Source organism: Haemaphysalis longicornis, unplaced genomic scaffold (genome assembly GCF_048455015.1).
Source record: "Haemaphysalis longicornis isolate Haplotype H1 unplaced genomic scaffold, Haemaphysalis longicornis Haplotype H1 scaffold_2, whole genome shotgun sequence".
NCBI lineage: Eukaryota > Metazoa > Arthropoda > Arachnida > Ixodida > Ixodidae > Haemaphysalis > Haemaphysalis longicornis.
In genome coordinates, this window is record NW_027526295.1 from 35,592,574 (window position 1) to 35,664,662 (window position 72,089).

At 45.5% G+C, this 72,089-nt stretch overlaps 1 protein-coding gene across 1 annotated transcript; it reads left to right on the top strand.

Moving 5' to 3' along the window:
- Nucleotides 1–6,283: 6,283 nt before the first annotated feature.
- Nucleotides 6,284–38,520, top strand: LOC144167907 (uncharacterized). The gene is made up of 12 exons (XM_077697040.1): nucleotides 6,284–7,276; nucleotides 17,961–18,147; nucleotides 18,318–18,400; nucleotides 18,617–18,767; nucleotides 18,829–18,861; nucleotides 18,925–18,966; nucleotides 20,597–20,653; nucleotides 22,598–22,660; nucleotides 25,097–25,302; nucleotides 29,175–29,334; nucleotides 30,542–30,645; nucleotides 36,929–38,520. Exons 1-12 carry the CDS (start codon nucleotides 7,229–7,231, stop codon nucleotides 36,944–36,946), a joined length of 1,152 nt encoding a protein of 383 aa, XP_077553166.1. The 5' UTR covers nucleotides 6,284–7,228; the 3' UTR covers nucleotides 36,947–38,520.
- The last annotated feature ends 33,569 nt before the right edge of the window (nucleotides 38,521–72,089 follow it).

Consider the following 72,089-nt stretch of genomic DNA (forward strand, 5'->3'; position numbering starts at 1 on the left):
CCGACCATAGTTGCCACCGGACAGACACTCGCGAGAAGATACCCCCAGCACAAGGTATAGTGGGGTGGTGATTGCGTTTTCCGACGGTCATCTTTGTGGCTGCTGTGGGTTTTGTAATAAAGAGTAACGCTGCCCGCCGTAGCTTTCATGAACATAACGAGTGTCCCTGCGTGAACGCTTACTGGAAGTATGCGGAGACCGTGAGATGCAGGCAGAGTTGAAACAGATTGGTAACGGCGACGCCTATGTACAAAGATCAAGCCACATCCTTTTCTTTAGGGTCCACATCAGCACCCCCAGGAAAATGGTAATGAAGAAGAGAAGAATAAAGCAGACGTGGCAGGACTAGTGCTGGAAAATTACTGTCACATGAATCCTAATAAGCGCTATTTCCTTGTTGCAATCAATCAGTTGACTGTATTGGTCAGATATCACATGTTTTGGAATCTTGTCTTCGCTCTCTTCCTTTCTGCACAGAGAGAGAGAGAGAGAGAGAAATAACATTTATTTGTCCAACATGGTTTTGAAGCAAAGGAGGCGGAGCCTCTTCACCCCCATCAGACGGCGGCCAGAAGTCCTTGGGCTCCGGCGGCGTCTTCGGCCATTTAGACAGCCCGGATCTATACGTCCGGGTCGGAGCTGCGCAGAACGGTCTCCCACTGCTCCGCGGTCTTAATTAATAACGAAGCACCTAATGAATCTTCTGCGGACATTCCCAAATAATACGGCCTACCCAGCAAACCACTGACATCTCCTAGACGTCCCACAAAAGTCTAAATGTCTATGTGCCAGCAAAATATCTAGTGGACATCCCAGGTACGTACAAGTTTTGATCAAAAATTTGGGATGTTAGGAATACGTTGCTGGTGCTTCCATTTTGGATGATATTTAGATATATTTTACCAACGTACCTAAGATGTTTCTCGTACAGCACGGACGTACCGATCAATAACCTATTTTAGACGTCTAATTAATTGTGACAACGCATACATTTCTATTACTAACTGCATGTCGCTGACCTGTCCTAACATTAAATAAGCGAGTTCACTTAGCCATGAGCACAACCTCTGCATGGAAGCATATAAGTGTGCAGGCAGTTTCGAATCAAACTCAAATCCGCTTCAATTTCTGGAAAAGTTTTGAGGACTACAAAAGCATGTAAGCGTAATGTAATACCTGGCTGCTGCCCCAGCATAATTAAGCCCAAGATACTTGCCTTATTCCAAAAGTGTGGATGGCACAAACCTATATCTTCGCAAATATAAAAATGAGTAAAAATGAACCAAAGTTGCATGGAAAATATCAGAAGGCATTACTTAGTCCACAAATATGGTTTTTATTTCATAAACCCTATGCCACATCTCAACAAGTTAACGGAGCGCATGGTCTCGATTGATGATTGATTGATTGTAGGGTTTAACGCGCCGACGCAACGCAGGCGATGAGGTGCGCCGTAGTGGAGGGCTCCGGATTAATTTTGACCACCTGGGGATCTTTAACGTGCGCCGAAATCTCGTACACACGGGCGTTTTTGCTTTTCGCCTCCATCAGAAAAGCGGCCGCCGCGGCCGGGAATCAAACCCGCGACCTCGTGCTCAGCAGCGCAACGCCTTAGCCACTGAGCCACCGCGGCGGGTAGCGCATGGTCTCAATGAAAAAACCCTCCAATGCAAACTCACGTTGTCGCCTATTAAAGCAGTGATGAAAAATTACTTAGATCAAGTACATTACAATTATTTCATGCATTAACTGTGTGCACTATAGGCTACAACACCACTTTGTATTGCATCTACACCGCAGCTGTAGACAAAAAAAAACAATTTTGGTTAATTGTGAGAGGGAACAAAGCGAAACTGCTTAGAATTTTATGTGCCATTAAAATGCTTATTACAAGAGTCCGAAATCAACAATATTCAACAGTGGGAGCTGTGCTGTGCTTCTACATATTGGTGCATTGGCATGTCACAGTGCCAGGAAATCACCGCAGACTCAAGTTGTTGGCTTACATTAACTGCACTTTGTGAATTAGGCATTTACTATATGGTGATCAGGTTAGAGTTGTTAATAGGACTCAAATCAAGCTAATTTCTATGAGAATTAAAGCACTTTCATGCTGAGATAATGCATTTTACATTCTGTGCTTAAAGTGTCAAACAAAGTTGGTAACTGCTCCTTCGACCTGCGGTAACGTCACCCACAACAGCAGGAGTGCTACCAAAAAAAATCACATGAGCACTGATATATTTGTTAAATCTCTCGTTTATTTCACTCTCAATTTCTTGGAGTGCCTAAGTGTAATATTGATGGGGCATTCAGTTGGTCACTTCTAGAGCTCCGGAAAGTTGAAGCCCATTCCCATTATGAAAGTTTGGTGCATATCCCTCAGATTATGAGCACTTTACGCAGAGTACACATGACCAATGAGTTTGAAGTGAGAGCACACCAAGATATATTGCTGCAGTGTGCTGAAATAAGCTGAGCTATTACAGTGGCCGTGCTGACTGTGCCACACCACCATAGTTACCTACTGCTCTAAGATTGGCCCGGCATATATGGTTGGGTGCAATGACCCCCCACTTGGATTGCGGGAACTTGCACGTTGACTGCTTCTGAACCTAAGAACTGGAGCAACTAACCAAATGCCCGTAAGTGGTTTTAGGTTTGTGATGAGTCTTCTGCAGACTTCAGGGTGTTTTTCTTTCTTGGTACTCGCCGAGTCCTACCTTTTTTCCTGAAAATGACGAGAAAAACAAGCATAATTTTTATGGAAGCACACTCTCAGGTTCCTTTTCATGCATGTTTTTTTTCACCGTGTTCATATGACTTGGCTTCTCGAAGACTCTTAATTAAGGTTTGGCTTCTCCAAGGATCTTAATTAAGGTCTGATATGTCTTGGCAACATCACATTGAATCATTGACTAAATCTCTGTCATCAACTGTGGGTGCTTTACCACGGTGTTGTCATTTTATGCCTGAGAAAGCAAAGCTAGAGATTTATCGCACATTATTTGTGTTACACTTGAATTATTGCAGTCTGGTCTGGGTACAGGTACACTAGAAAATATGCATACAATTTATCGCCCACAGAAAAGAGCAGATCGTTGCATCGCAAACCTACCGAACTTGCACACAACACAAGGATTCTTTCTTAAATATAGAATTATAGTAATTAATAGTGCAACAAACTTGTGCGATTTTTGACTGTGTCACATTCTTGGTTATTTAATCACAAACTACAGCATTTTATCAGAACATTTTCGCAACTAACAGTACAACACACTGACTCTCACACCCGCAGCTCTGACAAGTGGCTTATTCCTCACCACCGGGCTAACTACAATTTTTAATTACTAGCATACCGTTTGCCTTCTCCACTCAACATATTGGAAGACGGGAAAAGAAACATCAATGCACTCTCTCCGCGTCAAGTGCACGAATACTTTTTAAACCATTGACAGAAATGTTCCGGAATGCTCAGTGTGGTTTATGTTTGTTTTGATGCGTGAGTTTGCCAAAATGTCGTTTTCTTGTTTGTCAAAAAGAGTTGCTATATAAACTTCGAATATCACTATTACAAGGTCATATACTGTTGTATGAAGAAGTCTTTTAAAGAAACAATGGTGTGCCTATTTCTGTTACATACGCTTTAGAATCTCCAGTCTGTATTTTAGGAATTTACCCCTTTGCTGTGTATTTGTGAAGCCCTGCTGCTTTGTACGGGCCCCCAGGTCCGCTCAAGTGGTTACTGAGCCGCTTTTTGTCTGGGTGGCCCCCAACACACCCGCTGGAAATTTAATTCTGATTCTGAAAGATGTAAAAAAATATATGCGACATTTAAAACTTTTGTGGAAAAAATTAGGTGCATGGGACTCAAATGAGCCTTCTTTGATATGCAATTCTTTTGAAGCAAGAACCATTTTGAGACACAAGTGGAGCCTTATTTCCCACGAAATAAATGATGAGAACGCAATTTTTTTATGCCTTTTTGGCCTTTCTGTTTCTTGTGTGCCTGTTTTATGCAATTTGACACATCATTTATGTATCTTTCTCTTTTAACAAAGTTAAGTAAATAACGTTTCCTCCAGTGGACAGAAGCCAAAATCTATCTTTTTGTGCTACCATTCAGTAACGTGCAGCCTTTGGCGATTGCAGGGGCAATGAAAACTTTTCAGTGTAGTCAATGCAGGCAATACCAGTCACTAAATTTGTCCAAATACTCACAGCGCAGCACCCAAACTCATCAACTTTCCCACTTGAAAAAATATACAATAGCAAGGTTCCATGCAGGAAAAACTGTTCATCTGAAGAGAGTTACACAGGTACCACTCAACTACCACAGTCTGCTTATAATGCCCTAAGTGCTCTGACTGGCAGTGAGGAGCCTGTTTTGTGACTGCCAGGAACTGACTGAAGTTTGAGAGCAGTCTGCCGTTTTTAAAGATTCTCCCACTAGGTAATGATGACCAGCCTGCTCCCAAAGATTGCATCGCTGCCTCTATGACAGACATTATAGAAAATGTATTGTCGCGACTGCAAAGGAATGAGGAGGGACACATTCAAACGCTACAGCACCATAAACCCAAACTGGGGTCCCCGTTTATTCTTCACTTGTGGCCTGACACTGCAGTAGAAGCGGGTGGCCAGCACTCATCAGTGGCGGCTCAGTCCGCCAGCATCACCACAATATTGTCTGTGGATTACGTCAATGTGGATGCGAGTGCAGTGGAGAGTGGTGCACTAACGATTAAGGCCATCATTCCTCAAGTCAGAAGTGCGAAGCAAGTCACTCTCAGTGATGACAAGGAAGTGGAGAATGAAGTGCCAGTGCGGCTGCCCGCTCGGAAGTAAGGACCGAACTGAATATTGCTTGTTTCTTTATAACCTTTTAACGAGGTGAACAGAATTATTCTAATGCTCCTGCTTTTTAAAACAAAAGGACCTACAGGAGCAACAATCAGAGAATAGTGCATCAGCTGTCACTGCACAGCCAACCATTTACTGCTAGCTTGTCCCAGAACAACAGCTGTCATAAGATGGCATTTTGACATCCAGATATATGAAGTTCTACATTTTACTTCACGAGCAGGAAAGAAAACATATAGCTTGTATGGAGACCAGACAAAAGATGAACGCAAATACAACAAGGGAAAGGCACTTTCGAGTTCATTCTGCAACTGCCATGCTCACCTGAAATCAATGTACCAAATGTGTGTACTACAGCCTGTGCATTCGGTGTAACGACAGCTGTTAATGCACCCAGTTGACACTATTAACCAAAATACATGGCAGCATCACAGCTCCTCAAAAGGTAATTTTTCAGGTAGCAAAGTAAAATAGAGGCACAGCAATCTGCGAGGGCCACAATTTTATATTGGCAGAGAAGGGTTCACTGTTTATATATCACTGCACTGTTAACAGTTTCCTGACATGATTATTTTGCCCATTCATTTGAAATACAAAAATCGACAAATCACCGAACACCAGCTGCATCCACAGGAGGCATATAACTAGAGTGAACCTTGCAACACTTTTTTAAAACCGCACAACAGTCAGCACTCATTTTCTTACTGGCCGTTGTCACTGTAAGTGCACCGATTCAAAATGAGGACCACACAGCACAACGCTGAGTGTGCCGCAACAGTGCACGCCGCAGTAAAAATTATGCACATTGACTGCTGTAACTGCTAACATGCAATTGGAACACCAAAGTGACGGAGCATGATTACGAGGCTCTAGGCACAGCCCTACTATTATAATCACGCCGTGCTAGTTGTGATAAACATGTGGCTGCATTCTACATGAATTAAAACGATACTGGTATTACTGCAGACGGAAACCTTCCTTGTCACTCGATCTTCGTGGCAGAAAATGCTGCTTGCTAAGTCAGTTTGTTTTCAACAGGTGTAACTGAAGCTAAGCAGTTAAATGTAGTACCTGGTAAGGGCCAGAGTAGAGGACGCAAGACGAAAAAAAAAGGGAAACCCGCAGTGGTCGCCAACTCAATCAGCAACACAAACGTTTTTATTTTTGGTAGTACCTATCGCATTCCTCCCAGACAGAACGCTAAACACTACCACCAGAAAATGCAGAGTCCCAGAACTGCAGATGACGTCTAATCAGCTGGTCTCCCTCTTGCCTGGACGGCCCTTTACACATTTCACGTCGATTTCGTCTTTAATTTTTGATGTATATTTCCTCACAGTTGTGCGAGTGAAGCAATACACGCCGCAAAATGTTGCCTGTAAACGACACCCAAATAAACTTACCCACCTGGAAAATGATGACCGCCCATACCAGCGACTCGGTGTCAGATTGCTCGACTACTTCAGAGGACTTTTTCAAGCGCACACTTCTGCTACAACTTGGCCGGACCACTGGTAAAGCATCACACCGCCAACACGCACCACAAAATCCGCGTTTTGAACACCACATAGCAGCGTCTTCGGGCGTCATTTTTGTGCATTTTGACGTCAACTTCGGCAAACACGAACTCTTGGGCGGCCCCAGTAACGAGGCGCACGCACGCAAATATAATAAGGATTAGCTGCAGTAGTTAGCAGCAAATATTCACTCTTAATGAACTGTCCCACTAGAGGCACTACCACAAAGAAAGAAATCCTACTGCTATCGACGACCATCCTTCCGCGTCCACCATGGAGGAAGGAAAAGTTTTTTCTTCCTCCATGGCGTCCACGGCCAGCATGGCCGGCTACGCGGCTACGGCTCTTCAAAAAGAAGCCACCAGCTGCCATTGTAACAAAACTAATAAAATAAATGTATGGTTTTGATTTTGTCAAAATTTATTATTGCGGTTTATTTCAAGCAATTATACAGTTGAAATAACTATAGTTATGTATTAAGAACTTAATTTTTAGTTCCAGCTGGTACTAGCCGTTGTTGCTATGCAACTCTGGTTGCTATGCAGCTTAGTGTTATGACACATTCAAAACAATATGGCAAATTGTGTCCAGAAAGGCAAAAATTTATCATTTAACAATTTGTCGAAACAAAAACGCGTAATATAAAGCTAACAGTTCTACACTTTGCTGTAACCAGTTGGCAACATTGGCTTGCTTTTTTTTTGTTTGTTGTTGTACAGTTATCCCAAGATTTCGAAACTATAGTCATATCAGATATCAGTCATATTATCTTTATAACCCAGTCCCGTGGGCCGTGAGGGCTGGGAAAGTTCGGAGAAGGCTTTCATTCTGTTCCCGTGCTCTGTGGGATGGACGCCGCCGCCCGTGAGCCCTGGAAAGGACTGCCGTTCAAGAAAGTACGTGCGTAGTAGTGGTAGTAGTATATGTTGTGTCGTTGTGTGGTATTAGTTCTTTGTTGATCTGTGTCTGGCTTAGGCGAGGTGATAAGAAACGAGTGTGCACATTTCTTGGTGTTTTGAAGTCCACAGCAGTGCCTTTTTGTCAGTGTCAGTTGTGCCGTTATTTTTGAAATACGTTTTTGAATTTTCTCAGAGTGCATTTTTCTGTGTAATTGGTTTTCGTTCTCTGAAGGCGGCATCCCGTCATATGACAGCAATTATGCGCTCACGTTCGACTTAGCATCGTAGACGTCACAAGTTTTCAGCTCGAAAGACCAGTACGCGAAAAATTTCGCGCTCTTACATAAACGCACTTCTTAATTAATTCGTTGTCAGGCGTAGAGCGATCGGAGGAGCACGCATGCTGCCCTACTGGTGTCCTTAACCACCTTGTATTTTTATCTAAATGTAGCCTTTCTACATCTGCGTGTTTTACGTCATTGCATGGCGTTTTGAAGACTAGTGTGTGCGTGGCATGGATTACAAGTTGGCAGTTGCCTGTGCTCGTTTCTGAAATGCCCATCAGTGTTCTCATTCTGTAATTTCTACAATTTTTTTTAGCCATTTAGCTGGCATGTCAGCGGTGCCGCGCACGTTTGCGGTAGATTTCAAAACATGCCGAAGGTTACTTCAAAGCAGCATGTTCGCAAAAAGGCACTCCGCGAAGTTCACGACCTTCTTGCCACTTTAGGGTCCAGTCAACAAGATTCTGGATTAATTAGCCACCCCGGAAGGTCTGACAGCTCACAGCCCACCTTGAGCCAGAGCAGCTCTACGTTTTTATCAAATGAACAGCCAGTGACTGTTGAAAGTTGTGCTCATGGAAGCCGTGATGGCGAATCGGATCCTAGTGCTAATCTCGGTGGTTGGGGGAGTCCAGATGACTCCCAAAGTTTTGCCGAGCAAGCGCTTCAAGGAATCGGCCCAATCACTGATGAGTGGACAGATGAGTGGATTTCGGTGGATTCCGATGATGAGTCAGGTGATTTAAGGTGTTCTGGGGATGTTGGTGATTCAGACAGCCAACCCACTAGCTTTGCCAGCAGTCTAGCAGAATGGGCTGTAACTCATAACATCACCCACAAGTCTCTCTCGTCACTTTTAGTACTCTTAAAAGCGCACGAGTGTTTTGTTGAACTACCAAAGGATGCTCGTAGCCTTTTAAAGACTCCACGCATGGCAGCAAAGAGAGCAGGCATTGTGTTATTGAAGCCTGGATCTTATTGCCACTACGGCCTCAAAGAAGGACTGGAGCGGGTCATTTTGAACTCGCAGCAGTGCCCCGAACCGATCGCAGTTAGCTTTAACATTGATGGTCTTCCGCTGTCCAAGAGCACTAATACAGTCCTTTGGCCGATTCAGTGCCTTGTTCATGGCTGTGTTGGCAGTTGTTTACCAAATCCGTTTGTTGTAGGGGCATTTGTTGGGGCTTCGAAGCCAGACTCAGCGAATGACTATTTGAGGCCTTTTGTCGAGGAGTTGAAAGATGTCATCAACAACGGTTTGCCCATCTCTGGTAAGGCAGTGCGCATTGAACTGCGGCACATCATATGCGATGCTCCAGCCCGTGCTTTTGCGTTTAGCGTCAAAGGGCATACAAGCTACAATGGTTGCCCCAAGTGCACAGCAGAGGCTGATCGTGGTGACAAGGTGCACTTCACCACGACAGCAGGCCATCCCCGGACTGACCAGTCTTTGCGTGCTCAGACAGACATGGAACACCACAAAGGGACGTCTGTTCTGACTGAATTGCCGATCGACCTTGTGCGCTGCGCACCTCTTGATCCGATGCACCTGGTGTACCTTGGCGTGACCAGGAAGCTTGTAAACCTCTGGCTAGCTGCAGGCGGGATCGGGGGGGCTGTACGTGACTCCATCTCAGAGCACCACTGCTCATTGCAGAAGCACGTGCCAGATGAGTTTGTGCGGAAGCCAAGGTCGCTGAAAGAGAAGGACAGGTGGAAAGCCACAGAGTTTCGGCTTCTTCTTCATTACACTGGACCAGTAGTTCTTCAGTGCATACCAGGAAGGATGTACTTGAACTTTCTAACTCTGCATGCAGCAGTGTCTATTCTAAGCAACAGGTCCTTATGTGAGATGTATTCAGACTATGCAAATCGCCTTCTAGCACACTTTGTGAAGGAATTTGCTGATCTGTATGGAGGAACAACTGTGTCCTACAATGTGCACTGTCTTCTGCATCTTGCAGCAGACGCGGAACAACATGGCACCCTGGACAGTTTTTCTGCATTTCCTTTTGAGAACAATATGCAGGCCATAAAAAAGCTAATCCGCAAACCAGGGTGCCCCCTTAGCCAGATCTACAACAGGATGGCAGAGAAAAATCTTCACGTGAAGGCCTCTGGTGGGAGCTGCAGGGAAAGCTACACTCTGTTGGGCAGCCATGAGGCAGGAGGCCTTCCATTGCAGTGTGTACCACCCGAGTACAGTGAACTTAGGTTTCAAAGTTTTGCGTTGAGCATAAAGCAAGGCAACAACTGCTGCAAAGTCAACGAAGACATTGTTATGATTAACAGCTTTGCTCACAGAAAGGAAGATGGCCTCCCATGCATTGTAGGCCGGCAGTTCAAGGAATTGGAACCGCTCTATGAACATCCTTTTGACTCAACGAGACTTGGTATTGCTGTTGTGGGAAAGCTGTCCTCCACAAAGTGTTGGTTGATAGAAGCTGTTACGAAGTTGGTTATTTTTCCGTACAAGCAAAAATTTGTGGTGATTCCCATGTTACATACAAGCTGAAGCTGTCTGTGAATGTGCTAGCTTGTCTAAGAGGACAAAACTGCAATTTGTAGTCATGTAGCTGCATTACCGTATTTGCTCAATTATAAATCAATATTTTTGGATAAAACCAGCGCAGACGAAGACGAAGGAAGTGCAACACAAGTGCAACTTCGGAAGTGCAACTTCATCTTCGTCTGAGTTCGCGCTGGTTTTATCCAAGAATGCCTTTCCAACTAGCCCAGCTTGCAACCCTCCTGCAGTATAAATCAGTAGTTTCAAGCAGAAAGTGGTATGCACAAGTCGGTCAACTTTGATTTACAGTCAAACGTGCCGAGTACACATTAAAACCAGAATAGCATGCAGTTGCCACCTCCTAGATGCTTCACGAAAAGTAGTGTGTAGCCAATAGTATCTACAGTTTTAGCCAAACAAAGTGCATGTCACCAGCTGCCATTTTGATTATGCTCATGCAGTGTTTTATTTTGGGTTAATTTTCAATAGAAGTTTGCCTGCTTGGCACCACTATGTACCAATATCATGATGGGGCTGCGTTTAAAGCAAAGTTTTGCTGGCAGGCACAAGCTCACTGAGGCTCTCAACAAGGGAACGACTCAGCATTGATGAAACATCTGCATTGGGGTTGGGGGAGGCGTGGGGGTCTTGATACAATTAGTTGTGGGGTTTAACGTGTCGAAGGTACACTTGGGCAGTGGGGCACACAATAGCAGATGGCTCCGGACTAATTTTGACCACCTGGGGATCTTTAACGTGCACCGAAATATCATACACACGGAAGTTTTTGCTTTTCACCTCCATCAGAAAAGTGGCGGCCGAGAATCGAACCCACGTCCTCGTGCTCAGCAGCACAAGCACAGAAATCTTAATGCATGGGCGTTGGTCACTCTTCACCTCCATCCAGAAAGCGGCCACCGTGGCTGGGATCGAACGCAAGTCTTTGGGCTCTGCAGCATAATGACTTAGCCACTGGGCCACTATGGCAAGTGGTTCTTGAGACAAGCTTAAAATGGAATCCAGCAAAGCTCTGTTGCAGCCTCAGTCAACAAGCACCACATTGGAAATGCACTTGAGGGCACCGAATATTGCATGACTTTTATGAGGGGGGCAGCTATGTGCAGTCATAATGAATCCGGCAAATGAAGATGATGTGGACTTATCCTGAGCAGATTCATAGCTAATAATGGTTGTTTCAGTTTCGGGGCTACTATCATCCTTGCCTTGTTTGGCCGGCCTACATTCAAAAAATGTTCGTCCCTGTGAGTTAAAATAGTTGGCCTAGAGTCTGTGCCAGCCGAGATTTGAGTAAATACGGTAAGTGTGCGTGCTTGTTTATGGTGTTCTACACAGAAACTTCAAAATAGGTAATTTATTTCACAAGCTGCATGCTGGCATGGTCGATGTTCCTTTGCAGGCAGTTTTTTACACATTTTAACAGTAATCAATAGTGACAAAAAAAGTTTGTGAAAGTATTATGGTGCCCATGCTGTTAGGTAATACAATGCTGTTAGGTGCCTACACAAATGTCCATCAGCCTGCTTGTTTGTTTATGTTGTGGTTTTATCACTACAACGTGCTAAACGGGCCTGTATCCAACTCTTCCATTTATGTGTCTGGTGTAAGCAAATTCAGTTCCTTGAATCGGTTGGCTAGTTTGTATTTGGTGCATTGGAGTGGTGTGTGGAAGTGCAGCAAGAGGAGTAAATGTCTGCCATGAACATCTGTGACTCTGAAGTGGGGAACTTTTGAGGACACTTTAGTACCAGTGTATGGGCCCATTATTTTATGCTTGTGGGAACTTTGTGCTCCACGTCACATTTTAATTGACATGTGAAGAACTCCTGTGGATAAGAAGCCCATTTTGTGCCTGAGCTGACACTGCACAGTGGCTGGACAAGCATTACCCATACGGGAGCACTTAATTATCAGCCTTTTGCCTGCACTGTTGCTTAATTTTTGTAATGTGCACAGGTCACTGTGTCTTCCCGCAGTACTTTTATGCCAAGTCTGGAAGCATGTGCACTTTTGAATTTGGCATGAAAGGGCTACGCAGACAAAACACAAGTTTAGTTTATTTGAAAGATTGCATCGTTACAATCATAATATCAGCAGCACCTTTAACGCACACTTCACTAAATAAGCTATATAATTAGAAAAAGTGGAAATGGTCATTTCCTGCAACAGAACCTATGGTGTCATATGCCAAGCTGTGCGATTGGCTGAGGCCAGCAAAAGCAGACGCAAACGCAAAGTAGGCAGGGCATATAGGCTTGCCGAATGAGCTGTTTGCGCTGAAATCTGAGAATGGTGAGGTAGCCCACCACTTTGGAGCTGTCTTTCGCAACACTGGTTGATTGGCGTTAGCGACATTGTCTTACGTGACGCTGTTTGTCGAGCATACCTTATGTTTCACGAAGCAATTACTTTCTACCATAACAAAAACATTGTCAGGTGCAAACGTGGTTAAAAATGAAGCAATGGCGGACAATGGTCCGTGGCTCGACGGTAAGCAAGGCTCCAGAACCTAACGACGCACTGCAAGGTCACTAGAATACCCGCCGCTCGACCTCATAGTGACATCACGAAAACACACGATTTGGTGGGAGAATCAAAATATTAACCTAATTGATTCATTTCTCAGTGAATACGGCATCATTTGCTGCTGGACAAGCACTATAAAGCACGAAATCTTTCCAATAAAACAAACTTGCATTTTGTCGGCATGGCCCCTTTAAAGAGTGCTAGTTGTTCTGGCAGCCACTCTGTTAAACGGGTGGCTCACCTGTTTTCTCTCATGTGCATGACATGACCAGTCCATGCCCATTTACTTCATTTAATTAGAGTTTGAATTTTTTCCACTTGTGTTTGTTGCCCAATCCACGCAGCTCTTTCTTGATTCCTAAGCATTACCCCTAGCATTATTTTTTCCATAGCCCGTGGGGCTCATTTATGTTTCCTTTCGAGTCACTTAGACTCCAATTTTCTGCTCCATACGTGATTTTTGGAAGAACGTGTTGATAATATTTTAGCTTTTTGAGTGACAGCTAGGAATCTTACGACACAGGATATCAGAACTTCTACCAAAAGCAGCCCCCTTCATGTTTATTCTGGCGGTAATTGTTTTTCACGATTGGGGTCAGCACTTATGACTTGCCCAAAAAAGACGTAAACATTTACTGTTTTGAAGATTTCATGCCTGAATTAAGGGGAGACGAAAGTCTTGAAATTAACTTTTTTAATAATAGGTCTGTGATAATGAAACTCACTGTGTATATGTGTTTTGTTTTCCTCATTTAAAATATGTAATTAGTTTTCATGTAGCATAATTATTTTTTCAGTTAAAAAAACACTGGAGCCTAATTAAGTAATTTCTTACGGGTCGTTCAGGGGCTTTTTATTCAATTTTTTTTATATAAATGGTATGGATGTGTAGCTTAAGACCTGCCATGCATGCTGATGCTATTTGTATTCCTGTAAAGTTAGTTGACTGGATAGAATTAGTCTAAGTATGCCAAGTACAGTTTTCAAAAAACTTAATGAGCTCACGTACATTTATTTGAGGCACATTGAGCCAATTAAAATAGCATCAGCATGCAGTTCCTTTCATCCCGAATTCAACGGTATACCCTTCGAAAAAAACAACATGAAAACCTTTTTAAGGCGAGGCACATATGCAGAAAAAAAAAGGAAGCTGAGAAAATCGTACTTGAAGTTTTACTGCAAGTAACGTTTTATTTATTGAGCATGTGAAAAATAGAAATGCTTTAGAATGTAGCTTTCTTTTCGCTCAACACGAGCATACCAAGTTTGCTGAAATTATATGAAATCCTCTGTACACAGATGGCACTTGGTAGAAAAACTGAGCAAAAGCAAAGCCCGAACGTTGCTTCAATTTTTACGCTGTTGGCAGCGCGCCGTCTCTTTAGCGACTAAGGCTGAGGTGCCTATCGTGCACCACAGCTGTAAACGCTTATTTTGTTATGTCACCGATCCAATCATTGCAATGAATTTGGCTCCAGGGCGATTTGCATCGCGCGAAACGAGTTGCAACGAAGGGGCTAGTAACGGCATGCATGCCGTTACCAGTGGCGTGCATGCGCTTGGCGAGGTGGGATAACCGCGTTTTCGATTTAATCTACTCGCACATCACGTCACCCTCGCACGTTGTGCACAGTACGAGCATTTATCATTCTCAAATCGCTCATATCTGTATGGTAACTTGCCGGCGAAGAAGCGCGCGCCGGATGCGGGCCGTCCCGCCGCGGCATCGTTGATCACAGAATGAACACACTTCCTTTGCGCCGGCGGCTAGCGGCATCCTCCAATTTAACATTCATTTTCTTTCCATGTGCTGCTGATCTAAAGATAGACGCACCTTAGCGCACCCTCAGCCCGCAGATACCTACCTCCATCTCGGCGCCGTTCTCGCGATAAGCCGTCGTCAGGCACGCAGAAAAGCGCATTCCAGGCGCTTTTAATACTGCTCGTTCTTCCTTTCGGTTATCGATAGACATATTTATTTGTTTTTACGTCGTGCCGCGGTGCGGGGCTTTTGCCGGTCCTTGCATAGACGAGTTCATGAGCCGTTGCACCTGTTGCACTGTGATGAGTGTGCCGAGCAGATTGCGCCCTGCGGCCACGTGCAGTCAGTAGCCGATTGGGTGGCGCGACCGTCTCTTTTCTACCCCGGTTGTACTCGCAACCAACGAACGAAACGAAGCGGTCCTGGCGGGGAATTGAAAACGAAAAGACTCGCTCCGAATGAGGCCACGATGGACGGCGAATCGGAGAAAAATGCTATTTTCGCGTCGAATCCTGGCCGATTTTAGCGGTCGTCGGCGCTATAAATTGATATTATGGCTCAAATACGTACTCCAGGGTATTGGCTGACCGGAAGAAAAATAGCTCTACATTCCGAAAATGGCGATTTTGAAAAATCCATTTTTGGGCCAAATTTTGCTTTGATACATATAACCTTTGACTTTTTTTATCCAGCAACCATGGCTTGACAATGTACACACTCCAAAATGATAAAAATGAATGGCATAGCAAACTTCAATTACTTTGGCATGAAGTGTATTCTGCAAATCAAGGAGCCTTAATTAGTGACACTTCACCCGCGGCATCTGCATTAATGGTGGCACTTCTGGTTATCTGTATCGATAAAACCTGGCTTGAATCCAGCCACAGGCAAGCATCAGAACCTTTTTTTAGACAAGTCATGGTGATCATGCATGCTCACCTTGCAAAACTGTAGGTGAAGCCAGTCTAATCTGTCGTGGCTGTTAGCGGGCACAGAGCCTTGAAACTACGCAATAAGATTTTTCAGGCTTTCTTAGGGTGCCTCCATATCCTGCTGATTGCTGTGCTGCCATGCGGGCAAATATTTCCTGGGTGATGCTGAAACAGCTACTTATAGAAATGGTGGCAACAGCTTTCAATTTGGGCACCCCATCTGCTAATTGAGAACGTGTATGTGTGTTCAGTCTGTCCGCACCATATTCGGTGCCAAGTGAGCAAAACCTTCATTGTTTTTTGGGTTTGTCATTGAGGGATAACATTCAGATGCATTGCTGTCTCCACCATTATGTTCTCTTGGTGTGCACACTGTGTGTTTGGATGCTGATACAATTCTTTATTTGTGAATATTAAAAAGGTAATTGGTTACAGGTAGTCGACACCCTCCGTTGGTTGGGAAATGCAGACACCACAAACATGTAGAGTTGCAAACAAGGCACTACAGTAAAATGAAATTAGAAAAAGCTAAAATATTGGGCATAAAAAGAATGTTCCAAGAGCTCATTCAAGTGCACCACAGTAGCAAAGAAAACGATTTTTAATGGTGGAAACAAGGAGTACAGCTCTGATTTACTTGATGAGCGTCCAGCGCCTAGATCTGGGCAAGGCCTGATACATTGTTTTGTCCCCAGCAAAGCTGCTGTTATGTCGCAATTAAAAGAATTTACTTCGTTTCACTGTTCTGTTGCCCAACAAAACCTAGTAGGGACTATAACGTGCAGGTACAAAACCTTTTGCTACTTATAATTCCTATTTTTGATGCTATAAGATCAATGCATGCCATTGCAGTTATGCATGCTTGCAATGAATGAAGAGTGCAGTTGTAGATTGGGGAAAGCATCATTAACTGCACTAGTGGGCAAGACAAAAGTTGTACTACATAAGCTTCATAACCCGACAGAGTTGCAGTTTCTTTCTTTTTCGTTTGCCCAAAATAGTGATGCAGCAGCTAAGGCATGATGCTTCTGAGCATCAGTTGTTGGTCACTACTGCTATTTTTTTGGTGAAGCAACAACAAAGAAATAATGTTTGTACAAAATTTTTGACCCGTAGTTGGTCAAAATTAATCATAATCACTCTTCAGAACACATCCAACAGGCCAGCTAGACATACTTTAGGCAACCGTAAACAAAACTGATTAATTCACCTCACTGTCTTTGCTTGTACAATGAAGACACAAAAAAAAAGCAACACCGCATGCTGGTCTTTATGCATTGTCACACAACTTGCCTGCTCTGCCGTTCTGTTGCATCAGGGCAACTTTCCAACTAATCTAAAATGCTGGGACCTTTTTTTGGCTAGTACGGTAGGCATCATCTATCAGTCATGTGAGTGTGGTGCTGTGTTGATAGAGGAAGGAAGAAGTATGCAGTACATGGTGCTGCATGGATGGTGTATATAAAGCTTGTGGATAATAATGGGATACAATGAAGCTCTTGCTCACTGTATGCATTCCCTCTTTGCACTTACCGTGGACTGATTTGCAAACTAATGCCACTATATGAGCCAAAGCAAGAGCTGCTTCGGTGGTTTCCACAATCCCTCAGGATAGGCTCCCATGGCGGTGGGGTAATTGGCTGAAAATGGCAGCACACTGAGAGAGCTAGTGAAATCCGGTATATGTAGTGCAGTAAAAAATGTCTCTAATGAAACATTGGTGATAATGAAAGAAGAATTCGATAACATTCGATTCGGTTGTTAATTTTGCAGCATTCTTCTTTTAGTGTCATATGAATAATTCTGCAATTTTTTTACTGTGGTGGTATACCAGCTCACCCAATATAGTGTACAAAAAAATTGAGAGCCAATGCTTCATGACCACCCTTCTGGGATAAGGAAGTAGGAGGAGTAGAAATACATATAAATGTGGCAGAGGAGAAGAGATACCTAGACAAACAAATTGTACCATAGCTTCTGAACAGCTGCCCATGAAGGAGTAGCGGATGCAAAGGTACAATGATGAAAAGGTACATGGAAGGATGTTTTGTGGTATCACAGCCTTTTAACAGCTAGGGGTAGTAAATGGATAGGCGTTCTCCTCAGCACAAAAGTAGAATAACCTGGTCGGCCTATGCTTAGGGAAGAAGTGGTTACTAAACTGCAACAAGTAGCAATTGGGCATCCTCTGACAGCAGGTTTCACCTCTAGATACAGAAGTAGGACAGTGATACCATAGACACGCACGTATTAGTTTTAAGGTGAGATTGAGTAGAGAGCCCTTCAGTATTATGCGTCAATATCCTGCACCAACCTGCCGTGGTGGCTCAGTGGCTAAGGTGTTGCACTGCTGAGCACGAGAGCGCGGGTTCTATTACCGGCTGCGGTGTCCGCTTTTCTGATGGAGGCGAAAAGCAAAAACGCTCATGTGTACAAGATTTTGGAGCACGTTAAAGATCCCCAGGTGGTCAAAATTAATCCGGAGCCCTCCACTACGGTGCGCCTCATCGCCTGCGCTGCGTGGGCGCGTTAAACTCTACAATCAATCAACATTATGCACTGCTTCATAAGCATTGTTGATGTAACTATATTGAAGTGGGAGCATGCGGTTGTATCAAATTAAACACTAAAATTTGTTCATGTTTTACAGATGAAGTACCACATCGTCGAGTTTGTGGATGAGCAGACAGTCGAGGTGGTGCCCGACAAATGGCTTACCTCAAACAAGAAGTGCTTTTGGCCACCGGGCCCTGGCAACAAATCGGCGTTTGCCAGGAAGGGCCGCTCGCCAGCAAAGGGCTGGAAGAGGTTTAATGCTGCTATTAAGGGCACATACAGTAAGTCTTAAACTGCAATAAACATTGTTATAATGAAGTCATATTGCTTAAATGACCACTCTGTTGAAATATATCTTCAGTCTCAGTACAGTAAATATATTTATTCAGGTTGTCACCGTTGTCTCACCGAGCTTGCTTACCAACGTGTGTCGGGCTGTTCTTTGCTCCAGCTAACTACGATGATGCCCGGAGGAAGCTGGAGGTGGCCCAGTTTACGTCCGATCTAGAGAGCGAGGACACCGAGATACGAAAGGTAATAAACAGTGAATGGCCTATTATAGCCTATTATTGCAGCCACTTGAAGGAACATTAGACATAGATGGAAGAACTAGAGAGTGCTAACCAAGCTGAATTATGTAAACTGGCAGTTGATATGGTACTAGAATGAAGAATATCTTGCATGTATGGAGTAGCTTGTGTGGTTTTGTGACTCTAAATACAACCCCACCTTGTGCGTTGCCTGTTCTAGACATCAAGGCCTGCTCGGTATGAAAGTGGAGCCCCTCAAACTGTGCCACCTCCGCCACCTCCACCTCCTCCGAGCTTCCCAGCAGCAGGCACCTCTTCTGCCACAGCAGGCACCTCTTCTGCCACAGCAGGCACCTCTTTTGCCACAGCCAGTAAATATGGAGCTAAGTGCACAACACTCCACACACATTACCCTCATTCATTTTCTTTCAGGCATTCAACGCTTAACACAAGAAAGCAGTGAAGGTAGTAAAAATTTGATTTTTTTCATGTGGTGTATGCAACTAAAACCCTTTCTGTCCCTCGCAGATGGGTCATCCACTGCAGTTTCCGAGCAAAGCTCAGAGATAGGTGAGCTTGCATTGATACAATATGAGCCAACCTTACTTTATTCCAGCAGTCTCATTAGAATAGACACTTAAAACAATTAAACCAATTTTGAAGTGCTTTGAGGAGAACCTTGAAACAGTGCTAGTGATTGTTGAAGCGATAACCTTAAGTTTCCTATTCTGCAGCTACACAGCCAGTTTTTAAACTGAAGGTGATGGGACGTGCGTTGATGCATATGGAAACCGCGCAGCTGGGCGGCACTTCAGTGTAGACCCAGTGCTTGTACGCTACGTGCGAAAACAGGAGGTTTTTGGGCAGTGAACAGGGATCGCCGTGTTTCATGGGCCCAAAAAAGGGAACATTCCCAGAGTGGGAAGAGAAGTTTTTAAGTGTCGTGATCTTACCGAAAACAGTCCGGTGTGGGCTGACAACGGATGTGAAGCCACAAGCGACTTCAGTGAGGAGGACAGCATGGCGTGTAGGGGCCCACTAGCATGATGGGAATAAAAAAGAAATTTTATTGCATAATCAAGGGATCGCCGTGTTTCATGGGCCCAAAGAAGGGAACATTCCCAGAGTGGGAAGAGAAGTTTTTAAGTGTCGTGATCTTACCGAAAACAGTCCGGTGTGGGCTGACAACGGATGTGAAGCCACAAGCGACTTCAGTGAGGAGGACAGCTGCATGGCGAGTAGGGGCCCACAGCATGATGGGAATAAAAAAGAAATTTTATTGCATAATCACCTATGGGTTTTTACCAAAATGGTAAGGCTCTGAACAGGGCTTCTCTTAGAAACTTTATTGTATGAAATTTAAACCTTTCGAAATCTGTTGCAATTTTTTCGCAATAGACTCACCACCCCAAATTCATGCCGAATTTATGGGAATAAAGTGGGTTCATTGCGCTAGTAAATATGGCAGCTGTAGTTCTGGTTCCTAGCATTCGTTTCATGAGGTGTGATTCGCATATACAGGGTCACAAAAGTGGCAGTGTTGCTTATTGCGATGGGCTGGTGTTGTGTCAGAACAATCTGCACAGTTTGCAGTGGGGTTCATTGCGCAGGCCGATGATGTACCTCCATCAGATGCAACAGCATGCATGGTTACGTTGTAGTTGTAACTCTCGTAATCCCACCATTTTTACTGCTGTAAAAATGGTATGCTCTAAATATGAAGTCGAAATAGCTTGTTCTGCGAGATTATAATTTTTGTTCTATTCGCGCTTAGTTTTGTCAGTCTCGGCCACCGCTCAAGGGGACCTTAATGCGCCTTAGCTCTAGTGCGACAAAGTAGTAGTTGAGCTGCATGCATTGTGTTTTCTATTACATAAATTATTTGAGCAAAGTACGTTACCTCGGGTGGGACTTATCTCAGCGAAGCAATCTTTTCAGTGAACCAATTATTGATTCCTCAGCCCCACCTTGGTTGGCTGTGGTTGGGTGCGATTTGTATGCAGCATACTCGTAGCAGCTTGAAGGAATTATCTATATTGAGCTTTTCACCTTTTTTAGCAGTCATAAACTGCACTCACTTGTCCCTTTTATTATATTCAGAGGCAGCCATAGCGCTTTTCACTTGACCTGAAAAAAAAATGCTTGGTGTAATAAGGAGTGCTATCATTTGGCCTTTCATATTTTATTCCTCTGATTTCAGTGTTCGACGCCAGTGCAGAAATGACAGACACTGGTGCTGATCGTGATGAAGAAGAAGGTAATAGCAGCTAATACACAAACCTGGCAAACATAATTGTTTTGGGGGAAATGTCACAATGGAGGTATTTATAGTTACAGGACGGGGAACTACACTGGCAGCCTTGAGTAAGTGCAGTCGTTTCTTTCTTGTCTTGAGCATCCATCATCTCATCTTTCAGCACTCCCTCGTCATCTCTTATGGCCAGCCTCCAAAGCCAATTTCCGTGTTCATCTTGTTTGATTGCCATTGCATGGATGCAGCCAATCCGTCACTATATTCCCCCCCCCCTCCCCCCAACATGTGTCAGATGACAATGGGCACTACTAGATTTTCTCTTGTGTACTGTATACGTGTTATCTCGAGCTCCAGATTTTGTAATTAGTACCAAACAGTGTTGTATAGATGACATTACCCTATAGACACAGCATTTTATTTTTAGAAAATTCACCATATAAAAGATGCCTGTTCATAACAGTTTTGTGTAGTGGGTGCAGTGAAAGTGCTCTGCTGAAGAGGCCTATGTAATTGCCATTCCTAAGTGTTCACAGTATAGGGCAGCTTGATTGCTTTTGCAGGTGAACGGCTATGGGTGTCGTGGTCTGTTTTGCATGCTGACACTTGCAGAGAAAATTCCAAAGGCATCTATGGCCCGGTGAACGGGGAAGCAAAAATGAAATTTGCTGTAATTCGATGCTTTTAAACAAACTTTTCACTAGAGCACAAGCTCCATTCTTGCACCGAAAGTGGGCAGTGAATATGCACACAGTTGCACCGCACGAGAAAACACTCTGTACAGGCAAGGCAAAAATTACAGTGAACTTTGATGAAACGATGTCCTCTTTGTTTCATTTTGTGATGGCCCATGCACTTGCTCTTCACCTATCCCCCTGTGCGCCCAACCCTTTGGAACAAACGAGCAATGGGACACTCATTCCACAACCACATGCACTGGTTTGGCCTTCACTGAGTGTATGTCAGATTGGCTCAGTGAGGCCTTTTTGGATTGGTATACCTAGCAAAATGGAGCTTTAGCCGTGAAACATGCCAAAGTAAAGTGGCTTAGGTAATTATAATTATAATAGGTTTGTTCTCACAAGCACTAGACTTTACCAACTGCTGGGGATCTGTAAAGGTATAGACCCTTGAAGTTTGTCACATACAATTAGTCTGAAATCATATGAAATGGATCTGATAAAGTGTCGTAGAAGGATCAAAGTGCCTGCGGATTTTGGCACAAAAGTAATTATCTAATATGTCTTAGGTAATGACTGTGTATGAGGCTCAACTTCACATGTGCTTTAAGCCTTTCTCAATTGGGACATGCAGTCATAGTTTTGGGTAATGTACCCGTAAGGTTGAGCTGTTGTGACTTTTTTTTTCCTTTTTTCCCTCTGTCAGATTGCTCCCGGTGATACTAATTAATTGGGCATGTAAGTTGCACAATAGCGCACAGTGGGTAATTTGGGGTAAAAAGGCTGCCACTTTTCTTGGGAATATATTGAATATATGAACAATGCCTGAAACAGTACGTTGGAGGGCCAGCTTGAATATGTATTAGTCCAAGAAAAATCGAGTTGCAGCAGAAATGGGAATTCATTTTGTTCGCTTTCCAAAAATATATATGAGTGCTGCTACATTACGTGCACCATCTTGCCAGAGTTGCTGCAATGCGTAACGCTGCTAATGTGTGCTGCATTATGCAGCAAAGTTTGGATGTATAGCTGTCCCTGGCATTATTTGTGGATAAACATTTACTCGATTAAGGGGTTGGTCAGTGCGAACAGTATTGTGAGGCCAGCACTACTGCCAGTGCAGTCATACAGATGTGCCTTGTTTACAGGCTGAAAGTAAATACAGTCTTGACATCTTAATCTCTCAAATAAAGCCCCAATTTAATAATTTACTAACCCACAAATTGAAGTGCTACTGTAGGATGTATTCTAAAAAATCGGGCTTTTGCAGGTGCAGAACGGCGCAGGTCTCTGAGCCCCAAAAAGTTGAAGAGAAAGCTGTTGTCGCCAGAGGGTACGTAAAAAATGTAAAAGCACATTCATGTATAAGGAGCAAATGTCCTTCAAGATACAAATGTTGTGAGTATCATGTTTAAACATATCACTAAACACTCAATGTTTTTTTAGTACAAGAGTGGTGTCCCATTTCATCGGTTATTCTGTTGGACTGTTAGTTAATACCCTAGTGGCTTCTGGCCCCCTCATTTCCTTGATAGCTACCACTTGCTTTGACTTTAAGTGAGTGGTTTGAATTTTTAATGACTACTCAGAAGTCTATATTCAATCAAGAAAACTTTTTGCGGGCAAATATTCTTTTCGTTGTGATGTGTTAGTACGTCTTTAGGCACATTCTATGTGAAAACATCCCGTTAATGTGGGTAGTACTGTGTGACACCTTTGCTCACATTGCTGAATGGCCATGGGCTTCTTTTTTACTTCTAGTTCACAAAAAGTTATTTTTGAAGCTTAGTATTAGTCACAAGGGAGCAGTATCACTGGATATGCAGTGATACTGCTTCCTTGTGACTTTATGATGCAGTCAAAATGTTTTGAAATGGACTTGGCAGAAATGACTAGCAGTGACATTGTGAGGCATAGTTTATTGCCGCTGTTACAGTCAAGCCACAAAAATGCTCTTTCCAAAGCTGAAGGAATCCTGATGTCTGATTTTGCTGCTATTTTGAAGTTTCTGCTTAGTCGGTACCCTGGTGGTATTCATTTCTCTTGTAATGGTTGGGCTGCCTGTGAGCTCTGCCAAATAGTTTAGTATTGACTACAGTCTACGGCCCGTTACAACGGACTCCCTTAATCCGGGAAAAGAGTCCGCTGTAGCCAAAGTATGCAGTATTTGACGGGGCAAGTGGGGGGGGGGGGTCTATATTATATGAGCGCAAAAGTGGCTACTTTAACCGATATTGCATATGCATAGTACAGACACTGTTCTTTCTACACGCCTGCAGCACCTCTGCACAGTGTTCGTGCGAGGGCAAAGAATCATCTAAACACCATTCCCAAAGCTTAGCACCGGCACTTGGCCTAGCGCATGCGGTCAAGTGTGTAAAAACACATGGTAAGCTGAGCCAATAACGCAAGAATTTAACTAGGAGCAATTATGAACCAGATATAAAAATCAGTCTGATGAAATATAAGTCTGAAATAGTATGATGAAAAACAGCTGGGAAATGAAAAGTTAGACCGGTTGGACTGGGCACAACCACTGGCAGATATGGGAACCAACGCCCTACTTGAGGCATTTCTTAACTTTTTCACCGAACGGAACAGGAACGATGCATGCATGTGAATAATATAGACTGAACCTCACTAAACTCGAGTTCTTTATTACATAAAAAGACTGTGAAGAGGGCAGACTCGACTACGGGCGCACCAATTTGTGTATTCGATAGCGCTGTTGTTCGATCTCACTGGAGTCGCGTTTATCGGCAGTGGCCTTGTTCTGGTCAAGTGGACCGTCTGCTTAGACAAGCCTGTACTTCTGGCGATGTACTTCTGGCGATGCCAGCTACCCTAGCCACTCAGGCCGTCAGTCGCACAAAAAAAAATGGTCACTGGCACAGGCTGAGCTTGGCGGCGGCAATGACCCATTCTGCATTGACAGTGTTGTCAGATGTAATTTTCTCACCAAAATACACAAAGGGAAAGGATATCGGGAACCAGCACTGTGAAAGTGCACTATTAACATTCCATCAAAAGAATTTTCGTCCGAAATTTAATCCATTGTAGCCAATAATCTGGTCCGTTATGGGTGGAGTAGATTCAATTAAGAATGCATGGGGACCTAATAAGCAACAGAAATGGTCTGTTGTAACTGAATTCCGTGTTTGCCGGATCTGCAGTAAGAGCGTAGATTGTATTTTCTTTGCACAGCCTTGCTCAGCAGCAACTTGCCATCGCAGTATTGGTGCGCGTCCTTTTCCTTATGTTGTGATCAGAAATAGGGCTTTGATAGCAATGTTGTGCGTGATTCGAGGGGACAAAGTGATGGTGGATTGCGAATTTTATGGCAGGTAAAAGTGAAAAGTTCAAATAAAATTGTCTGGAAAATATGAACAATGGATGGTTGAACCATGCCGTTTATCCAGTAACCTTTGTTTGCCGGTTAAATTCCGTTTCAGGTTTAGCTTGATAAAAAAATACTGGTTCAAATGCTGGTTGGCTTGTGGAAAAAATACCAGGTTGTGGTTCTTGTTTCGGTTTACATTTTGGCTGGGCACTCTGATGCACATTACATTTCTCATGTGTGAGTGTGCGAATATTATAAATGTAATGGAAAGAGAACAAAATGGCATGTCAGGTCTGCTGTGTAGTAGGGACCAAACTAGTTTGAGCTTAACTTTTTTAGAAGCTTTGATATTTTTCTTTAATTTTTCTGTTAACTGCATATGCATGTTGCAAAATGGTTCTCGGCCGCACATTGTACTTTTTTTCCCAGAATTCCAGTACCAAGTGCTGACCAGGCTGACCTTGCTACGCATGGTGCAACAGCAGCACGGGGAGCTGCTTATGTCGCTCACAGAGAGGATGTCTAGAAGACACCAGCCTTCAAAGGAACCAGCAATGCCCAGATCCCCTTTCAGGGACTACGAGTCCCTGAAGAGGTTTGACACCACTCTGACTGGGCCAAAAAAGGAAGCTTTGGTAAGAAATAGCAATTCTGCAGTTTTTATAGCTCATTTAATATAGTAAAGTTGGTAAATGAGCACTTCGGTTTGGTGCATTGGTTTATTCAATATAAATTTCACATGTACCACAAACAAGCAAAATGAGCTTATATTCCAATGGTGAGCACTCCTTCATAGCAGCTTTAATGTTTAGAATGACTTTTTCTTGCCTTCATTAGCTGCCAGCTTGAATCAGTGTCATGCTATTTGCAAGAACAGGGCTTGCACCTTTTAAAAGATTGCTCAACCGTGTAAGCTTGTGGGGGTGGGGAGAGAAAAACGCGCAAAAAGCTTCCATTCACACTAAAAAAAAACAGCAGTTGCATGGTACTATATTGGCTGCAACCTTCATCTTCATAATCATGTAATTGCCCCTGTGGTCCCCTGGTATTTCTTAGGGGGCTATTAAAACAGTTTCCTACTAGTTATGTGCCAGAGATCATTGCCACCAAAGTCCTAGCCTGTGCAGTACAGTGTCTGGATCCTTTGTGCAGACTACAGTACTGGGGGACAACTTTCTGTGCCAATGGAAAGGAGGCTACAGGGGAGAGCAAACTTCTTTGTGTTACTGCGCCAATGTATTGACTGATAAATTGGTTTTGAGTTCAGTTCTGGCATAACAGATATGCATTTGCTACAGATCATTTCCTTGTATGAGATCCGTAGTTGAATGCACTGAACCACGCTCACTGATGCAGGCATATTGGCATCTCCTCCCCTACACCCCATTTGTTTCTCAATACAAGCCAATGCTTTTACTGGAGAACTCGGAGCTACTTAATCATTTACTGTACGGATGGTAGCGTCCAGCTCTGTACCATCAATGAGTTAACTTGAATTATATGTAGTTTTGAAGGCATTCTCTGATATGTTAACTCTTCTGGGGCTGAAACTGGGCAGTACCACAGACATGCAACGTGCTTGAATAGTACAGGCATGGTATAACGAAAGAGCAGCACGCACCCACTATGGCACGAAGTAAAATCTCATTTGGATTGTGTTGAGTGCGTTGAAGGTGAAACTGTCATACCGCTGCACTCTTGTCATTACACAACTTCAAGTGGTCTTCCAGTTGCCAAACGAAGCCGTTTTCAAGACCTTCGTCTTGAGACATGCGACCGTAGGCTCACTTACGCCAGCTTACGCCAGGCTCATTCGGCTAACCGAATGAAATGCGGAAATGATGGAGAGTCCCAGTTGCGTCAGTGTCACTTGGGCCCACATTTTGCAGGCCACTTGCTTCGTTTGTTTTGACAGCTTATTGTTCTCAAGTAAATTCAGTGGGGTGAAGAAAGTTTCGAGCTGCTGTATGGGAAGAAAGCTGCTGTCAAAAAGAACACTGTTTTTTTTCTCCTGACCAGAACCTATGCGACGCCAGTGGCAAGCACGGCAAACAAGAAGCCCAAAAATCTACATCACTCTACATCACTCTACATCATCTACTCTATCACTTTATTGGCAATATCTATTGAAGGCTAAAAAATAAGCACTGTTTTTAAATTGCTTAGATTATGCCCACCAACATATTTTTGTTGGACTGCGTCCAGCTGCGCAGCAAAACAGTGTCGTTCGGCTCTGTAGTTGTTACTGCATTGCACAGAAATTTGTCCACGAGTTGAGGGTTATAAAGCCCTGCTCCCCTCAGGCAGGAGCAGTTGAGATAGTTCTGTGCAGCTTGCTTCGTTTCTGCCTGTGAAAAGGTGAATATTTTGCTTTGCTGCATTTAATGAGAATGTAGCTTTTAGTTTGAAATTGGTGTGCAGGGCAGAACAAAGTAAAGGAGAGAAACCGTAAACCATGTAAAAAGCCATTAATACAATATTAAGAACCTACATCAAGACCAGGACATGTAATGCTGTCAAATAAAGGTAGCATGATGGAACGATGCAGTGAGAGTGAAGGGTGATGGAAAAGGTATTATGTCAAGGTTAAATATGCATTAGGTTTAATGAGCAAGTTACGTGAATATTGTAACTTCAGTAATAAAGGTATTCATGTTAAAACAGTGCGCTTTTTCAGGCTCTACAGTTCATACTTTTATTTTACATTTTGTGAGCAGAATTGTCGTTACCGGGGGTATCATTTTTTCAGTACTTATCTCTAGTCTCTCGCCTACGAGCCAGGTACACAGAGGGCAAGTTGATTGATTGTGGGGTTTCAGTGCACTGAAGCCACATGTGGGCTATGAGGTACGCTGTAGCAGGGGGAGGCTTGGGATTAATTTTACCTGCCGCGGTGGCTCAGTGGCTAAGGCGTTGCGCTGCTGAGCACGAGGGCGCGGGTTCGATTCTCGGCCGCAGGGGCCGCTTTTCTGATGGAGGCAAAAAGCAAAAACGCCCGTGTGTACGAGATTTCGGCGCACGTTAAAGATCCCCAGGTGGTCAAAATTAATCCGGAGCCCTCCACTACAGTGCGCCTCATCACCTGCGTTGCATCGGCGCGTTAAACCCTACAATCAATCAATCAATTAATTTTGATCACCTAAGGATATTTTATGTGTGCGGACATTTTGACACACAGCTGTTTTTTGCTTTTCGTCTTCATCTGAAAAGCGGCCACTCTGGCTGGGATAGGGCATAGGGCGTAATACAGCAGCAAACGTTTTCTGTACGTATTTAATTCCTCTGGTAGTGTCTAGATGTCCTCCTGAAAATTCCCTGCATAGTTCTCAGGTCACAGCTCTATAACCTGTACAGCTAAGTTTTTTTACAATAGTGCATAGACCACTTACAACGTATATTGTGGGATTCACAAAAATACACAAACTATGTGCAAATCGAACCACTCGTGAAACCTACCTTTGAAGCATTTTATTTACCCTTACCTGAACCGAGTGCCACTCAAAAACAAACATTGTGCTTATTTCAAAAGTTTGTCTTCACAGCAGGCTACGCAGGAAAGTAGGAGAGAATTGGTAGCTGTGTGGAAAAAGTCGCATGGTTTTTTCATGCACATTGGAGGCCACTGGCAACTGCATCATAGCAACAGCACTGCAGGCTGACCCGTCAAGGCACTACGTCTCTGAGCCGCCCAGCCAGTACCCAGTGGTCAGCCGAAGGAGACAAAGCAGACAGCAGTGGCAAAAGAGATTGTGGAAAGAGTAGCATGTGCGTGCAAAACATTAGCAAAAAGGGGCGACCTGCAAGAATAGCATAGCGGCTTCACCTAAACACGACGTCACAGCCTGTCCTAAGCTTTCCTTTCCTCCATGCAGCAGGCACTGCTGCATGAAGTTTCAAAATGCTGAACGGGGCTTAGCTTTTTATATATATTCATTTATAGAAGTGTATCTGCAGTGTATTGATGTTTGGAAGTCCATGCACCATAGCACCAAAAGCCTGGCTAGTACCGTGGGTGCACCATGATCAGAACACAATCTTTTACTTTCTTCTTTTTCTTTCTTCCCCCCCCCTCCCCCGAGGTGTAGGGTAAGGTTGGAGTTGCCATGCGGCATAAAGTGAAATGTGTGAATTAAAGCATTGCCTCTTTTTTTTTTCTGTGGTGTAGCTTGAGGAGAGGAGCGTGTGTACTGTGTCAGATGACTGGTTCCTCTTTTTTTTTCTTCTCACCAATCAAATGCCTTGCCAGCTGCTCCACTCACAATGGGTGCCTACAGAAAATGTATTATATTCCAGGCGAGCACCTCTTAATTAAACAACGTACAGATGCATTTATTGCTACAGCAGGTGATTTAGCAGTCACTAAAACCCCCGTGTTATATCTCGTTACACATTGAAAGTCACTGGTGTGCAGTGGAGTAAGCTCGAATGAACATTACCCTTGATTTCTGTGTCACACCAATGTTAAAGGCTGTATTAACAACACAGATTTTCCTGTACCCATGCCTAGATTGAAGAACTCTCTAGCCAGGGCGGCTCAACAGCGGCAGTTTGTGCAAGGCGCCTGCTGAAGTTGCTGTTGGCAGACAGCTTAGCCATGGAGTTTTCATGGTTTGGCAAGAAGGGGAAACACTCCTTTTCCCAGCTGCGACTGGCACCTTGCATTGTGTGTAAGTTGATGTCTTCATGTTATTACAGACATCAAATTCTTTCACCAGACAATGTATAGTGCCCCAATTTCTATTGTCAGTCACATACTGTGCCAATGTCAGCTGTGTTGACAACCGGCAGCTTATTACTTTTTTTTGCTAGAAGAGGTATTAAATTTGTCTGAGCCTTTGTAGCACAGAATTGTTACCCCCTTTCCGACTGTTATGGCCTGCAACCATTTTGGCAGTTTCGGGCACCACGTTAAAGATCCCCAGGTGCTCAAAATTATTCTGGAGCTCTACACTACGGCGGGCCTCATTGCACATTAAAGCCTGCAGTCAAATCAATCAATCAATCAATCTGATCTTGAGAATGGATTCAAGCAACTAGTTTAATATCGTGAATTTCTGTAGTCATTTTTTTAGACGGCTCAATTTTTTAGGTGGGTGTTATTGCCTTGGTAGACTTCTAGAATTTGGAGGTTCATCTAGTTTAAGCACTTTAGGCTTTAGAAGCACGCAATTTATTGCAACCTAGATGCAGTCATTGTGTGTACAGCAACTGACGTATTTTGCACTGAGCGCGCTACTGAATGTAAAAGAACTTTTTTAGAGGGACCATGAAGACAAAATACACGTTTTGTCCAACAGGAAAACTGGCATCAAGTTGGATACCAATTTATATCAAACTTCGAGGAAATTGCGATGTTAATGGGAACAGAAGAGCTGGTGGGAACTCCCCAGCCACTCTCCAGCGATTTCGTTGTGACGTCAGGGAATTGTGTTTGTGCAATAGGGGCCAGCCCAAGCCAGCACCAAGGCACATTACTGCGCATTAGACTGGGGCCGGTTTGAGCTAGTCAATTAAATAATAATGGGCAGTTAACACACTCGTATGTTCCTAATGCACCCCCCCCTCCCCCCCCACTCGCCTTACGCTAACTTCGTGTAGCCCAAAATTTAAAAGTTCTTCAATATTTCTTGCATTTTGTCTTTTCAAAAAGGTGTATTGTGGCTGAAATAGAACTGAATGGGTCACTGGAGACTAGTTCTTGTAAATAGAACGAATCTCAGGGTTCATGGCCCTTTTAAAAGTGTGGCGACACTGTGGCCATGCGGTCAATTTGTGGTTTTGATCTGAGAAATTTCCAGGGCTATGTTTCAACTGTAAGTGAAGATTTTGATGTTGCTGTGGCACTAATGAGAACTAATGTATCTTTTTGCACAGCTGCTGTGAAGTCTTCGCATGGTGCAACTGACTTTGAAGTTGAAGCAGCTATACGGGAATGGCTGCGTCATGCTCCTGCCAGGCACAGGCTTGCGTCAGTAAAGGTAACAATTTTAGCTCTACTAGCCAAGGGTTCTTTTGCGGCTTGCAGGACAATAAATTCCCAACGCAGCAAAGGGAAAGGGGGTGCGGAGGGTTTCACTCACGGAGCACACTGTAGATGAGGCGGCGAATTTACCCAGCATTCCCGCGCAGAGGTGGCTGGCATGGCTTTGTATGGTTTTGTCATCTGCTTAACTGACCGTTATTTTGGGCCTGTTTTCGTGCAGCTTTGCGTCCATTGCACACTTCCTTTGCACGGCTTGAATAACTTGTTCGACAGCACCTCCTGGGTAATCTTTACACGACTGAATTAAGTGGTCGTACGGCAAAGATGCATTAAGGATTGGTTTGCAGGGTGAAAAACGAAATGTAGAGGCCACATACAGACATCTGGCGCTATAAAAACACCACCTTTTGCGCACTGCTTGCCACGAATGGGAGAATAGGACTGTGTATTCTCTATTGCTGAATACCAATTTGGTTGTGTTCTAAGAGGTAGTACGAAAGGCAAAAGGAGCAACTGGTTCTGATAAATAGAGGATATAAAAGTTTCCTCAGCTTTCTCGCTATTCTCAAACTTAATAAAAGAACTGTTGTTTACATCGGTATAAATGGAAATCACTAAGCCCACATGCCGAATTGTTTCGGTGTGTGTGCTTGTTGTGTACAGTGGTGTAGGCTCTAGCTAGCGCTTCAGGATAGCTAGGTTCCGCTGTCTCACCCTTCGAAAGACGCTCCTATCCGTCTTCTTTCTCCCGACTCACGGCCAGGCTACAGCGGTGGCGTCCGCCGCTGTAGCCCGCCCTTGGCCGATGCTGCTGCTGAGTTCGGGACACCACCTTAAAAAATTTCGAGTAATGGCTGGCAGAATGTCTGGTTTCACTCTTTGTAGAGCCACGTGTGTGAGTTCAAGTGACGTGAGATGGGCAATTGTTTTGGGTGTCGTTTAAAGCTTTGCTTTACAACCACCTTCACACCGTGGACTGGAGCCATTTTTTTCTCCCAGCACATTTCCACCATCGACCAGATTTAGGGAGAATCCCGAAGGTGGAGTAAGTTTCTGCAAAGGAAAGTTTGACATCCACCTCAATGCAGCGTACGGCTACAAGGGAAAGCTATACAGATTCCTCAGAAACATCGCAGTTGAAGAAAAATTCATCCTGTTCCAGGATGTGAACTTGGAACCACCGCTTCACCGGAGCAGTTGCTCTACCAACTAAGCTAACCAGGGAGGCTAGTTGTTTGTAGCATAGAGTTTCTCAATATCACCTAGAGCAGAAAGTGTCGCTGCGATCGCACTCCGCCATGGGAATTGTGAGTATAGTGTGCGAATCGGATTGGCACCAAGTGGCTAGTACAAAGGGCTATGGATAAGGCTTCTCGGCTCTGAAGTGCTTGTTAGTTCTGTTTTGCGGTGTGCTTTTCTGTTTTTGGGATGCCAATTTCTGGCATTCAATGGCTATCACAGATATGTCTAAATAACAGCGTGATTAGCACTCAACGCATGCTCGCGTTAGCGGCGAGCTTCTTAAGATGAAGGGTGACCACATGCTGTGACGGCGATAAGCGATGCCAAAAATGCAACTCAAAAGGTACAACAGCAGAGTGTACTGGGTGACAGCGACAAGCGAAAAAAAATTAATACACTGCCGCCAATGTCCTCTGTCGTCGTTGCTCGTCGCTACAGTTCACTGTATCACCGCTGCCGCTCGCTCGTGGGCTGCTTCTGGACGGCTAAAAGCGAACGAAGGTCCCAGCGGCCTGTTATATGCCGCTTAATACTGCTTGCCGACGCCGCCGCCCACACTACAGCCACTAAATAAGCTACTCTAGCCCACACTATCCGTTTTCTGCACACATTCAGTTATGATTTTCGCATCGCTCGTCGCCGCCGCTGCGTTTACTTACCCCTGGAAGCATGCGCTGCCTTGGCCAGGTTCAATGAGGCAACATACATAGTTACTCGACAAGCCAGTATTTATTTGCCATTTAAAGCGTTCATTCAATTTCCTAATGCTTTGCGCGCGTGCTTGAAGACTCACTTGTGGTAATAGGCTCCGCCTATGAGTTTATTTATATCTGCTTGGACAAAACAAATACGACGTGATTACATAATTCTTGCATCTCTATGTTGCATCTGCTTCACCTGCCAAAACACATAGCATACGATAATAATACTGTATTGAGAGGAAGCAAGAACACAGTTTAAAACAATCTAAACAATTTTTTTAGCTAAATCTTTGATATTACAAAAAATCATAGCAAACCTTACCCAGTTTGAAGTATGTAATATATTTAAAAATAAATCTGGAACGGCCCGCTGTATCTGGTGGCGTCAGCCGAAGGCAGCACTTCTGCTTTTTTTTTTCTTCATAACCCCCAAATTTGTTTTGAAACATAAGCCCTCTAACACAGTGTCTTATACAAAATAAAATTTGTTAACAGCGGCACTTTTGGCAGCAATTTTTTAAACAAAAACTCAATTGGAGTAGCCCCAAAGTCTTTGCCGGCCATGCCACACCGAACTTCCGGCCGAACTACACACTATGGCGGCACTAGAGTGAACTAGAATAGGGGAGTGGCCCGAGCGGGCTGAGACAGCGTTGCTTTCGGCGTGCCGCGCGCCGTCGACCACCGCTAGGATGGCTAGGGGCGCTGGTGCGCGGTCTTGTAGCTAGTCAGCCGCGCCCGCGCTGTCGCCGCGGCCTTCAGACTGGACGAAACGTGGAAGGCAGTGGGTGCACGTGTGTTCGGTGAAATCGGGTGCGTTCTGACGTGTTTTTTCTAAACAGTGAGACAGTGTATTTCGTCAAGGACTGGCATGTGAGTTTATGATAGCTTCCTTGACATTTTGAGTGTGGTGTTGGCTAAGCAGCAGTGCGAACTTGGGTGCAGTGATCATTGTAAGGCTGTTGCGGCAGAGGTGAGCGCGTTTTACCTCGCGACCCGCATTCACTTCTACATCAAAAGCATCAACAGAAGCAATTAAAAAAGACGGCAATCTGCAAAGTATGCTAAACTATAGGCAAATGCTCGTACAACTGCACAAAAGTGCGAAATAAACTGTGCCCCAACACTAAAATGTAATCTGTTCTATCTCCTTCACGTAATGTATAATATTTATATTGCAACCGGGTTTGAAACAAAGTGAAGCTGTGCCATTAGCTGTACACAACTTTGCTTAACATGTAACATGGCATAGTTGATAGATTTGTTAGTTAACATTAGTTACTATTCTTTTTTGATAGTAATTATAACAAGAAAAAACCACAAAATAATTTGTCTTTTGCCATGATAGCCCCTCTGATCTCTGAAAAATGGTGTACTCCTTACCATATTCCGTTTTTGTGCTATGCGGTGGGTCTAAACTTCTTTTTAGGAGATGGGGGTGGGTGTCAACATGCTTATTTGCGCACATGCGCTGAATAATACATCAGAATTGACTGCGACACCTAGGCTAAAAAGTTTGACACTCTTAAATGCTGCTATGCGAGCAATGATGTGTTTTTAGAACTGCGATGCTCTTCTCTGTGTAGGGACTGAACACCTGCCAGTTCGGGAAAACTAAGTAATTATCTCTCGTCAGGCGTGTTGCCTAACAGCGTGTTGCAGAGAACACAGGTGACAGTTCATTGACATTCAGGAGCGCCCGCGCCAGATATAAAGCTCGAGGTGAATCAAAATCGCGGATAGCGGATCGAACTAAGGTGGCTGCAACCAGAATAGCTCACCACATCGAGGCCGCAGTTCTCGTGAACAGCCTAGAGCAGCAGTAAGTAAAGCAAAAGTTGCGTGTGGCCGCTTAGAATCTTGCTTAGCTTCTGAATGTCTTTGAAAGCAAAAAGAGAACGCGAGAAGATTGCAGTGCATGGCCAGACGCGTAGTCTCACTGCGCTAGACCAGCTGCGAAAGGGCGCAGTCGCGCCACCTGGCAATGTCGACGCCAACCGGAGTGGCTCGGCGCTGCCGCTCGGGACACTCCCTTATTCTAGTACACTCTAGGCGGCACTCATGTAGGCGTGAGCGCCTTCGCCGAATCACGTTGACGCTAGCGCCAGATTTCACTCTAGGTGAGTTAGTGAGAAACTATGGTTTGTAGCGCGAGAACGAATTAATCAACAACTTGAAGTGACATCACTTCGAGCTGTTGATCAATTCGTTCTCTGTCTACAAATGACTAGCCTGTTCGTTAGCTCAGTTGGTAGAGCAACTGCTCCATTCAAGCAGTGGTCCCAAGTTCACATCCTGGACCAGGATGAATTTTTCTTCAACTGCGAAGTTTCTGAGGAATCTGTATAGCTTTCCCTTGTAGCCGTACGCTGCATTGAGGTGGATGTCAAACTTTCTTGCTGTGTGATCGTAGCTCTAGCTATCACGGGCACAACTAAAATTACATGTTTATAGTGTATCCCCGATTATGTGCCTTTTCGGTGCTACTAGGGCCACCTTTAGTGAGGTAAAGACCTGAATCATTCAGTTTGTTGGGGATACATGCGCTTGCCTTGGATTCGGAGGGGCCCATGTCCAATGAATGCCTGCAGCCATTTGTAACCAATTATTTTAAAATCAATTGCTTTACTTTCTTTTGTGGCATTCCTTGTGCCTGCCATCTCTTGGCCACGGTGACGCCAGATTTTCGGCATTTTTTATTGCTTCTGTCGCATAAAAAAAGAAGCAATGGCAACAGAGGTGCACTGGGAGGAATGACAGTGAGAACCCATGAAAGAAAGAAAAGGGGAAGAAAAAACGTGATGTGGCCTGAAGAAGAGCATAGAGGGCACTGATATCATGGGGTGAGATGTCAAATGTTTATTTATTTATTTGTTTATTTATTTATTTATAAGATACTGCTGTCCGTAGACCAAGCAGGTTGGCAAGTACAAAGTGTGTTACATTCAAAACAAAGCATTGAATGAAGGATACAAATTTACAAAACGGTAATTAAACAAACCTGAGAAAAAAAAGAGAGAAAAAAACCACAAGAACAAGAGAACATGTCTTGACAGAAAAAAACGCGGTCTGGCCATGGCTAATTGGCTTAGCCCAGCAACCTTCCCCCCGGACAAAAGCATTCCGGTATTTTGTTGCATCCATGGTATTTTCTGCAGCTCTCACAAGCAAGTGTGTTGTGAAATACACATCTTCAGATTTTTTTTTTTTGCTGAGGGATTGTGCGCAGTAGCATAGTACGTAGGTAAAGGAAGTACCTTTGATTAGAAGTATTTAGAAACACCTAGGGATGTTCCAGCATATCTGAATAAAGAGGTACTTAGAGCTATTATGGGATCTATTGAGATCCAGTACAATTACAAAAAAAAAACAGGCAAGTGATTTTAAGACCTCATTATTAGGCCGTATTGGAAATTTCTGTACTCATATACTTAAATTAGGTGGGGGCAGGAAACTTTGCCTCCACTGCGAGGTGACGCCTCGTGTTCACTTAAAAATAGCACTACACTAACTTTGCAAAACTTTACGAGCTTTGTAAAGCTAGCTAGTAAAGCTGTAGCTCAAGCTTTACAAAGGGCCCAGTGAAGCGCATATATAAACTATGTTTAGCTTTGTATCTCTACCCCCCGAGGTTTCTTTCATGCCCATTTGTGTCAACAGAAAACTGCCACGAACAAATAAAAGAAGTTATTGGCATCACCAGGAAACGAACCTGGGATGAATAGAAAAATGTAGAGAGAGCCCGTTGTGCTCGGCACCCACCGAGCACATCTGTGGCTTCCCCTGCCTTCTTGCTTAATGTCATGTGAGAGCATCATGCGACATCTCATGCCGCTGTACACTGCCCATGGCACATGTACAGCTGTGTGCGGGCCTTGTGCATACGCCAAGTGTGAGTAAAAATTGGAGGAAGCTCACGTGAGCTGTGATTAAGTGCATGTCACTTGTCTCTGGTTTCACTTGTAGAGCCACGTGTGTGAATTCAAGTGACGTCGCATGGGTACTCATGTGGGTGTCATTTGCAGCTTTGCTTTACCTTCAGAGGTTGGATTGGCACGCACTTTTTTTCTGGAAGGTTACAATTGTCAGGAACTCCTTGTAAACATTTGATGGGGAGGGACCCTGGTGTACTAGGATTTTGGGGGCACACCTGAGTGCTTCCCCTCACGATAACAGCTTTGCGTAGTGTGATTACACTTTCTGTGGGTCGGTAAGACGTCTGCTATTGTAATTCTGCAAGGGATAATTATTGCTAACGCTGCAAAGAAATGAGTGCTCTTAAATATGTTGCATTCATTTTAGAAACGGGCCATTTGTTTTACTTTCACACTTCAGACACAAGCTGCAGTGTGACAGCCCAAGCCAAGACTGCCCGAGCAAAGACTGCCCAAGCCAAGACTGCCCAAGCCAAGACTGCCCAAGCCAAGACTGCCCAAGCCAAGACTGCCCAAGCCAAGGCAGCCCAAGCCAAGGCAGCCCAAGCAAAGACAGCCCAAGCAAAGACAGCCCAAGACAACCCACCTTTGTATACATTTGTTTTCATGGTGCCCTAAACAATTCACTTGAGTGGAATTATTTAGTCACGTAAATTTGTGCTCTTTTTGTAATCACCGCTCACTCATTGCTATATATCACCTTTTTCTACTCTTCCCCATCATAAACAAGGTGGAATTTTGTTGTATAAATTTGGAGTGTACTCGTAACCACCATTCAATCATTTGTGTTTCTCAGCTTTTTTGTGTTATAGTTCCACAATCATTTCTCTGTTATTTAAGGTCACAGCTGTTCTTCTAACCATCATTCAATCACTCTGTGCTTCGAAGCTTTTTTTTTTTTGTTTTCTTGTTTTCAAACATTTCACTAGGTGTGAATTTTTAGTCGTGTAAATTTCTCTGGTATCTACCATTCGATCATTTCTGTGTGCGCATTTTTTTCTTGCATTGTTTTTGCAGCATTCTACTTTGTGTGAAATATTGAAGTCGTGTAACTTTTTACTGTACTCCCAACCACGATTCAATCATTTGTGTGTTTATAAGCTTTTTTAAATTGTTTTATTGGTCTCCTACCAATTTACAAGGTGTAAATTATTTAAAGCGTAAATTTCTGTTGTTCCAATAGTAACCACCATTTAATCATTTCTGTGCTTCCAAGCATTTTTAATGTTTTATTGTTCCTCAATCATATTACTAGGTGTTATGTTCATGTCGTAACTGAGTTTCCACATTTTTTCTTTGTTCCCAAAGTATATCACTTTGTGTGAAGTATTGAAGTAGTGTAACTTTGTGCTGAATTCCTAACCACTACTCAATAATTTCTTTGTTTCCAAAGTTGTTTTGTTGTCCTGCTAGTTCACTAGGTGTAAATTATTTAGTCACGTAAATTTATACTGCCCTTGTAACCACCGTACAATCATTTCTGTATATACAAGTTTTTTCTAGTGTTCATAACCATTTCCCTAGATGCGAGTTTATTTGAAGTCACTTATATTATCTGGCACTCACAATTACCACTCAATCACTTTGTTTCGTACCTGCTATTGCTTTATTGCTTCTCATTTTTTTTCACTAGCTGTGAATTATTTAGAGTTACATTAATTTGTCTTGCTCTTGTGACCATGTACCATTCAATCATTTGTGTCGTTCCACATACTTTTTTTGCTTTGTTTTCTAACCATTTCACTTAGTGTGAGATATTTTAAGTTACATAACTGTCTTGTTTTTTTAACCTGGGTTGATGTTTGCTTTCTTTCCTATTTTTTGGCAATCTGTGTGTGACTTATTTAATGTCATGCAAATGTGTGTTATTCTTGTTATAAAATCTGTACCCTTTAAGCCAAGGCAGATATATATATAGCATCAAAACTGGTTGTGTTGCAAAACCATATTGCATAATTTTGAGGTAAATATTTTACCTGAACTGTTTTGTTTTATGTGTACTTTAAAAGCTTTCTTTTGGCCGAGCTTTACAGCTAGCTTGGCAAGACCATCATTATAATTAGTTTCTAATTGTTTCTCTGATAGTTCATTTACAGAAGGCCAGTGCAGCCGTGCTGTGTGGTCCGAACCTGGAATGCGATGACACTAGGTTCCCTTAGTGTCAAGGGCACTTGTGCTGATCAGAGCTGGTTTGCCGTTACTTGGTGCCACTTGTTTTCGATGCAACATTTCTTGTTTGGAGCTGTGATTTGTGTGCTTCTGCAAGGAGTTTATGTCAGCTTAGCTCTTCACATGAGACTTCAAGTAGTATGCAACACTTCGAAAGTGTAATCACATTATTCTAGTAACCAGGCACCAAGTAACAATAAACAGTGCTGAATGAAGGCATGTATTTGAAGCACAAGTGCCCACGACACGTAGGCAACCTCGCAAAGAGGGCTGGCCAAGCTCCTAAATAATGTATAAAGAATGTAAGTTTAATGCATACAGGTTCATCTCGACAATATCATACTAACGTAGACTAGATGGCGATTTAACAAAGCAATGTCTGTGCCAAAGACAGCAAAACAATGTAGAGTAGACGTACCAATACGTCTTGCATATGTACCACTACGATATCCATAAGACGTACCACTAAGGTAACGTCCCGTAAACAGCGTATAAAAGTACCATGAGACGTCTATAGTATGTCATCCTTCACGTGATTTGGACGGGTTTTTTGCGGTTGTAGGGACGTTGAGTATATGTAAGTCCGACCCGAACGGTACGTCTCCTGGACGTCTGCAACGTCGATTGCCGACATCTCCAGGATATCTACAGAACGTAACGCGGTTTGCTGGGTAGGTTCGCCCTGCCCATACATAGCCTACAATCGCTCGTGTAGAGCCCCGTGTAACAATGGCTGTACATGACCGGATTTGGGAATGTATTTGTCTGTCATTTGTTGAGAGTACAGTGAGGGGGAGGATACTTGACCCGTTCCAATCTGTAATGATTAATTATGTCTGTGTAGGTGAACATGCGGTCCCTCCCCATCCCAGCGCGCCAGAAGTGCTCAGATGTTTCCTCAACGTGATCAGCTCGGTTAGCCAAACCTCGAGCCGCGTCATGAGCAATCTCGTTACCGGGAAGAGAAGAGTGTGGCGGCGTCCATACTATTTGGACCTTTCTCTGGTCTTTGAAGCCGACAAGAATTCTCAGTGCCTCGGACGAGATGCGCCCCTTTGCGAAATTCCGAATTGCAGTTTTAGAGTCGCTGACAAGAAATTTAGCTTTCGTAGAAGCCATCGCCATAGCAATGGCCGCCTCTTCTGCCGCATCTGGCGACGACGCTAGTATCGCGACGCTAGTTACGTAATCGTCGTTGCAATCGATAGCTACCAGGGTCATGGCATCGCGTGCTGCGTATTCCGCGGCGTCCACGTAGACCACGTTCTCTGTGTTTTAAATGCAGAGCATTTGTATAACTCAGGATGTCACCCGTGCGTCGGCGTCCGCAGCAGCCAGCCTCCCCCTACACTATAAAAAGAAATAACAGTTACCGGCGACCCGCCGCGGTGGCTCAGTGGCTAAGGCGTTGCGCTGCTGAGCACATGGTCGCGGGTTCGATTCCCGGCCGCGGCGGCCGCTTTTCTGATGGAGGCGAAAAGCAAAAACGCCCGTGTGTACGAGATTTCGGCGCACGATAAAGATCCCCAGGTGGTCAAAATTAATCCGGAGCCCTCCACTACGGCGCGCCTCATCGCCTGCGTTGCGTCGGCGCGTTAAACCTCACAATCAAATCAGTTACCGGCGCCTGGTTTCGATCCCACGACCCTGCGGGCGGAACGCAAGGTACATGGTGCTCTACCCACTGCGTCACAAAACCGACACAGAATGAAAGGCTACGAACGCGCCTTATATCCTCGACTCCTTCAAACTACGTCAAGAAGCTGCTGATACAACGCATTCACTACCTGTGGGCGGAACGCGAGGTACATGGTGCTCTTCCCATTGCGCCACAAAACCGACACAGAAGCAAAGGCTACGAACGCGCCTTACATCCTTGACTCATTCAAACTACGTCGTCAGCGGCGTTCGTTGGCGACTCAGCGGCGTGCTAGCGGCGTGATAGCTGCGTGGTGTACACGTGATAGCACCAACCCCCCAAACACTAAACGTTAACGCAATACACCCACCCCCTATGCGACGCATTTACTCGAGTCCCCCTCGCGGGGAGATGGGCCCATTTTTTCTTTTTGAATCTCTTTTGTAAGGCTTTCGCTCTTTCTCGTCTTCTTTCTTTGTTGTGTTGGGATGCATATTTCTGGGTATAGGATAGCCATGTATGCATTCCCATACTTCACACGGAATCTCGCGTTCGGTGCCAAATTGAGATTCGTACCGGATGCATAGAGTCTTTAAAATATGACGGCCAGTCAAGGTCTTTGTGAGTCTCTCTAGCTTGGCAACTCTCTGAGCCTCTAGTAGTTCCTCCAATGTATTATGAATTTCTAAGGCGTCGCAAAATTTGTTGGACGTTGTAACTGGTATCTCGAGAGCTTGTTGATATGATTTCCTGATCATGGTAATTATTTTGGTCTTTTCGTCCGCCCTTAGTCTCAAGAAAGCACAGCGACTACCTGGAAATAATGCAGCCCGCCCTCCTTGTTTTAAGAAGCTTTGGCGGGTGCCGCGTCGCTTCAGGTGGAGTCAGGACCAACGCTGGTTTGTGGTGTTGTCAAACAGTTCAGTTTCCGGTGACTGTTTTAATGCAAGAACCGCCCGCGCCTGAAGGAAACTGTTAAATATCCCACGCTTCTAACCCAACCGATGCTACTCGGTCGAGAATAGGCTATCGTCGAACCACAACTACTAGTACGTTTGTAACAAACCGCAAGTAAACGGCCAATAAGTGGCCTCTGAAACGCCGGTTTATATCCCGCCAAGGAACACTCACTAGAACGTTATTACCGCGAGAGAAGGAACAATATTAAGATCCGCAGTATCAAGATCCTCTTCCCTTCTACATGCAGCGGCTAAGAAAAATGGTTGTATGGGCACCTAACCTTTCCTGGCGAACACCGGAATAATGCATCCACCAATACAACCAGCTTCTATTTTTGTTCCACCTTATTTCTTCCAATAACAAAATTGGTCTATTTATCAGTTGATGCCGAGGTGTGTTGATGTAACAACTAGTTTTACTCATATCGGCAAATTCCTAAAGGCGCGTAATTTGTACCCAAGTCTGGACTAGCGCGATTAGCCGTTTGTGACAAGCCGTGAAAGAACTTTGTAGGTATTTGTAAGGATAACCAAACCCCCCTTAGAATTGGATGTGCGCGCTGTCTGAAAATTGGATTGCCACATTGAGCAAGAGCCTCTGTCAGGCCGTAGCCTGAGGCTCTTGCTTCACTTTCCACAGATTGAATAGAAAGAAAGATTTAGAATCGTGAAATTTGGTACAGTGGAACCCAGATAATACGACTTTCAATGGACCGCGAGAAAGCGTCGTATGACCGGGGTGTCATACGACCGGGGTGCCGGTAAATGTCAGCGTACCAGATGGTCTCACGCGACAGGTGGGCAAAGAAATTATCTAAACTATTATATTTAGCTCATTCTCACATGATTTGCGAACCTGTAGCTGAAATCCCAAGTTAAAATGAACAACGCCTAGGTTGTGCCCCCTCCCCTTTATGGCGTCCTGTTAGTCCGCCAGCCAAGCGCAGCGGGCTGCGCGATATAAGGCCGACGTGGTCCAGCCAATTGAGAGGGGAAAAGGTGAGTGTGAAACTGCCATGGCCAATCGAAACTAAGAATAGTACAAGGCGGAGACGCACAAAAAACGGCATTTCTGGGCATGGTGGAGACACACTTGAACGGTCCCGTGCCGTCGCCATTGGGTCATAGTGCTCAACACATAGCTGTTCTCGTTTCCCACAAGACCCAGCAACATGAAATGGGTAGGATAATTGAACTATGGCGAGGAAACCGGGTTGCGGCGAAAATTATAGCTCGTTCTTCCTACAACGACTTGCTGCGGCGGCCAGCAAGTGACCCAAAATGGCGGTGCCGACCGGTAGGTGTCTCCATCCACCCATCGCCTCATGTATTTTGTTCACCCCTTGCGGCGGACGCGCGTGAACTGAGGCACCCTAGCAAAGAAAAGAGCGGAGTGACAAAGCGGCTTTGAAAGACACTGAGAAGCAGAGAGCAGATATATAGGGAGGAGCGTCGTGAAAGGAACAACGTTGGATCGAGCGGGGGGGGGAGCGGAGGTTCGGTCATCGCCGTGGGGTTGCGTCGTATAGGCCTCCTGCGATGGAGTTTTGGCTAGAGTTCCTGTATATAGCTCCCGCAGGGAGCTATATACAGGAAGTCTAGTTTTGGCGACATGCAGCGCCCCTAGTGGCCGACGCTAATGGGTAGTACAAAAGCAGACGACCCTCGCCGCCCTCCATGCGTTTTCAATTACTAGGCAGAGTCAACTTGGTTGTACTTAGTTTAATCGCTTTGTGGCGTCTTTAAATGACTGCATACTGTATGAAATGGCCCTTAAAGTAGATGCAGAGGCTACAAAAAATAATATCCGCTCAAACAAGCCGATTTGTCGGCTTTCTTTTCAGCGAGCTGTCGCGGTCGCGCGGCGTGGGACAGTATCGCCAGGTCGGGTGGTCTAACTTCCTGACGACGATTACCGTTCTTTCTTCTTGCGTGCGGTCGACAAAGGAAAGTTCACGAGTAGCACAAACACGGAACGCTAGGTAACTGCAAAAGGTTGCTTCAGCGGGAGCATGCAAGCGAACCCAAGAATTGCGCAACCGACTCAGCTGACACTGCTGGCCTGGCACCGCCTTGATAACGAGTGGAAATTTTGTTTTGTATTTTCGCAAACTAAATGATCCATGCGTAACGTTTTACGGCGCACGATTTACAAACGGCAGGGTACATCTATACTAGCGAGTAGGTGAGGCATTGCGTGAAATAAACAAATTTATCGCTTTTAAAGGACGCAAGACAATCACCAAATCGCACGCCCGCTGCCTGCAAAAATGTGTACTTCCATATTTGCATTACATAACATAACACAGCAGCATACTCGGCGCGGCCCGGAATATTTACATACGATCATCACTGACTCTGTTGGTTATCTTCGTCGCTAACAATCTGAACGCCGACACGCCAGTTTTGTCCTCAAATGGAGTTAGATAGCGAGACAAGAACAGAAAATTGGTCGCATCCAGGTGAATTGTCCCCCATCTTCACACTTCGACAGATTATTATCAAGATTATTGGCGATTCGTTGAATTTTTTCGCTTTGCATTCAAAGCCCCCCTCTTCATCCCACCCGATTTGCCGTCCAGCTCTCCGCCGTGTAGGCTGCATGCAACTCGGCCCTACACTTCAAAACGTTGCTGACCCTCATTCTAGCCTATTAACTGCGAACTGGGAATATATTATGCAAGAGCGTAATTAAGTAAAGTGAGCGCAAACAATGAAAGCGAGCGGCCTCTCGGTTCGCCCGACGTTTTACGGCCACTAATTTTGGAATCGCAAAACAGATTTCACGCTTCTGACGCTCGCTGAATTTTGTCTAAGACGCACACACAAAACGGCAAGCTAACGCTGCACCATCTATTCGTAACGGCGACGCAAACGAGCACTGTTTAATGAAAGTGCACGCATAGCGCGCAAGTACGCAAAAGAGCGGCGTACCGGAGCAGACGAGCCTGCGGTCGGCCGGACTCGCTGGCTTTTTTAAAGTGTGATCATCGCCGATTGCGTCACTCATCTTTTCTGATCGGCTGTTGCTGAAAAGTCCTTCACCTAGAGTATTAGTTTAAACTAGAAGTTTCACTTCAAATTTCACTTCATACGACCATCGATCGGTGAATCGCGAGTGGCAGAGCGCCGTCACCGTCCGCACTTTCGTCGGTGCTGTAGACGTATTTAGCGCTGCAACGCTTTTTTTCCCCCTAATGCCAAGTTGATCGCCAGAAGAGATCGGACTCGTCGGGGATAGGCTGGTGACCATGTCGCAAAACAATCTGGAGCATCGAGCTCATTTTGCTTCTGTCAACACGGGATCCTATAGGACCCGCGCAGCTTTGTACTACCCGGAAGTATTGCCCAGAAGCCTCTTGCGTAGCGCCCCCTGGGCAGGGCAGGAGGCCTGTGTTTTCGCGTTCGTCGGCGGCTCAATGGGAGCTCACGAGTACCCGCCTGCTTGCTTGCGGTTGTTCAGTAATTGGTCTGGCCCGCCTGCGGACCTTTGCACATAAAGCTGCGTCAAGCGGTGGTTAAGAATAAAGTTCAGGACGCGGCGGTGAAGCGGTGTAAAATATGGGGAAAACGCCGGTTTATCCGCGCCAGGGTCCGTCGTACGAAGCGGACCGTATGCACCCGAGCGTCATATTTTCGGGGTTTTTAATGCAATGTTTCCGTGGGGAGTTCGCCGGGACCGCGATGATCCGTCGTAAAAAGCGGGTCGTCGTAACTACGGGGGATGTATCAACGGGGTTCCACTCTATACGTATTTGGTGCAACATCAAAATGAAAGTTTAGCAAGCTCATACCGCATGGAACAGGAATGAGGTTCCGAATTTCAAGTCTCATTGTCCCGCCGCGGTGGCTCAGTGGCTAAGGCGTTGCGCTGCTGAGCACGACGTCGCGGGTTCGATTCCCGGCCGCGGCGGCCGCTTTTCTGATGGAGGCGAAAAGCAAAAACGCCCGTGTGTACGAGATTTCGGCGCACGTTAAAGATCCCCAGGTGGTCAAAATTAATCCGGAGCCCTCCACTACGGCGTGCCTCATCGCCTGCGTTGCGTCGGCGCGTTAAACCCCCACAATCAATTCAAGTCTCATTGTGCTGCACATCGGGCTGAACATTGGCGTCACTTCATAGCCGTTCTCACTTCGTTAATTTCATGATTTCAAAACATCGCTGACCCGTTTAGAGAATTGTTTGCAAAAAATACAAAATTTGTATATTTTAATGTGCTTGGCACAACTGACAAAGAATTCATAATTTGTCTTGCAGCACTCAAAAATAAACGCATGCTCAGGAACCTTGAAATAGAGCTACTAATTTACTCCAAAATCCTCATTCGACGCATAGGGTAGTTAAGGCAAAATCATGAAACTAATTTCAAAGCTCTTGAAGGAAGTCAGCGAAACGCATGTCTATATCAGAGGAAGCCTGTGAGGTATTCATGAAGTTGCAAAAATAAACGTTAGCAGCTTTCACACCTTCGAAGGTCTATTTTTCCCATAATTCAACCTTATTTAGCGCCGAGTGGGTACATTCACGGGATAAAACGTATTTGAGGAGGGGAATCCGCTGGGCTGGGACAGCGCGGCCGGGAATGTCTCTTACTGGCGAGGAGCAAATGTAGCTTTTGTAGCAGCACAACCGATGGCGCGTCAAGCGCGTTGCCATAGTTTACATGTTCTTCTACGGACGTGACGCACAAAACTCGTAATATCATCGAATATATTGAAAAATTGTCGGACTTTGAATGTGAAATCTATAAATAGAAGTGCTAGACATTTTAGCAGCAGTTATGAGTAAATAATGACCTAGGTTCGACCCTTACCGCGCTTGAAACGAACTACTATACGCCTCGAGCTTCGCGATCGCTGCGCCACCTGCCGCCGCTCCGCCGCAGCGTTTACGGGATTTGCGCTGCGTGGCTGATAGGGGCTCGTGCAGTGTTATGGTACTGTTTCGCGTCCTTTCGCATTTCCCCGCCCTATAAAACTTGTTATGGTGACGTCTATAATTAAAGAGCACGTCTAGGTAAATTAAAAAGCAGCTTCACCTTCGTGGAGTACTCCAACATCCTCGCTTTCCTTTTTTTTCGATTTCAACGAGCAGCTGATCGTTCGGTTGACGCATTTTTGGAATTATGCATCATAGGCAGTTCACAAGTGGTGAAAGGTGGTGTTGGAAAGAGGTGGTACCTGATAAGGGCCTCTGATTTCAGTTTGTGCTTTGTTCTGGAGGCTCCCTGAGCCATATGACGATGTTTCGAAGAAGTGTTTAGTTGCGGACGCGGACTATATTCTAAGCCCGCGTTGCTCGCGCAAGATATATGTAGCAGATAAATGTTTGCGGGCGCTTACCTTACGACAAGACGACTCTGTCGTGTGCTGATTCTCGAGTGTAATTCTTCATTATCCATCGTACTTTCGTTGAATGATCGCGAAATTAAGACACACTGGCTTGTAAATGGTGGCGATCAATACATGAGGTGTGATAATGGCAAACGTAACTGGCGTGCTGTAAGGTATGAGGGCTTCGCGAGGTTATGCAAGTGCACAAAACCAGGCAGGGTGGGGAAGTTAGGGCTGTCTAATATTGAAAAATGGCATAGAGGATTAGAGCCACCATTCGATGGAAGTAATCATACCTAGCTCCTCAACCGCATGTTTTAGGTGCTCGCAATGTCCATCCGTTGGCGTCTGTGCCCACAACATTATGGACGAACGGCTTAAAGGGAGTCGCAGAAAAAGAGAGGAAACCAGCACTGGCAAGATTCGACCCACCGATTCCCGCAACAATACGCAAGAAATCCAAAACGCTACCTCTTGACTACGCCGCGAGGCGGAAATTTGAATAGAAAATAGGTACTGAAGTGTACAGCGACCTCGCAATGTCCGTTGGCGTTCGTTGTTGTCCGTGCGCACAGTATTATAATCGAAAAATGTGAGTCAAACCACCTGAAAGGGTACAAAATGCAAAAAAATCACACATATCCATGCCGTGAACGATGCCGAGGGTGCGAAGTACCGGGACGGAAATTGTCTTTCGTGGGGCACTTGTCATTTACAGTGCATTTACTGCACCTTAAAATTTAAAACTCAGAGTGCATCAGCACGCACGGACGATGACGCTCACACACAGGCAATACACAATTGCGTCCCAGGGCTTCGCACCCGCGTCATCGTTCACGGCGTGGATATGTGCGATTTTTTTCTATTCTAGATATCGCGTTCTTAAAAAACACAGCGCCTTGGTCTAACGATAAACGTATTTTAAATGCGAAGAGTTCTTCCGCCGCCAACCAACTCCAATGAAAGTCCAGTCGCGTGAGGGATTCCTCGGCGTCGCCTGACTATGACGGCAGCAGGCTATGCACTGACTGACCTTGAACTGGCGAGCCTTTTCGGAAAGTGAGCCGCGTGCGTTTTTCCTCTGGCGCCTCGCGACAGGGGACGCGTCGGTGCCGTGCCCGGCGCCGTGACTTTATCCCTCCGTCTGTTGCGACACCTCCATAATTTTTGCTCTGTGGGTAATATTGTACTCAGATTATTCGTCTTTGTAGGACGAAAAATGTTCCCTGAGTTAATGAGCCATTGAGTGAGCCGGTCTGTGGTTAGGTCGGGTACTTGTATTATAGATATAGTAATCACAAAGTGGGGCTGGGCTTTTGCCAAACTGTCAGCATTATTCGCAGTTAGAAAAAAAAATCGAAGTGTTTTGGGAAGGCGGTGCTAAAGGGTGTTGTGGGCTGATTTAGAGGGACAGCACATCTAAGGGTCCAAACATTTACCCTGAAACATAGCAAGCTGTTTTGCAGTCCAGCATGAAGACCCTGATTCAACTTACACGAGTGCTTCAGTAGCCCGGAATCAATCTCGCCTCTTGATTGCTCTCATGCTATCTGCTAAATGTAGTGGTGGCGCACTCCAATACAGAATAACGAAGTTCGTTGCATTCTCTTTAGTTTTCGTTGTATGGACGCCTTCTGAAATTGTGGGTTAAACGAAGATTGCTGGATAGCTTTAATGACGCTTTGCTTACCTGGGTGGAAATCTTCCGTGTGCTGCAGACACCCGCACTTCTGTGAAAAGCGTGTCTTCTCCTACAGCCAAGTGAATAAATTGTCGACCAGACGTTATAGACGAAGGGCACTTTCCCACGATGGCATGTGGTTCCTCGTGAGCCTTTCTGATGCAGTGGCCAATACAAGATTTGTTGCAAGCGTCAACAGCTTGACTTAAGCTCTTCAAGTGGTCTAAGGTATGAGCGACCTTTCGAATCGTGGACGACATCATGCTATTCATGCACGGCTTTATCTTTCTCGCGTCGAGAAGTTCGTTAAGCCGATCTAGGCTGCCAATCGGAGAGGAGAAGGGCGGTACAGTTCGAGCTGCCATAATATCTGTCTAAATAAACTGACAAACAAAGAAAACGCCTACCATCCAGGTACCCAACATTATTTTGCTTGCAGCCGTGCTCTGGCCCTGCTGAGCTACGGCAGGAGTACGTCCAAGAAGGGTGCTAAGCAGAAACAAGACGACCCGAGGAATTCTGGCTGTGTGGAATTGCATGAAGTGTGACTGGATACGAAGTACGACAACAATAGCGGCCGCGAGAGGTAAAATAGCCACGAACACTGCGAAGCACGAAAGCCAGCAATTCGCGAACGATGGAGGTATGGGGCCGGCTTTAGGGACAAAGAAGCATACAGAAGTGGGAGGATACACAGCGAAAGCGTAGTAGAAACAGCCCGGGCCGTAGTTGTGTGAATTACTTCCTCGGGAACAGTTCACAAGACTATCACTCAGAATCACATCCACGCGGCGGCTCAAAACGAGAGATTTGCTGCTCTCGTTGCTGTGGCAGCGGCAAATTAGCGAATTATTCAGGGTACGGTACGCTGTAATTGCCGTTCTGGTTCTCCTAAGTGTTGAGTCGCAACAATTCTCAACACGGCGATCGTGAGCAGCATAATAAATCAGCGCGTTTCGAGGATATGAAGTTCTGCGGTGCGCTGGTTTTGCTGAGAGCATTGTTGCACTTTCGTTGACTTCACGCAATTCGCAAGACCTGTACCCATCAACAGGCGCGTGTATTCGGTTATCGCCGACTACGATTACGTCGCAGGCGTGGTTTTGTAGTACGTCCTGTATTTCGGTTCGCTTTTCGACTGAAACAATCCAATGAACGTTCGAGCGGTATTCTGAAAATTCGGTGATCAACTTCGATATTTCGCTCGAATGCCTGTCGCTCCACGGAAGTACTACTAAAACCGGCGGTGAAAAAATTCCACCTTGTGTGAAGTAGGAAAGTCTGCCTTATTTTAGAGTCCAAATGGTGATTGGGAACGAAACATTAGTAACAATGCTGTTCTCAAAATCCCCTTCAGGATGACCACGGGAAACTACCGCCAATCGATGCACTTTAGTGTGTAAAGCTTGGACCACTTCTTGCGTAAGGTGAGTCCCTTGGCCAAACACTTCCGTCAAAACCATAAGGAACAAAGCAGTGGATAAACCAAGTGCCATTTGTCTACGACCAACAGAAGCAGCTTCAAGCCTCCTCTTCAGAAAAATAAACTTAACACCAAACCCACTTGCGAGGGTGTACTAACAACAATAAACGGCGAAATAAAAGACCATTTCTAAACGCGTTCATATGCACGGCAAGCTTCGGAACAGGGACTGAGTCTGGATGCGTCTTATCAAAGAAACTAATAGTGGCATGCCAACTAGGAAGGGGGACTTTCTTTTCGTCTTGATGTTACTCTTCTGTTACCATGGGAAACCGCCGTGGTTGCGTGCTCCCTTACAAAAGAATCGATTGAAACTTGTTTTTTAAGCTTCATACCTGATAGACCATTGGTGATTCGTTATTTAGACAAACATGGGCTTCTTCTATGCCATTACGGGCACATTGCGGATACCGGTATTGATTTTAGAATTTAGATGCACTTAGGCACTTAGAGAGGCTTGTTTATCTGCGAGCTGGATCACCACTGCAGAAAAAACCTTGCTGGCGCTAACGGCGACGGAAGAAGGCACACACAAAACGCCTTTATGGACGACCCGAATGCTCCCGTTTACGTTGTTTTGCACCTCGCTGCCTGCGCCTGTTAGAAACTACGTTTTTTACGTATAACTTTGCACATAGAAATAGACCTGGTGTTTGTTTTGGAGTAGCTTTTTTATGTTTCATTTTTTGATAACTTGAAGTCAAAGGCAGGCTGGCAGCACGCTGTCGGACCTTAAAGAGGGCATGCTCCGTGTTATTGTGATTCTAAGCACGCCCCTCCACCCCCCGACTCTGAGAACCCTCCCCTACTTTTACATACAAAAATTTAAAAAACGTTTCCGTGCGAGTCTAAGTACCCCTTCTTTGCGATGAAGGGCGTGCCGCCCACGCCGCCAAACTCGCTTATTCACGCTGTTAATCAGACGGAGTTGTCGGAGCGGCGCGATCTCCGTCTTCTAATACACCACCAGTATAGAGGGGAGGGGCGTTTTCGCCTCTGAGCCTAGTCCGGCCAGCCCGGCTGTATTTCGTGTTCCTGCTTTCCAAGACTACACTCCAGAAAACGAAACAAGACAGTAAAGCTGCCGAAGGCGTCCCAGACAACCATGTCAATATGAATTTCAGACTAATGAAAGCATGTACAAGTTGACGTTGAGTCGAAATCATTTATAAAATTTGCAAAGCACTTCGGCGGAGTAAAAGATTACCTTCTATGGGATAGAGGGGGGGGGCAGCGGTTCAAGTGGGGTGACACACTCGAGTGGCAGTGAAGGTGGCTGAGTATACGACGAAAGCAGCGGATTTACTCTCAGGGTCTATCGTTTTAGTGTTTGTTGTATGAATCATTATTCCTTGCTCCTGTCCCGACAATAGGTACCGCCGCGACAAGTGTGTGTGGGGAGTGTCATTTTAGTGTTTTCGAATCTAAGGACCCACCACACTTTGGGTATCGCGATCATGGAAAGTGATGGTTCCCTCTTCCATAGGAACCACTAACACACGAAAGTGAAATGTGCCTTCGCAGGAGCAGTTGAGTGTTTATTGTGCATTGATATGGACTTTCAAGTCGCTATTTATATTTCGACGGTATGGTACCATTATGGGCATCAACGTTAGACACAGGATTACATGCGCACGAGCATTGCGTAAATCCCATTGAAACCACAGGCGCTCGCAAACCGTGCGAACTAAAGCCAAATGGTTGTTCAGTGAATCGTTTGGTCAACACAGGGTACGTTGAAGCGAAAGAGCAGGGGATCGTGCCACGAGCGCGACATTCGGAAGTTGGCGTCGATCTTGCTCCGTGGTCGTTGCCTTACAAGCTTGTCGCCCGGTTTACGTGTCTGTTCATAGCGCAGTCGGGAGCGCCTTTCGTACCTGCCCTTGCTCAACGGCGAAACAGTTCGTGCCTCAAATCCCAGCGCAGTCGTGTCAATCTAAGTTTTTGTTGCGATGGCATTACCGTGACGGATATGACGTCAGTGAGGTCTTGGTGGACCCCGGCATAAAACACTTTCGTGTGAAAAAGGGGGTGTGCTTAGAATCAAGTAATTACGATATTACATGTTACGAGAATAACTAGGAACAAATGCAACTCGCGAGTAGCCATAACAAGTTTCGCTTGCGAGTATAAACGTAGGGCTCGGTGAACGTGGGATTAAATTAGAATACACAGCGAGGTCGTGGGCACGGCTGATCGCCTGTCTCCTTCAGAACATACTCGCGCTCCTCGCACCGGCCCCAATACCTACTTATTCTGAACACACTCCCGTGACAATAAAAATAATAAGAGCCGCCCCAGGAATAAAAATCTGAAGAAATTCTGAAAATTGTTTACAAGTGGGTAAGATAATTCAGGTGCTTCTTCTTTTCAATGAGCTCACAATTTATGCTCACAGGAACGAACAGTGCTTTAAGTCAGGAAGGGCCTTTCTTGCCGTGTTCTTGTCAGTAAAAGCGCGACTGTATGAACTTTTGAACACGTGAGCACGACGGTGTGATCTGTGTGTCGTTAGTCAATGCATAGATGTTGCTACTATTGAAAACGGCCCTCAAGTCGAAACTTTTTGGAGATAAATGCTTCGTTGAACAGATAAAATGTTGCTACGGTTGATCAGCCCAGAGATAGAAGGAATGGGGCAACAATTGCTAGCTTCCTTAGGTAAATTCACCATGAATAAGAGGTACAATAGGCTTTCCAGAATGCAACATAAACTGTCCGTATGCAAACTTGCAAGATTTGAAATCAAACATGCATTCTCTATCATCTGCTGTTGATCTGTCGTGGCCAAAATGCTGAATCGAGCGAAGGACATACAGACAGACAGACAGACAGACAGACAGACAGACAGACAGACAGACAGACAGACAGACAGACAGACTAGAATTTCTGCGCAGAAGAAGCTTAAAGAATATCATCTGTAAAACCGACAGGTGGGGAAAGAACGAGTGCCTGAGATATACATACATGCCCGTGACATACAACGAATGGCGGGCAACCAGCCATGTATGTATGCATGCACGGTGAAGAAGTGACGTACGAGAGACTGCGGGTCAACACAAAAAAATCAGGGACATTGGTTTGTAAACAATAGTATTACCTTTGCCACTTAAATGAGAAAATGTGGGTTTGTCGGCCTGTCTGCAACTTCAATCGAATGCCTGCTGCGCCGCAGCCTCGGAAAAAAGATGTTCTGCGTGAGCTCCGGCAATATGCCCTCAAGGTCACTTTTTGCCATGTTTTTTATCACCACAACTTCGCCTAGCTCTGTTACATTAAAAAAACGCGCTTTTTTAAGTTTTTTGGCTATACCGGGGCCCACATACGCTTTGATTTAAATCCCAGCTTTAATTCTTTGTTCAGCGCAATCCACAGAAAAGAAAAGCAACGCGCGCTAAATTTCCGATGCGCAAATATTGTTGTGTGACATAACTTAGCCGATGGACCGGGCGCGCATTTACAACCATATTCCATAGGGACCCCCACGTGACCACGACGCGTGGCGCCATCTGTACGCGCATTTCGCATATATGCACGTCTTTTTTATGTTCTGTGTGAACAGTATCTAACGGTCTCGTTTTACGGTATAGAGGTTCCCTTGCTGGTTATCCCCTGCATGAACCATGTTCAAACCCCGCAGGAACCATTTCGTTTTAGATGTTTGGTTTACCTGAAGCACCTTATTATCACGCCTGGTGTCTACTTAAAGGACCTTTGTGGATTGAAAACAAAATTTTAGGTAGATTTGTTTCCCTAATGCTAGATCCAGCTCTCGTTTTGATTTAAGTTTGTAGTTTTCAGTGGCCTGGTCTCTTTTGTGTTGGTTTCGGTGATATTTCGTGGGCATTTTGTATATTAGCGTGACTTTACCCACGGTTATATTGGTTTTCGTTCACAATATTTTTAACTTAGTAGTTTTGTTCCTTTCAGGTCGTTTAAAACTTTCTCGTAGTTATCTGAGCTAATGCTAGCTCCGGGAAGCTTCTGTGCATGACTGTTCTTTATGATTTTGGGTTGATTTCTGTGTTATCCCTATCCGAAAAGCCAGCGCGCTGGCGGGCAGCGTTCAGCGCGCGCCTGATTTCCGGACCAGCGCGCGTGTTTTCCAGCGGCGCTGGCCGCTCGAAAGCGCGTGCGCTGCCCGATCGAAAACGCTTGTGCTGGCGCTGAAATTTGCGCGTGCTCGCGCTGAAAATCGCGCGTGCTGGCGCTGAAAATCGCGCGCGCTGGCGCCGAAAATCGAGCGCGCTGGCGCTGAAATTCGAGCGCGCTGGCGCTGGATTAGCTACACCAGGATATAGTTGCATGTAGAGTGCATTAAGCACAGTAACACTAATGGATGATGATGTACACAGAAGTACACAGAAGATACATCCTAGAGATGCGACTGGAAGAAATTCAGGGGAACACACGCACACATGTAGCTATTTACAAGCAATCCGCTTGCAGCTGTCAGCTGACAATTACAGCAACACCCCAAAAGAAGACGTACCCTATAACCACATTAAAAAAGATGTAGGGGACTTGCACATTGCAGTTTAATACCAAGCCCGTGCTGCGAATAGCTGATGAGGCTACTGTTGAAGGTAACTAACAAATGCAGCTGCTCAGTTTCCTTAACTTTTGCTCATGGAAAAAAAAATGCTCTACTTGTCGATTCTGCCTTGCACGTACAGTCTACTCACATTATTTACAACTTGAGGGGACCTGGAGAGTATGTTTGAATGACCAGAAGTTCTGATTTATACGACTCCAGGCAAGGAGACAATGCACGTTATGGTTGGACATGGATGTGAATCACATTTTTAAACACTTTTACACTTGAACTACACAAAATAGACAGAGCAGAGGTGAAAAGTCCACAACTAGTTTATTGGTAGACTACTGCTGATCCAAAACCAGCAAGCACGTGCCGGTATGACATGACTGGTCATTTTCAACCTATGAAGTGACGTCAAAAATGAATGTTTTAAAAATGGCCAAACTCTGAATACGGTCTCCTCTGAATACTAATTATGGTTCAGACAGTTGATCTACACTAAGCTTTTTCTTGATTTGTAATGTGTGTTTACCACCCGCAAATCATTTCTTTTTTGATTACTAAGTTTTACTACTCTCATAATGATAAATGGACCCAAATTTTTATCTGGTGGTGCGAAAGCAGCAGATATTTTCCAGTGTGGACAAGTGGAAAGTATGAATCATCTGAATGACTGAGTTCAAATTATGTAGCCATTCAATACATTGAATGAGTAGAAGCAGGCTAAAAATGAAAATTTTGATTTTTTTAAAAGGAATAAGACTACAAGTTATAAGTTTTTACTGTATGGCATCTTGAAAAAGTTGCCAGTCAAGACTTGGTTTCCTGTAGTAACAACTTCCTTCTAACATCTAAGAACTTTTCTAGTAACTTCTGGGCTACAGGTGTCCACAACCTAGATGCATAAAAAGCTTGTCCCCACCTTTGAAGAAGCAGCAGACAGGTGTTTGCAAGGCATGTTTCCAGTTATGTGAAGCAAATGGAGTGCCTGCACTACATCCACATACCTGTGTTGCAGACTGCAGTTAAGAGCAACACATATGGTAGCCCGGTACCTTTAATGTTTTGTCCCAAAAACAAAAGAAATGCTTCACATTTTTACTCTATCTTGCACGATCTTGAATGTGTTGACATGAAAGATTTCAAGAATGCCATAATAAAGTTCATTACCCGGAACGTTTGTACGATATCATAAATCCAGTATGATCAATCACGTGGAGTAGGCAGGTATTAATAGCAAGTAAAATGTTCAAGGCTCACTTGTTGCATGCCTAAATCAATCAGACTGCTGTTTCGATCGTTCAAAAAATCTGCTGTATGCTTGGTGTGCTCTATGTTGCGTTTTCTTCTTCCTGACATCATGTATTCTACAATATCTATATATTTCTTGCGGTACGCATTGCATGGTGCGTGCTACATGGTACAGCGGCTTCATCGGTATGTTGTGTGATGGTATTACAGTACACATTGCATAACTTTCAACTATGTAGGACATTGTTACATTTGTCGTTACATATATTCAGCAGGTGGGTTCTCCAAACAAGGAAATAATTCTTGTTCAAACCTTCAGAACATTCCGTTAAGCAAGAAAATTGTAAGTTTTCATCATTCTGATCCATTTTTATTCTCTGACTTCTCGTGTTCGCCGTGCACTCACAGGCCAGTAGTTCCCACAGGCGCTTGACTGGCAACCAGACTTCGTGTGATGTGGATATGATGGAGTAAATGCTGAAGCTGTTGTGCGTGAGTGATTGTGATATGCAACAACTTTGTTTAAAACCCGGAGCACGAACAAGACAGGAGCGGAAACGCCGCTTCCTAGCGCAGCCAGGCAACGTGACAAGCGCTTGGCGATTAAAGGAGCCATGAAGAGAAAATGCAAGTTGGTTTTATTCGAAAGATTTCGTGTTTTATAGTGCCCCCAGCGCTTGTCCGGATACAAACGGTGCTTTATTCACTGAGAAATTAAACAATTTAGGTTAAAATTTTGATTTTCCCGCTCAATCGTGCGTTTTCGTGGTCCCAAGTGACATCACGGGAACCGACCGCTCTGCAGCCTAGAGTACCTTCATTCACGCATCCGCCGTACAGGGTAGAGACACGTAACGCTGGCGCCGCCATGTTCGGTTGCTCGCTCGCCACCGAAGCAAGTCATTGTGTCAAAACCGCGCTAAAATTATCGCCGCAACGCGGTTTACTGAAGAAGTTTGAATCATATAGTATGTTTCGCGTTGGTCTCGTGGGAAACGAAAAGAATAACGCGTTGAGCCCGTTGGCCCAATTGCGGCGGCACGGGACCGTTCAAAGGTTGTCTCCACCCTGTAGCGGTGTTGGTTTGTTCCCGCGTTTCTTTACGTTTCGTAACCTAGATGGCGCCACCATACCGTGGCAAGCGTTTGGTTTGTTTTTGCCCGCATTTAAACCTGGCTTGTTTTTGTTCTGGGAGAAAATATTCGTTCCCTGAAACAGTGCTCGCTCGACAAATGGGGTCACGTAAGACACCGTTGCTTGCGTCAATCGGCCAGTGTCGTCTGAGACAACCCCAAGCCCCATAGTGCTGTGCAGCTAAACCAAAGCATGCTGTGCGCAGTACGAACAGCAGAACGCATCAGTACTTCTATGTTTACATGTGCTTTCGTAACTTTCACTGTTTGCCCCATCATTCCTATTGCTTTGTAAAGAATGTGCCCTAAATTTAAGCGCAAATCGCTCGTTCGTCTAGTTTGTAAGCTCTACCTAATTTGCGTCTGCTTCTGCCAGCCTCCGCCAATCGCAGAGCTTAGCCCACGTGACATCACAGGTTCTGTTGCGGGAAATGAGCTGGTGGGTCGCATGACCATTCCCGTTTTTCCTAATTATGTAGCTTATTTGAGCGAAGTTTACGTTAAAAGTGGTGTCAGTATGATTCTAACGAGACAATCTTTTGAATGAACCAAACTTGTGTTTTCTCTTCATGGCTCCTTTAATTGTGCGGCCGCCGCGTTCGGCACTTCACTGCGCAGCCCAGTAATGAATTGTGGCAGCTGTCATTTCGTCCATCAGGGTGCCGCTACCCCCACCTTAAGCTTCGCCGTCGCAGCTACGGACTTCAGTTTTTAAGTCCGCTTTTCATTGTGGCAATATCTGATCGCTCGCCTACGCTTGCCCGGTTCCCCTCTTCCTAGTAATTACGTTTAATCGCGGCTATCGTAAACAACGGTTTTGGCTGTTGCACGCGAAATTACAAGTGTCGACAGCGGTCACTTGGTTGTGAGCGTAACAAAAATAAATTGACCAACTTTTAATCTCACGATGAAAAACAACAGAGAAGCAGTGTAGACAAAAGGAAATATCGTTAAGACAGTTGCTTCAGACCCAAACACACTCGCGCGCGGCGAGGAGAGGGGCCTCCCCAACAGCTCGCTACCGGCTTGGTTTGCTCGCGTCTGATCGGTGTTGGGAACTTAGGCTTAGCATCGCTGCGGATATTTGATAGCCTTTATCTCTGCAACTGTGAATTACAATCCATAGCACAATTTTTCACCACACTAACATCCACTTTCTCGCATGTGGAAGTTTTTTCCGCGATAAGATTGATATCAAAGAGCGGCGACACGCTGTTGCTGCCGTGGTCTGGGCCGGTTCGAACCGCTTGCAGTGCCGTGCGGGCAGTCGGGCCAACGTTGGTCGGGCCGGCGTATTTGCAGGCACGGCCGACGTGCGCGCCGACCGTTTCCGAGTGCTGAAAACGCTTTACGATTGCCTGCTTCATCCATTGTTTTGGCGGACGACGCGCGGAATTTAGAAATTTAGCACGGCTTTTGTCGTAGTTGATCGGGTGGACGATGGATCGCGAAACGAGCCGCTGCTGACGGGCAGTCGCGCTGATTGCGAGAGCGACGAAAAGAACGCAAGCACCTCTTGGGGGCAGCTTTGGGACGCCGGTTATTTGAGTGCATTCGCCTCCTAGGCTCCGAACGCCAGGTGATTTTTTTTTTCGCCTCCGCTGATGCGTGCCGCCACGTCCGAACTGACTTGTGCGATTTTGAACACTGCGGCTGCGGAAACTGCGGTTAGCGCGACCGAACTGAGGTGGACAAGCTCAGTTTGCGCTAACCATGGTTAGCGGGGTAACCGCAGTTTCGTCTGTCGTGTAACGTAGCAAACTGTGGCTTTGTATAACCGCGGTTTGCTTAACCGTGGTTAAACAGTGCCCGTGTAACTAGGGTATAATCATTGCTTATTGATCATCGCGCGTTGTATGGCGGTGGACGCGCTCTCATTTGATTGCAGCAAATAATTTTAGTTCTAGCAATACTAAATATATGGATAGGGGTACGAAGTGCGTACGAAGTGCCTCAAACCCCACTGTCTCGATCGTAATCACGTACCTACGCACGCGCTAATATGGTAAGCGGTTGCTGTTTCTGCGACAGCAAAAAGGGCAAAGTTGAAAATGTTGGTCAGTTAGGCGCCTTGATTTTGTAATAACGCATTTTTCCAAAGTTAGTGCAGCTAGGCCAAGGTATCCCGGCCTAGAGGAAACCCCCCACCAGGCGGGTGCCCAGACATCAGCACCTAAGTCTCGCATAAATAAAGTTTTTTCCTCCTCCTCTGCACGCAAGCTTTTCTTTGCTTCACCGCACAGCACGCGCACGCACACTGCAGTGGCAGCACCGCTTGGGTCCAGCGTACCGCCCGCCAGCGACACGTCAATGGCAGCATGAAAGCGCTGTTCACAAGTGAGGTTCGATTGCCTGCAGCACATTTCAGCACATTTACGCCACTCCGGCGCGCGTGACGCTGCTTGACAGCGTGGCTGAAACGCTGCTAAGCAGCACAAGCGGCTTTCAGCGGGGCCAGCAGCGCAAACCATCGCTTTCAGCGGATTTCAGCACAAAAATGGCGCTGAAATTCACTGCCTTTTCGGATAGGGATAGGTGGATTTTGAGTGTCGATATTTCGTTAGGATGGCCTTTACCTGGTTTAGATGGGCTTAGGCTGCCGAACGTGCCCCAGGAAGACACGGTCAGCCACGGGGCATGGTTTGTGAATACGCGCACTAGAAAGACATGCATCGAAAACTAGCTGGTTACGCTCTGGCCAGATGAAAAGTTTTACTGCAAGATGAAGAGGTAGACCCGACGGTATCTGGGTTTCGAGGACCCCTCTCCATTTTGGTACCCTTAGCAGCAGGGCATCACACCCAAGCGTAACCGCCTTCCCTACCTTTTTATACTGCGGAAAAAAGGTAGGGAAGGCGGTCCACCGACACATTTAACTTAGCATATTGACTGGTGCTGCAGTTTAATCCCTTCTCCACTGACCTCCAGCTACGCACCAAATCTGCGTGGGCACAGTCATAGTGGATACGAGGGCAGCGTCGAGCAGCAGTAGCCAAGCCGCGACAAGAACTCCGCTATGTCCACCGCCCCTTTTTCCCCAGATCGTGCACCGTCCATGATGACTAACGGAGAATAACCGGTCATACTGTGGATCGAGACCTTTCGCCGTCCGTGGACCGCCCTGGTTCTTGCTGTGGGTAGCATAGAATTTCTTGTGCAATTTGAAACACGGAACGCCTCTGGCAGTACCACGAAATGCCTCACTCGGCGGCAATGAAAACAAATGTCGTTGCATTCGGGTGTTGTTCATCAGGGAATGCAGCCGCTAATGGGGTCTCCGAATACTAACTCCACCTAGTTTCTTGGATGGGGTGCTAACCAATAGGGACAGACCTTTCATTTGGAATGTATGACGTATTATCGGACGGGTGCCATCTACCTACACGTCCATTAGTTGACACAGCATCCATGCCCTTTTCCAGCCCCTAATCCGGATGGACTCTTCCCAATCTTCTTTAATAGATTTTATTCGACCTTACTCTACCATAATCCTCCATATTCTAGTTTAGGTTCTTCCCACCTATTCCATCTCAAGTTATCGTCTAAACCACCTCGTTCATTCTAATCGGCTTGATTGCATCTTAATGCGCCTTATTACACCTTAATGCAGCTGTATGGCACCTATTCCACTATCATCCTCATAGACCTATCATCAAGCACGTAAGCCCTACATTATTCTAACACAATGTTGGAATAACGAACGAATTCCTTCCGAAGGGCTTTAAACCTTTGAACCAATCGAGTTCCCCATTGTTGATACACACGGCTCACTTACAAGAGAGCTTTAAATCGCGAACGGAAAGTTTCCGTGTAGCTCCGTAAACTCTCTTTTATTTTAATCCACTTTTCCCACCCTATGATTACTACTTAATCCCTAACCAATCATGGTTTCATCTCATTTCTCTTAACCCACAATAAACCATCTTAATCTTTCGTAACCTTATCGCCTCTCCCCTTTCAAATCATCATCATAATCATCATCATCATCATCATTTAGTGTTCCCTTAAGGGTCCCTTGCGGGTTATTAGACAGCGGGACAGAACAACACTACAGACATGGGAAACAGTGGGCATGTAAAAAGCGGCGCCAAGTAACCAACTGGAAACAGACACTAAAAGTATACGTAAACACGGAAACAAGAAACAGGCTATTGCATGATTAGTTGAGGATATGGGAAGTTAGTAACTCGCTACCCAAGCTAGTACATCATCAATTCTTTAGCATTAAGGAAAATCAGGCGCCATTAAATATTACAAATAGGCTGCCTAGTTTGCGCTGTGGTGAAGCGCTGGCTTTCAAAATTTTTGGATGATGCTAGAAATGTAGGCGATTGACTCGACGTAAATTCAATAACAGTCCTGTAAAAACACGGCTAGTTTGTTTTCGAAATCGACAGAAAACCATGGCAAATGACTGCTTCATTACAATACACACATCTAATTGTGCATCGTGTTTCTTTAGCCGTATTTTCTAAGTAGCGTCTGTAAATACCTAGGGTGTATATTTTGATGAGGATCTTTCGTTGAATACACACATGACTCACATTTGTAAAAAGCTTAGAAGTACTGCCTGTATGTTGTACAACTCAACAGTGACTCCGCCTTTTTCTGTTCGAAAAGTTCTTGCTCAAACTTCGAGTTATAGTGTTCTTCCTTATGACATGTGCTGCTTTTAGGTGCGGAGTACCTTAGGACCGCACAATGTCCGTCCGCGTCCGTGCTCATAGCATTTACACTCTTAAAAGATCACACAGGCACCGGCAGGATTCGAGCCTGTGTCTGGTAGGCCAGACAGAGTTAGTGTCAGTCGTCTAACCCATTGGGCTATGACCGTGAGTTACTACCGAAGAGTCAAACGGCTTACTCCTCGCATCTAACGGTGCGGAGTACCATAGGACGTCCCAATGTGCGTCCGCGTCCATCCGTGTGCACAGCACAATCAAGCGGAAATAAAGCGAAACTCGATTTGAGCCATGAGTTGCAGTTTCATTTAGGGAATAATCAAGGTGCAACTCCCGGCCCAAATCGAATGACGGTCGGGGAGCAAATCGAATGTCACTCGGGGCACAACTTGGATGTCATTTCGAGTCCCCGTACTCCGCACTCCCGCCATCATCAACGGAGTGAAGACGCCGCCACTTTTTAACTATTCCGCTACCTGGAGAAATAGTTAACAGTGCTTAAAGAAGCATAGCCAAGAGTGTTCTATATAAGTCACACGTGCCGGATTGGGATAGTGTATTTAAAGCAAGCGGCTGAACGTCATTTGATATTTTGTTTAGGCAAATCGGCCTTCTGGTGCACGGATTACCGAACTCTCAATTTTAAACCTATTCTTCTGCAGCTCATACCTTGCCACATGACGCCAAGGGCTCGTAGCCGGTACGGAATGGCTGCAAAGCCGTATTCATCATCATCATCATCATCACCAGCCTATCTACGCCCACTGCAGGGCAAAAGCCTCTCCCATTATTCTCCAATTACCTCGGTCCTGTGCCAACTGTGACCAATTTATCCCCGCAAACTTCTTGATCTCATCTGCCAATCTAACTTTCTGCCGCCCCCTGCAACGCTTGCCTTCTCTAGGGATCCACTCTGTTACCCTTAATGACCAGCGGTTATCTTGCCTTCGCATTACATGCCCTGCCCACGTCCATTTCTTCTTCTTAATTTATACTAATATGTCTTTAACACCAGTTTGCTCTCTGACCCACTCCGCTCTCTTCTTGTCCCTTAATGTTACACCTATCATTTTTCGCTCCATTGCCCGTTGAGTCGTTCTCAATTTAAGTTGAACCCTCTTAGTGAGCCTCCAAGTTTCTGCCACGTAGGTGAGTACCGGTAAGATGCAGCTGTCATACACTTTCTTCTTCAGCGACAATGGTAGGCTGCTATTCATTATCTGAGAATGTCTGCCATATGCACCCCACCCCATTCTGATCCTTCTAATTATCTCTGCCTCATGGTTGGGATATGGGGTCACAACTTGGCCTAAGTAGATATATTCGCTTACCACTTCCACTTCCTCGCCACCTATGTCAAACTGCTGTGCTGTCATGAGGTTATTGATCATTACTTTAGTTTTCTGCATATTAATTTTCAGGCCCACGGTTCTACTCTGTCCGCCCAGTGCGGAAAGCATGCTTTGCAATTCGTCTCCCGAGTTACTTAGCAAGGCAACGTCATCAGCAAATCTGAGGTTACTGAGGTATTCTCCATTAACCCTTACTCCCACCTGTTCCCAATCCAACGTCCTGAATACTTCTTGTAAGCATGCTGTGAATAACATTGGAGAGATTGTGTCCCCTTGTCTGACACCCTTACTTACAGGTATTTTATTGGTCTCCCTATGGAGGATGATGGTAGCTGTAGACCTACTGTAGATATCCTCTAGTATTCTTACATAATGCTCATCTACCCCCTGGTTCCGTAATGCCTGAATGACTGCTAGGGTGTCGACCGAGTCAAATGCTTTCTCATAATCTATGAAGGCTATATATAGGGGTTCAGTATACTCAGCGCACTTCTCTATCACCTGATTGATCGTGTGAATATGGTCCATTGTTGAATAACCTTTACGGAACCCTGCTTGTTCTTTCGGTTGACTGAAATCTAATGTTGCAGAGATTCGGTTAGCGATTACCTTGGTAAATACCTTGTAGACGACTGACAGTAAGCTGATCGGCCTGTAATTTTTCAAGTCCTTCATGTCGCCTTTCTTATGGATTAGGATGATGTTCGCGTTCTTCCAAGATTCCGGTACCATTGCGGTCATTAGGCATTGCGTATACAGGTTTGCCAGTTTTTCAAGTACAATTTCTCCGCCATCCTTCAAGAGGTCTGCTGTTATCTGATCCTCACCAGGTGCTTTGCCCCCTTTCATTTCTTTCAAAGCCTTCCTTACTTCTTCGGTCGTTACTGGTGGGATGTCTATCTGCTCTGAACTACTGTCTCGTTCGGCATTATCCTGTATGTCCCGGCTACTCTACAGATCCCTATAGAACTCCTCAGCCACTGTGACTATTTTATCCCTATTTGTGATGACATTGCCTTGCTTATCCTTAAGTGCATACATCTGATTTTTCCCCATGCCAAGACGTCTCTTCACTGCTTTCAGGCTACCTCCGTTCTTTACAGCGTATTCGATCCTCTCCATATTATACTTCCGTATGTCAGCTGTCTTACGCTTATTGATTAACTTCGAGAGCTCGGCTAGTTCTATTCTGCCAGCTGCGGTAGAGATTCTCAGAAAGCCGTATTATATGTCTGCTATTTCCAATGAATTGCCTGACGATATTTTCTCTTCACGTACAAGGAAACAATTGCATGCTCCTTTTCTAGCATTAGAATGCTGCTGAAGCCAACTCTGAGCCAAGGGTGCAAGGGCACATTATACCCGCTGTGGATTTTTGAAGACGATAGTCTTTCTTGGGCTGCATAAATGCTGAAATTTTCTTCTGTCTGTCTATCCGTCTGTCTGTCTGTCTGTCTGTCTGTCTGTCTGTCTGTCTGTCTGTCTGTCTGTCTGTCTGTCTGTCTGTCTGTGGCTCGATTCTACCACCTGGGCAAAGTGAAACAGGAGCTGCGCAATAGTCGTATAGACCCACAGCCAAATCTAAACGTCTAAGTCCGGTGTCAATGTCCAGACTTGTCCACACTGTTTAAAAAGAACAAGAAATTACCAAAATATGAGGCAGAAATCAATACGTAAGTGATATTTTCAGTGTTCCTTTATTAAAAAATTATGAATGCTTGGTTTCTACAACAGCAAACGAAATACCACATCAACTGCGGAAAACCGTCACCTGCTGTTTTCAGCGCTACTGTAGCTCCTTGCAGCATTCAAAAAATTAAACGGGAAAGACAACGAACGGTTCCACTACATAGACTCCCCGTTCCGCTTGGCACGTTCGGGGAGTAGGGCAACGTGGTTCTATAAGCGTTGTAGTACGGCCACCCGATTCACGCGCGCCTCCGCCTTACGGCAGCGCTGACATCGAGGCTCCCGACTTGGAGCAGTGGAAGGCGGTAAATTTAAGCTGACTTGAGCATATCTCTAGTGTGTTGTCTCGGGAGTAACTAGACGGAAGAGGAACAGCATGAGAGGTGAACGAGAAAGAGAAGGAAGACATTCACTTGGCAGGGGCGCCAGTTGGCTATCGCGTTTTGTCGACATTTCTAATGAGACGGGCAGATAGGCGGCTATTTTTTCGTGTCAAAGGGTCCGCGTGTCATGGTGTCGGAGACAGAGGGGTACCTTGTAGTTCTTCCCGAAGGCATGTTCGTGGAAAGAAAGTGCTAAATCTATGGGTAAGATTTTTGTGCACTTGCAAGCTAAACCGTCAAAGGTGAAGGAGAGCGCATTGGCCCTCCTAAACGAGCTTAGTTTTGAACGGTTGGTATCTGGAGTTACGTCCGCTTAGAAAGGGAACCTCGAAGTCTCCTTAGCAAAAGCTCATAAACTAGACCTGCACTTCAAGGCCATTGTTTGTGAACGAGGTTCTCAGTAGCGGGTTGTGTCGGGGTTCCTAGAGCGAACCTGTCTAGTAGCCTAACCATTATTGAATCCCTTCGGGTGCCCACTTTAGGCAGAATTGTGGAATTCTTGAAGCTAGACGAACCAAGGGACTGCCACGCGCTCGGTGTTGATGCAGAAGACCTTTTTTTATTCCCTGCCACTTGTTGAGCAAATGAAAAGCTTTAAGATGTTTATTTTTGAAGATAATGATCGACAAGTGTTCATGAGCCACTTTTACGTTTCTGTAGAGTCTTTTTTGGAACTTCTCACTTTTTACCTGCATTCTACATTTGTAGATTGGAGAGGATCGTTGTTCGTGCAAGGATCCGCTGTGTGTATTGGGTCCTGGGTTGCGCCAGTACTCAGCGATATTTTCGTAGCATGGTTGACTGTGCCATTGAGCGAAACATGTGTGGCCTGGCAAGCAACAGTTTTAGATATGTTGAATATTACCTCGCCTTTGTGACCTCTGATGAATTACCACGCATGACCATTGATCTTTTGAAAGTGTTCCGTGAAAGTGGTTTCGGCTTGAATTTTTACTGTCGAGCTTCCAAAAAAAGCAGGAGCAGCAGTTCCTGGACCTCCGTTAAAGATTTGAGGAATTCCATGTCTGATGGTTGTACTCGCCTCGTTCTCAGAAACCCCTCCTAAGTTATGGCTCATGCAATTCAAAGTTAGTGAAGAATGGAGTGTGTTTTTCGGTGTTGCGCGCAGCGTTAACCCACTCCTACCACCATAGTGTGGATGAGAACATCGAGGGTCAGTTAAATAGGCTAGAGGCGGCAGGTGACCCTTGAGCAGCGCTCTGGAGCTGTGGCAGTAAGTTGGTCCGGCATATCAAGTCTCGTGGGGACCTCGATAATGAAAGTAAAAAACCGGAAGGAAATAAAGTGACCGTGATTTCTTATGTGCACCGTACTTCGCGCGGTATAGGAACAGTATTGCCAGTCAGTATGGCGTCACGGTGGTTTTTTTTCCGCCCTGAACGAACAGAATGCAATGTGAGCTGCCTCCTTTAGGACAGCGGAATTTGGGTGTGGCGCAAAGCATGAGCACAGATATGCGGACTGCCAAACGGACGTCGTGTACCAAGTAGTTCTATGCTGTGGTGCGTCGTACATAGGGCAGACTGGCAGGTGTGCAAATGTTAGATTGCGAGAGCATGCGCTCTCCTTCGACAAAAGTTCGCGACCGTATTTGCCCTGGCACTGCAGCAGATGCGGCCGCCACCTGGTGTTTGAGGAAACTGATATTCTTTCCAAGCACCCAATGCAGTTACACGGAGAGATAGTTGAAGCCTATCATATTAGTAAGAGGGGCGAAAAGTGCGCAAATCACCCTTATGTGGCGCTTACTGATAAATACGTTGAGTTCATTGAAAACGACCAATAATTCATGTTTTCCTTTTTTTCCTGTTTTCGTATGCAACTTTGACACGTTTGGCTTTGTTTGCCTTCTGTATAAATGCGTGTGGCGAGTTTTCAATAATTTCAGTTGAGGGCCAGCGCACCTCTTGTGGTTATTTTTTGTTTGTCCCGTCTTTCGCGCTGTGATTAACTATACCCTGTGGTCGGTTTATTTGTGCATTTGTTGCCAGCGCGTAGCCGAGCCCAGCTGGCCTATGTATGTTAGAAGTGAAGCACGCGTCGTCGAGTTTATTTTGTGTTCTGCGCAGGCTATCTAATTTTATAGGAAGAGTGTACCGCCTGACGTTCCTAGAACAGCATGTTCGTCTTCCATTGACAATGATCTAATTCGACGGTTCCCGGCTGATTAACGGCGAAGGGTTAATACTCGCAAGGCAATTACCGCAGCATTCGATCCACCGACACTCGTCTGAGCACGTCACGTCGTTGACTGCTGCTTGGGTCGTTGTGTATTTCTTGAGTTCTTTGAGGAGAACAAGTTCGCTCCAATAAACTTTGTTCCTTGAAGAAACATGCGGCTACGTGACATAATTCAAGGACTAGTTGAAATGCTTTGTTCCTCACCGAATTAATCTAACCAAAGAACCAAATGGAAGACACGCTGCTCAGGAGGTACGCCAAGAAGGCACACCTAAATGCGAATGACGTCAAATAGAAAAAGGTGGACTCTCTTTCCTTCTTTTCACCATCCTTTACTCCTGAGGCCATGGCGCCATCTATATACCAGAAAATTTTTTATTCGTTACACATGTACTAATTTTGTTTATTATAATTGAAAAACTGAAAAATTGTGATTTCATAGCTCTTTAATGAATATAAAGATTTTACTTCTAGAAGTATTTACTCCTAGAAGTATCTAGAAGTATCTGCGTCGTAACAGCTGGTCAATGCAGACAGCCATTCAGCTGGAGATTCAATCGGATGAGTTTTCCTGGTATTATATATATAAAAATGCCTGCAGCATTTTTGATAGTTAACTTTTCCGAAAACTCAGAGCGGCTTCGAGACTGGTTTGTGATCTTCGAAGAACTTTTTAGGCCACGCGTAGCGGGTCTGAAATGACACTTCGTTCTACGGCAAAAAAAAAAAAAAAATAAAAGGGCACGAAGAACCGAGCTGTTCTCTTGCCACATGAAGATATTCCTTCAGTGTACTAAAGGGAGTACACCATCGCCCGACGCTTCAGCCGAAAATGGAGCTCCCGTGGACGTGATGAACTGCTTTCGTGATTAGAAGGCGAATTTACGAATCTGCTGTGACGCTATCTTTGCGTGACCAACTTTGGAAGTGAACTCTCGTCCAGTTTTGACAACGAGGTTGTTCATGGGTATGAAGTTTTGTTAAGGAACCGCCAAATGTATAAAAAGCATGCATAATCTACACCGGTGCTTTTTCGAGATTCGATCAATACTCCCCCGAAGGTTGCCAGAAACGCGTGCAAACTTGGCTAAGGGTGAACTCGGGGACGCTGAATGCGCGTGGTTACAAACAGAAGACTCGCATTTGAATAAATTGTTCCCCAGAAGAGTTCAAAACACTGACGACTCGCTCAGGAATAAAAAGTGGGTCAAAAGCATGCCCAGGAGCATATCAACAGCATTAAATCCCGAGCTGAGGTTCTGATTTCTATGGTTAAACCAGCCTAGCTGTGGCATTTCCAGGGAAAATTCGTGAAGCCTAGTTCGTGAAGTATTTTTTGTGAAGCCCCGTTGGCAAGGCTGCTCTCTTGAAATCTCTTTGGGGAAGTCACTCGTTTATTGATAATTGATTGATAACTCGCTTACGGAAACGCTGGTGCCAAGGAAAGGGAGAAAGCGGAAAGAGCACGTGATGGACCGACGTTAGGCCTCGCGTCATGCTCTGCGGAATTTGACCTAACTGCAGCTATTTAATTTGCATATTACGTTGCCGGGACGTTGCAAGGCTTCATTGGAAGGTTACAGAAAGTAATCTTAAAAAAAGCACGCCGGGCATCAAGTCGCGCTTTCAGGTCTAAGTCAGCACGTAATCATTGGAAAACGTAGTAGCTTACTAATGATATCTGGTATAGCGTTACCATGATAAAGGTTACCATGATAAAGGTAACTTTATAGTTTATCGTCATCACCCCGACATGGTAGCGTGAAAATGTTTTAGTACACTGTTCGCAGTTGGTGCATTGCAACTTACGGCTCCTGTGATGCAAGTAGCTACATCTGTTGAATTAGTCTCAGAGCAAATGACACAAAACTTTTTTGTCAAAGCTATTCGATTTCGTTCAACGCTTGTATTTTTAGATAAGAGACAATAAGCCTATAATTTGATATGTTGATGGCGCACCTTCCGCTGTTTGTATTACAAACGAGGTAAAACGTATTCCCGCGCACCTTTCCTTTTGGTTGTAAATATTGTCACGAAGACAAGGACGATGCAGTTGTCTTGAATGAGAAACACGTTTATTGGAGCGAACTTGTGCTCCCCTAACAACTCAAAAGAATACAGAGGCGGCGAAGCAGCGGTCAACTAAGTGACTTGCACAGGCGAGTGTCGTCGGATCGAATGCTCCGGCGTCCGCACTGCGGGCTTTTTAAATGCGAATGCATTTCTTAGTCGAGCCATGTCAGGCGCCGTGCGGCGTCCACGTGCCTGCAGGTGTTATCTCTCCGCTCTCACCCCCTCTCCCATAGCAACAGCTGCGAGGGCGCGCGCTCCTCCACTCCCCTAGCAACCGGAGCAGGTGGTGCGGGCGGATCAGCGGCGAGTGAGTGGAGAGGAGAGGCGCGCTCAGGCGTGTGAGGGCGCTCGCATCGCGGGAGCTCGCCGGAGCGCCCGCGTGTGTGGGAGAGTGTAGGCGAGGGTAGGCGCGGTGCTTCGGTGCTTCTCCTCTCGACGCTCGCCCCACTCTCCCGTTCGCTCGGTCGATCCTCATGTGAAGAGGCGCGAGGCCGAGACCAAGCGGCAGCGGAGCTGGGCCGATCCCGGTGCATTCGCATTTCCTCACGATTCCCTTCGGGGAGGTGGGGTGAATTTTTTTATCTTTCGGCGCGCGTGGTTCTCGAAACGCCCGATTCACATCGAGAACATAGTAGATCCAAGAAGATTATTCTGGGCTGTTCACGTTAGATCGAAATGCTCTCCCTATCACAACAGATAACACATGCGGCACAGAAAGAAAGAATGGAACACGCGCTTCCCTTGGCGCAGAGATAACACAGACCGGCGCAGCCGGCCGGTAAAAGCAAAACACAAATAAACAAACCGAATGTATGGTTCGCGGCATTACTTCCCCTCTAAGAGTGCATCGACCCGATGCTAACATAAGCGACAGACCGAAAATAAAAATAAAATTCGTTATCGTCCGTAGAAAGGTTTTAGGCGAACCACGTGGACGACTTCAGGCCGCGTGCGTTGTCGTGATGTGACGGAGTCACCATCGGGGATCACTTCGTAGGTAAGTTGGCCAACACATCGTAGAATCTGGTAGGGTCCGAAATACCGTGGCAGGAGCTTCTCACTGAGTCCGCGTCGTCGGATGGGAGTCCAAACCCACACACGGTCCCCTGGTTGGTACTCGGCGTCTCGGCGTCGGAGGTTGTAGCGGCCCGCACTCACCAGCTGCTGGTCCGTTATACGAACTCGAGCGAGCTGGCGGGCCTCCTCCACACGTTGAAGATATCCGTGGACGTCGGCGTTGAGGTCGTCGTATTCTACTTGCGGAAGCATGGCGTCGAGCATCGTAGTCGGCCTTCTACCGTAGACAAGTTTGAACGGCGTCAGCTGCGTCGTCTCCTGGATAGCCGTGTTGTACGCAAACGTGACATACGGGAGCACTTCGTCCTAAGTCTTATGTTCAACGTCAACGTACATTGACAGCATATCTGCGATTGTCTTGTTCAGACGTTCTGTTAGTCCGTTCGTTTGGGGGTGGTACGCCGTCATTCTTCGGTGATCCGTGTTGCTGAAGCGTAATACTCCTTGCATGAGCTCCGCAGAAAATGCGGTTCCGCGGTCGGTGATTAGGACTTCCGGGGCTCCATGTCGCAGCACAACTTGGCTTATAAAGAACTTTGCCACTTCCTGTGGAGTCCCCCTCGGAAGAGCGGCGGTCTCTGCTTAGCGCGTCATGTAGTCTGTCGCTACGACAATCCACTTGTTCTGTGATCGTGACGTAGGGAACGGGTCTAAAAGGTTCATTCCAAACTGTTGAAATGGTCTCGATGGGACGGCGATCGGTTTCAGAAGTCCGGCGGGTCTTGGCGGCGGCGTTTTTCGTCGCTGGCAGTCACGGAAGCTCCGGACGCAGTGAGTGACGTCAGAGGTAAGGCCAGGCCAGTAGTACCTCGCCTTGATTTTTTGAATAGTGCGGGCTGTGCCGAGTGTTTCAAGAGTGTCTGGGTGTAGGTGTTCTATCATGGTGTATGTAATCTTATCAGCGCCTGGAGCTGCAGGGTTCCATCTGATGAGCGCAGCCTTCAGCTCATGAATATAAAAAGGAGAATTGTATGAAGTGTGCGACTTTTTGCTATCATGCAGGGACTTCTTTTCGCAAGTTTCTTAAACCTCTTTTTGTAGTGTGCTGAACTGGACACGTGTTGGAAGTGGTGTGCAAGTGCGTCAGCCTGGTCTTCGAGTGTGTCCCCTGTTGTGCTAACCAGGGGTAGGCTGTGTGTTTCCCCGCTCGGGGCACCTTGAGTATTCATGGTGACGGTGAGCAGCGACACCGCGGACCCCGAGCTCCCATACATAAGCCGTGTCCAACCGTGGCGAGGTGTTTAAAGGTGAAGGGTAGAAGCCGTAAACGGTGGCCGTCGGAGCCTTGGTCAAACTCCGGCCGATGGGCTCCCTGTCTGTCTACCAAGCAGGGAGCTCCGGGACCTCTTTGACTACCAGGGTAAGGTCAAAGAAGAAAGTACCCCCGTCTCCCTGCTTTTATACTGTGCCGTATGGTTTTTTCTACCCCCCCCCCCCCAACCGTGATCGGCCCCCTAAAAGGGGCCGCACCGAAGTATCTTTTCCTTCTTTGCCTTCTATCTCGCTCGCAAAGCCAGATAACTACCCTCGTTTTTGATCAATGAATCTGTAGACAAATCGAAGCCGGTTTCCTCTCAATCTGTATTTCTTGTTTCTAAATACCTTGAAGGTATCATCGGCGAAACATTCGACGCCAAAAAGCTCAGAACTGGTGAAGTGCTAGTTGAAGTAAAAACTCAGGAGCAATCAGATCAGGGTCACACCCCACCGCAGCCTCAACAGCTGCCAAGGTGTGATCTCTGAGGCAGATCTCATGTCCGAGACCGAGGCCGACCTTTTGGAAGGCTTAAGGGATCAGGGCGTCACGGCTGTAAAGCGCATATCAATACGCCGCGATGACAAACAGGTAGCAACTAGACACATTGTCTTGACCTTCGATCGATCCACCCTTCAAGAATCCATAAATGCCGGTTA

Coding starts and splice junctions, on each gene's coding strand:
- LOC144167907 (XM_077697040.1), top strand. CDS start 7,229: ATGGACGCCGCCGCCCGTGAGCCCTGGAAAGGACTGCCGTTCAAGAAA. Junction 18,862..18,924: donor AACACAAGAAAGCAGTGAAG/GTAGTAAAAATT, acceptor TGTCCCTCGCAG/ATGGGTCATCCACTGCAGTT. Junction 20,654..22,597: donor TGATCGTGATGAAGAAGAAG/GTAATAGCAGCT, acceptor GGGCTTTTGCAG/GTGCAGAACGGCGCAGGTCT.